Source organism: Brachyhypopomus gauderio, chromosome 1 (genome assembly GCF_052324685.1).
Source record: "Brachyhypopomus gauderio isolate BG-103 chromosome 1, BGAUD_0.2, whole genome shotgun sequence".
In the NCBI taxonomy this organism is placed as follows: Eukaryota; Metazoa; Chordata; class Actinopteri; order Gymnotiformes; family Hypopomidae; genus Brachyhypopomus; species Brachyhypopomus gauderio.
The window spans coordinates 53,133,077-53,205,165 of NC_135211.1; the positions used below are offsets into that span (position 1 = coordinate 53,133,077).

Sequence of the window (72,089 nt, forward strand, 5' to 3'; positions counted from 1 at the left end):
AGACGGATGCACTGACACAAGCAAAACTAATAATTATAAAAAATGCTCAACATGATGCATTTGCAAAAGAGTTTAAACATGTTTCCAGAGGTGATGTCCTCCCCAAGTCCAGTCCTCTGAGGAAACTGAACCCCGTTGTGGATGCAGATGGTCTGCTGAGACTCGGAGGGCGCATCTCTTTGGCTGAAATACCCTGGGAAGAGAAACACCCGATCATTGTCCCCAAGAAGCACCACATAGCTACCTTATTGGTAAGGCATTACCATGAACAGGTCGCACACCAAGGCAGGCATCTTACAGAAGGTGCTGTCCGTTCTGCTGGTCTGTGGCTGATTGGAGGCAAAAGACTGGTGTCAAACATAATACGTAAATGTGTGATTTGTAACAAGAGGAAGAATGGAAGAACAGAATATGTCAAAACTACCTGCTGAACGACTCAATCCAGGTCCTCCGTTCACAAATGTGGGTGTCGACGTATTTGGCCCCTGGATCATCAGTGCAAGACGAACTCGAGGTGGCATTGCAGAAAATAAACATTGGGCGGTCATCTTCACCTGCCTTGTTTTGAGAGCTGTGCACATTGAAGTGCTTGAGTCTCTGTCATCCTCGAGCTTTGTAAGTGAGAAGATTCACAGCTGTCCGTGGTCCTGTTCCTCTCTTCCGTTCTGACCGAGGAACAAATTTTGTTGGGGCATGCAAGGAGCTTAAAATAAACTCTGAAGACCCCAAACTAACAACTTATCTTCAAAACCGAGGCAGCACATGGACATTCAACCCTCCCCACTCCTCACACATGGGTGGAGTGTGGGAGCGGATGATAGGTGTCGCTCGTAGAATTCTAGATGCCTTGCTGCTTAAGACAAAAACACTTCACCTGACTCATGAGGTTCTGGTGACTCTCATGTCTGAAGTTATGGCCATCATGAATGCCAGACCTCTAGTTCCCATCTCTTCCGATCCAGATATGCCCACTGTTCTGTCACCTGCAATGCTCTTGACACAGAAGATTGATCCAGTGTCACCACCACCAGGAGAGTACAACCTCAAAGATCTCTACAGCAAGCAGTGGAAACAGGTCCAGGCTTTGGCTGATGCATTCTGGAAACGCTGGCGTCAAGAGTATCTGACATCACTTCAGCCAAGACAAAAGTGGCATGTGGACAAGCCAAACCTGTCAGAAGGAGATGACGCTTCTAAAAGACACTCAAATCAAGAGGAACGAGTGGCCTGTCGGAGTGGTGGTGAACGCCATTCCCAGCAAAGACTCCAAAGTCCGCAAAGTGGATATAAGGGTAGTCAGACAGGGTAATCAGAAGGTTTATTCTAGGCCTGTCTCCGAGGTTATTTTACTCATCAAAGGGGAATAGTGTTATAAAGCATTATAACAGGCGGGGAGTGTGATGTTCTGTTATTAACATAGGGAAACATTGGGGACCTCTAGTGGTCAGAACTTGTTGCAGTAACATTCATTTGAGCCTTCAGTGTTCCCGTAGTTAGTTCAGGTTGTATGAAGGAATTAAACAGTCACAGTTTTTTCTCTGCGTTATATGGCCAGGAAAACATTTGCCTGTGAGTAATATTGTGTTTAGTTGTTGTATAACTTTATACTCAGATTACGTCTGATGTAAACCTTGGTTAAGGAACGAAAATAAGTTATATATTCCCAGAGGTGGGCAGTAACGAAGTACATTTACTTAAGTACTGTACTTAAGTACAGTTCTTGAGTATTTGTACTTTACTTAAGTTGATTTTTTTTATACTTATGACTTTCACTTCACTACAGTTGAATAACAAATACAGTACTTATCACTCCACTACATTTCTGTCCAGCTCTCGTTACTCGTTACTTCCACACACAACTCTCCTCCCCTCCCCCGATAGTATTTTCACAGGTGACAGCCTATCAGCAATCAAGGATGTGTCTGTGAGGTGTAAAATCAAGTTCGGTGTCGCTAGTCGTTCTTTTCCTAAATAACAGCAACATGAGCGGAGACGGCGGTGATGGAGCATGCCAGGGTTGCCAACTTTTCAAGATCGCTTGGAGGGAGATTTGAACCTGGACTTGGTGGCGAGTGTAAATTGTTGATCGGGGGTGGCGAACGTTACCGGGGCGGTGAAAAATGGACACAAATTAAGTATTATATCGCGATCACCGGTGGTTGATAGATATAGATCAGAGGTAAATAAACTAGATTTTTTTTCGGCGTGAGATATCGGAACTGTGGCGTGAGAGCGTGTGAAAATGGTCAAATGCGTGTGTCTCACGCTCAATGTGTGAGAGCTGGCAACCCTGGCATGCTCTTTTGCACCCATGGCTGTATCTCGACAAAATGTTCCAGTTTTCTGAACGGATTAATCATTCCTATCGTTTTAAATGTATGCTTTGTTTACCAAAAACAAACTATATCACTGCATACCAAAATTCACCATCCCACCTGAGGAAGTATATTATGGTATGCAGCCGAAATGTTTTGTTAAGTGACTATGTAGTCAGAGGAGCTTTGCAGTAAGGCTAGTGAAATGACTTTGCCTGCTCACTCCACTGCTAGGTCTGCTAGGATCACTATAAATAATGTTAACATTATATTGGCAAGTAATTCAAACTACGGAAACATCAATAAGGGAAACCGTGTGGGTTAATCGAATCTTGTCAAATAATGTTTCCATTCTAATGTCAGTGTAGAATTAATGTCAATAATTCTAATGTGGCTGTGATTTCTAGTTTTGAAAAGAGTTTGTTAGCATGTTGGGTGACATGGAGTTGGTGGGCTTTAGCCATACTGCAAAAGGTTGTAGCAAGGTTAGACTACCAAGATGCCACACTGCTAATTTTACTTTGTCTTTGTTTATATTGACTGTAGCATAATGTTGTATTGGATGACTGAATACCTAACTAGCAAAGAGAGAAAACCGTCATTTTATTATTGACTTTTAATATGGTAACATAATTTGCTTAAACAGGTTAGGCTAGGCTAATCAGTGAATTGTGGTTTTAGAAAATGTTTTTGTTCCTTAAACTAAAGTGTAGGTTAAACTTTTCTGCTACCACTACCTGAATGATGTACATCATTGGAATATGCCTTATGGATTATTATCAAAGACTGTATGAATATTATGCCCAAAGAGGATTTGGTAGAATGTATAATACTTTTAAACTATAACTTTTTTACAAATGTGACGGAAGGTGTACTTTAAAACTTAAGTATTTTTAAAAGCAAGTACTTCAGTACTTTCACTTAAGTAAGATTTTGAACATGCAACTTTCACTTGTATCGGAGTAGCATTTGACCAGTGGTATCTGTACTTTGACTCAAGTAATGAAATTGAGTACTTCGTCTGCCTCTGGTCTTAGCCATGTTAGTAGTTGGAGTTTTACTGATTGTGTGGGGTGGACAAGTGTCTTTATGCAGCTAACCACCTCAAACAGGTGTTAGTAATTTAGAATAATAAGTGGAGGTGGACTTTTTAGAGGCAGATTAACAGGTCTTTGAGGGCCAGAATTTTTGTTGATTAGCAGGTGTTCAAATACTTATTTGCAGCAGTAACACACAAATAAATTATTAAAAAATCATACACTGTCATTTCCAATTTTTTCTCTCTGTGATTTCTGATCATTTCTCACAGTGGACATTAGGGGTGTCACGATTCTCTAAATCCTCGATTCGATTGTATTTCAGATTTTAGGTTCACGATTTGATTAGATTCTCGATTTACAGCAGAGAGGCCTATGCCAGTTTTAGATTAGTCTATGGTCAGTCATTGGTTTGATTAATCAAATTTACGATATCTTATTTCAAAAGGTGGGTTTGATATAAGTGATGCAAAGTGATACAAGTGATCTGTAATACACCACATTGTGACGGGCAGGGTGTGCGAACCAAAAGGAAGCGATCACGCCAAGTCACAGGGAAAAAGGATGGTTTAATAGAAAGTGTGCAAACCTAAAACCCATGCAATAAATCCAAATTAAGGATATAATGACCAGCGGTCAACTGGTACAAAGACAAGACATATATAGGCAAACAAACGACCCTCAGGTGAGACGGATCACGGGCTCCGCCCACCTGAGGGACGCACATGACGTCACCAAACAACGACAACAGCCGCTGTGGACAGAGGCGGCCGGTAGGGGGCCGCCTCACCGTGACACACATTAGGCACTAATGGTCAAATTTAAATAATTAGGATAAATGTAACAATCTTGTTCTCAGTGGAAAACAACAAAACAAACAAATAATAATAACAAAAATGAGAGGTCACAGAGGGTGGACGGAGATATTTTTGAAAACGGAGACAAAAACCTCAGTTTTTAAAAACCTCCGGCGTCGTGTGGACGGGAGGCTAAAACGGAGACAAAAACCTCAGTTTTTAAAAACCTCAGGCATCGTGTGGACAGGGCCTTAGACGATCAGCCGTTCTCTGTCGTAGAGGATGTGGGATTTCGTAGGCTAATAGAGCACATTGAGCCCCGTTATGTTTTGCCGAGCAGACGACATTTCTCAGAAGTGTGTTTACCTCAGCTGTTTAATGTTGTTGCAACTCACGTCACGTTTTTATGAGAGAATTTATATTTATCTTTCAGGCCAGTCAGTTATAATTAAATTTAACTCGTATAAAATACATATATTTATCCTCTCAGATAAAAACGGTCTGCAAGCGAGTTAAATTTAATTAGTGATCGGCCGTTGTCAGCGTTATCGCCGTTAACATTGGATAGTGCGCTCCCGTGGAAAGGAATGGAGTGGTGTGGAGCCGATGCGTAAGCACCCAATGCCCAACAGCGGGGTGGCTTAAAGCCACCGGACCATTTGGGGCAGTCATGGCCTGGTGGTAAGGGAACTGGTCTTGTGACCGGAGGGTCGTAGGTTCGATTCCCAGACCTGAGGCCATGACTGAGGTGCCCCTGAGCAAGGCCCTTAACCCTTAATTGCTCACTTGTATAAAAAGAATGAGATAAAAATGTAAGTCGCTCTGCATAAGGGCGTCTGCCAAATGCCATAAATGTAATGTAATGTAATGTTAACGGTCCACCACAAATTTTATTTTATAATATGCATTACTGTAATGTCAGTGCTAAATAAATATTTTCAAATCAAATTTTGTAGTTGATTTATTCTTTGAATAGCAATGCCTTGATTTTAGTGAGGTTAGCCATAAATCCAATGTTACTAATAATTGGCATAATGTATTTCGGTGTTTCGGTTTTCGGCCTTGGTTTCCTCATTTTCGGTTTTCGGTTTCAGCTAAGAATTTTCATTTCGGTGCATCCCTAGTGTGTGTGTGTGTGTGTGTGTGTGTGTGTGTGTGTGTGTGTGAGTGTGTGTGAGAGGGAGAGAGAGAGAGAGAGATTTTGTTCTCTAGTTGTGTGTGTAGAGGAGTGTGTTTCTCTATGGAGACTTGGGTGTTGCTCCAGTACACAGGAGGTTATTCTAGCTCACACACACACTGAGGAGTCAGAATAAACCCTAAACCCTGCATAGAGGGGCTCAGTGAATGTGGAGTGGAATGTGTGTAGGTGTGTGAGTGTGTGTGTGAGAGAGGAGACGCTGTAGAAGGACAGAGTGCCGGCCGGCCAGTCCAGATACACTCCTACTCTGCTGGAGCTGAACGGGGGGGCAGAGATGTCAGTGTGGTTATTATTGTGCCAGACAGTGTAACTGTTATTAGAGCAGAACAGCATCCAGGACTTTATATTCCATCCAAACATAGAGTTTAAACTATCTCCTTTCCTGCTGATTCCTTTATATGTCACTGCTATACCAGCATCTCCACTACACTCAGCCTCCCAGTAACAGCGTCCAGTCAGACTCTCTCTACACATCACCTGATCCCAGTGATCAAATCTCTCTGGATGATCAGGATACGTCTGCTGCTCCTCAACACGCGTCACCTTTCTGTTCCCCTCAGACAGAGAGAGACGTGTGTGTGCTGTGTTTGGGTCCAGTGTGAGCTCACACGCATCTGCACACAAGAAGAGACATTAGAGGAGATGACACAAATACTGTGTGTGTGTGTGTGTGTGTATATGTGTATCTGTGTGAGGGTGTGTGTGCGTCGGTGTATGTGTGTATATATCTGTGTGTATGTGTATCTGTATGTGTGTGTATTAACTACATAGCTGCTGCTTACATTTTCTTAGTCCTGGTTTGAGTCTGATCTTCCCTGCATGATCCACCCTAACACACACACACACACACACACACACACACACACACACACACACACACACACACAAATATAGAAATAGAGGAAGAAAAGTCATTTACTCACACACACAACTTCCCTCCCTCTGTCTGTCTCTCTCACACACACATATGCGTCTAGATAACAGGACTGTCTCTCTCTCACACACATATACATCTAGATAACAGGACTGTCTCTCACACACACAGATGCACCCAGATAACAGGACTGTCTGTCTTGCTCACACATACATGCAGATAGGTAGCACGACTGTGTCTCACACATATGGACCCAGATAACAGGACTGTCTCTCTCTCTCTCTCTCTCTCTCTCTCTCTCTCTCTCTCTCTCTCTCTCTCTCTCTCTCACACACACACACACACACATACGTGACTAGATAACAGTACTTTATCAAACACACACCAAGATAACAGGATTCTCTCTCTCTCTCTCTCTCTCTCTCTCTCTCTCACACACACACACACACACACACACACACATGCACCTAGATAACAGGCCTGTCTCTCACACACACATATCCACCCAGATAACAGGACTGTCTGTCTAGATAACAGGACTCACAAAGGTCTCACACACATGCACTTAGATAACAAAACTCTCTCTCTCACATGCACCTAGATAACAGAACTGTCTCCCTCTCAAACACATACACCTAGATAACAAGACTGTCTGTCTATCACCAGTGATGTCAGTAACGCGTTACTCTAATCTTACCACTTTTTTCAGTAATGAGTAATATAATGAGTTACTATTTCCAGTCTAGTAATCAGATTAAAGTTACTTATACAAGTAACTGTGCGTTACTATTTTTATTTTCCTTAGTAAAAAATATATATTTTTGCTTTCTTCTTGGCTCAGTTATACTTTTGCGTCTGACCGTAGCGTTCGACTCCGCACACTGCAAGCGAACCTGTGAGAGCGTGAGCACGTTCATGTCATTCTGTGCAGTGTTCTCCGTAACAATATGTGGTAGTGTAAAGAAATACCCCTCAAAAACAGGGAAAGGAACATGTAACGTCTACTCCACCCCAACCTATGTGAGGTGTTCATGTTTCCCTTAGTTTAGTTTTTAGTTGAATCTCCGTAGCGTTCCCCTGTCACGCTCCTTGATCCCGCCTGCCCGTTATTAGTCTTAATCAGCTGATTTGGGTTAACTCATTGATGTGTTATGCCCGTATGCCCAGTCCTTCCTTGTAAGTCAATTTGGTTAATTTACTGTTGCGAGAGTTTGTATGTTCTGTTCCCTGTGTTTGTTATCGGATCTGCCCTTGGTTTTTCTCCTTGATCTTTGTATGTTCAGTGTTTGGCAGACATGTGAACAAGTCACTAAGTTGCAAGTAACAAGTAAGTCTCAAGTCTTCACAATCAAGTCTCGAGTCATGTCCCAAGTCAATACAAGCGAGTCTCGAGTCAAGTCCCAAGTCTTAAACTTCAAGTCCTAGTCAAGTCACCAGATGTAATTTCAATATTTAACACAATTGATGCAGTTGATTAGTAGTATATTAAGGTAGTCAGACTAACTAACCGTTATAGCATTATGTGAAATATACATAGCAGAGACTTACTTTTGTTTGTGCAGCCTCAAATGTCAAACAAAGTTTGAAGTGGTTGCATCTACATATCTTGACTCCACAAGTCTTGCATGTCACAGTTCTTCTTTTATTCACAACAGCATATTCTTTATAATTGAACAGGATCATTTTTGGGAGCATGTTGTTTGTCCTCTCCGCACAAATTCAACGCTGCTGCCCCCTCTACCCTGATCAGCTGCAGAACTTCACCTGTAGCTATAGGTTACGGATAAACTGAGCTGAGCACCATTTAATACAAAATTATCCAGTTATGTGATTTTATATTACTTATTTAGTATGTTAAAATAAGGATTTCAAGTCTTTTCAAGTCTTAAAGCTCAAGTCCGATTCAAAGTCCAAGTCAGTAAAGGTAAAGTCTAAGTCAAGTCGCAAGTCTTCAGTGATGTTGTCAAGTCAAGTCACAAGTCATCAGTTTAGTGACTCGAGTCGGACTCGAGTCCAAGTCATGTGACTCGAGTCCACACGTCTGGTGTTTGGTCTATTCTGTTAGATCTGTTCCTAGTTGTTTCCTTGATCATCATATGTTTAATTTTTGTGCTCTTTATTAAGTCTCGTTGTTGTCTCCTGTTAGTTACATTCGCCAGGTCTGTTTTGCGTTAGTCCGGTTAATTGTATTCCTATTTTGAATGTGGTTGTTTGTTTACTGTTTGTGTGATAACCTATTCGTCTTTTGTGTATTCTCTGTCGTGTCCGAGAGGTATTAGTCAGAGATAGGGACTCGAGTCACATGACTTGGACTCGAGTCAGACTCGAGTCATTAATATTAAGACTTTTGACTTGACTTGAAAAAATATTCAGAGACTTAGAATTGACTTGGACTTTTACACCAATAACTTGGGACTTGAATTGGACTTGAACCTGTTTACTTGCAAAGACTTGATTTTTTTTTTTTTACCCCAAATCAAAATTTTAAAACGCATATTAATATATATAAAGTGCGCCCCATTACTTTAATTTACGTCCTTCTTACGCAGACCAGTCCTCTGCTTTTCCACACTCTGTATGTGTGTGTGTGTGCATGAGCTGCAGCACAACCAATCAAATTAAAAAGACAAACAAAAAAAACGGAAGTAAAAACGCTAAAGGCAGATAATGGCGCTACAGAGAGTAATTTCTTTTGGGTACATAAATTACGAAGTAGTCAATAAAAAACTTCGTATTCTCTGGTTGATACCGCTTAGCTTTCACGTGTATGCTAAACGTAAATAACGTAATATTACATAATAACATAAATTATTACCGGGCAGGGTGTAAAATGGACACAAATTAAGTATTATATCGCGATCGATTGCCAGTGGTTGGCGCCAGAGTGAACTAGTAACTCATTGAATCATAGATATGGATCAGAGGTAAATAAACTAGATTTTTTTTTCGGCATAAGAAATCGGACGTGTGGCGTGAGAGCGTGTGAAGACGGTCAAATGCGTGTGTCTCACGCTCAATGCGTGAGAGTTGGCAACCCTGGGTTCTGTATCTGAACTCAGGGAAAAGAGCCTCTCTCTGTCACCATCATATCCAGTTCTATCTCAGCATGGATTGTGTATTTGAAGACATCTATGTCGAGAAAAAAATATATTGACAAAAGTGTAGCGAGTTTTCAGCTATGGGGGCATAATTCTACTGCCTCATCGTTCACAAACGACAGACAGACTTTTGGCCAGTTTGGTCTTTTGCAAATGCAATGCAGAATAGTTTACTGAAATGTCTAAAGATGCAGATTCCTGTTAATTGTTCAGTTCTTATATTTGTTTGTCTTGTGTCACTCACACATGGACACACATGTTCTCTAAGAAACCAGATAAGAGAAGAGAGGGGAAAATGCCGTTATGGTTCTTTGTATTGTACTGTGAAAATATCAGCACTTTTTATTTGAACATGGAGTTCTACTTATGACTTTTTCACAGAATATTTCTGGAAAATTGTAGTTTAAAGTATGAATATTTTTGCAGCTAAGTTTAACAAATTGAACTGTGTAATAAAGAGGTGTAATTTTAATAATTTTTTTTTATACTTTGTGTTTTCAGTTGCACATGTTTTATCAAGATTTGAGGAGAATACAGATTTTAAAAAGAACACATGGTCTATTATTTACATTTAAAATATACCTGCAAAAAAAAAAGACTCGAAAGGACTTGAAATTCCAAGTTTCAAACTTGGGACTTGACTTGACTGTTGCCTGTCTTGAATTGAGACTTGACTTTACTTGACTGTCTTTGCTTGAGACTTGACTTGGGACTTGAGGATAAAGACTTGGACTTACTTGAGACTTGCAAAACACTGACTTGGTCCCACCTCTGGTATTAGTCAATGAGTTCGTTGTGCTATCATTCACCTAAGGAGTTTTATCATTGCATTGGCAGTGTTTAGTTGTCTGGAAACTCTGTGTGTGTATGTAAATGTAATGCCTCGCCGTTCAAGAGCGATTCGAGCTGATCTGGTTAGGAGACAGGAGGTAACTCCTGCTCCTTCTAATAAATCAGAGTCTCAGCAGCATTTGTGTCCTTCTCCTAGTTCTCGTTCGTTACAGAACATTTACCTGACGAATTTTAATGTTGCATTGTGTTCCGGGTTTGAAAAGTGCTGGAATTTTGGCTAACATAGGCCTACTTAAAAATGCTTGAAATTGTAATTTTATTTTGTTTCACAACAGGAGATACATTATTTATATAATAACTTACATATTAAAGTAAGTGAGACTTCAGGGGATTTACCGTGACGTTTATTCCACAACAGTTAGCAACTCTCACACGGGTACAACGTAACTCTCCTAGCCTTCTTCTACGTCTCTATCGTTAAGATTACTTGACTCCCTGATGCCTCCTACTGGAGTAATGAGACATTTACTTAAACATGTGACCTGAAGTATCAGGATACCACATCCCTCCCCTCTTAAGAGAAAACTACTCCCATGATCCTATAATTTAACAGTTACCGAAATCACTGAACATTACAACCCTCATTCCGAACATTTACTGTACTAGACAATCCAAACAACCAGGTTGTAAGTATCTACTCAATTATTTAACAACAACTAGGAAGATAGGTGAACTACCATCCTTCTAATTAGTTTTGTAGCCAACTTTAACTTTTTTTTTTTTTACAAGTTCACTACTATTTCACAAAGTCTCTCAGATGATTAGGAGTCTTTCTTGTACGCCCTGAACGTCGCAGCACCGGCGAATGGTCTACTCTCTCTCCTGGCTGACCAGCTGGAAGGTGAACCTGTGCAGTTTCAGCAGGTTCCCTCACATCCTCTCCACCTGACACTGGCACCACAGAGACGCTAGGGAAATCCTCCATGGTCCCTGGAATCGGAAGGTCCACTAGTTCCCGTGGGCCGTCCCGCGCAGGTACCTCTGTCATTGGAGCGAGCCGTCTCCGGATCTGATCTATGTGACGTCTCATGGTGCGTCCATCCCCCAGCTGCACCGCATAGGAGACAGGGCCGGTGGTCATGTCGATGACAGCAGGGACCCATCTTGGTCCATAGCCGTAATTCCGTATGTACACATCATCACCCGGAGAGAAACTTCGCCACTTGGTGTGTGTGTCATGCTGTTCTTTCTGCTTGAGATGTTTGCGTCTAACCTTCGACTTCACATCCGGTTGCAGAAGATCCAGTGTGAAACGCAGTCTCCTTGACATCAGCATTTCCGCTGGAGACAAGCCTGTAGTAGATTGAGGCGTAATTCTGTAATTGAACAGAAACCTAGCTAATCTTGTTTCTAACATCTCTCCCTCAGTCTTCTTTATTCCTTGTTTGAAGGTTTGCACGGCTCTTTCGGCTAACCCATTGGATGCCGGGTGGAACGGTGCAGATGTGATCTGCTGTATGCCATGTTTCAGGAACGATTGGAATTCAGACACTATGGTCTGAGGCAGGCCATGTGTGCTAAAACTCTGTCTGAGTTTTTCAATAGTGACGTGACTCGTTGCACTGCTTGTGGGATACACATCAAGCCATTTCGAATGTGCATCCACCACTATGAGGAACATCTTGCCTAAGTAAGGGCCTGCGTAGTCCACATGTAATCTGCTCCAGGGTGTCTCTGGCCATTCCCAAGGATGGAGAGGCGCAGCAGCCGGAGACTTCCTGTTTTCTTGACATGTGTGACAGGACTGCACTTCCTTCTCTATATCAGCATCCATTCCAGGCCACCACAGGTATGAACGTGCCAACCCCTTCATTCGGGACATGCCTGGGTGCGTGCAGTGCAGTTGCTTTAATTAACAGGGTGGATCTGCCCCTTTTTGGAACAACCACCCTCGCTCCCCAGAGCACACATCCATCCTTGAAACTAAGCTCCAGCCTCCTCTGGCTATAGGCCTTGAATGTTGTAGCCACCTCCATAGGCCAGCCTTGTAAACACCACCGCAGCACCTGTGATAGTGTTTCATCTTTCGCTGTCCATTGTTTCACCTGCATCATTGTGACTGGTGGATCATCCATCACCTCCAGCATCAGGACTTGACCTATCTCCTCTTCCTCCTCCGTTTGAGGCAACGGCAGCCTGCTCAATGTGTCTGCGTTTGGGTGGTCTCTGCCTGGCTTGTACAACAACTGGTACTCGTACGATCTCAGGAGTGTTGCCCACCTTTGTACTCTCGGGGACCCCATCTGCGGTACTGGCTTTGTCTCATGGAACAGTGACAGCAATGGCTTGTGATCCGTAGTAATAGTGAAAGTCCGTCCATATATGTACTTGTGAAACCGCTTGATCCCGAACATGATGGCCAACCCCTCCTTGTCCAGCTGCGAGTACCGTTTCTCTGCTGGTGTCAGTGTTCGTGACACAAACCCTATGGGCTTTTCCCCACCATCCTCCATGACGTGCGACAGCACTGCACCGACACCGTACGGTGAGGCATCGCATGCCAGGACAAGTTCTCGGTCTGCAGAATAATGACACAGGACATCTGCTGACTTCAACAGCTGTTTAGAAAAACAGAATGCAGCTTCCTGCTCGTTCGTCCAGGTCCACTGGGCATCTTTCGTCAGTAATCTGTGTAGTGGTGCTAAGTGTGTGGCCAGGTTAGGGAGGAACTTATTGTAGTAATTCAATAGGCCCAGATACGCTTTCAGCTCAGTCACTGTGGTTGGACGTGGAGCTTCCTCAATGGCTCTAACCTTGGACTGTACTGGGTGCAGCCCCTCTGCATCAATCCTATGACCCAAGTATTCAACCTGGTCCTGTAAGAGGGAACACTTGCGTCTATGCAGTCGTAATCCAGCCTCTTTTAATCTCCGGAGTACCTCGTCCAGTGTACTCGGGTGCTCTGCCTGGTCTCTTCCCGTCAGCAGAATATCATCGAGGTAGACCGCTACTCGAGGCAGACCTTGTAGCAAGCTCTCCATCGTTCTCTGGAATATCGCTGGCGCAGAGGAGACTCCAAAAGCTAGCCTATTGTAGGTGAAGAGGCCTTTATGCGTGTTTATTGTTAGGTATTTCTTGGACTCGTCATCCATCACAATCTGCTGATAGGCATGGATTAATTCGAGCTTTGAGAACTGTTTCCCACCTGCCAGTACACTAAAGAGGTCTTCTATCCGGGGAATAGGATATTGCTCTAGTGAGGAGGCACGGTTCACAGTTAATTTATAATCGCCACATATCCTGATGGAACCATCCGGTTTCAACCCAGGAACTATAGGCGCCGCCCACTCCGCATACCTCACAGGTGATATAATGCCCTGTTCCAGGAGCCTCAATAACTCCCCTTCAACCTTTCCCCTCATGGCATACGGAACTGAGCTTGGCCTGAAGAACTTTGGAAGGACGTCCGCAGACACCCGAATTGTGGCTTTCATGCCCTTCAGCATACCTAACTCTTGTTTGAAAACCTCCTCGTGTCTCAAAAGCACATCCTGCAATCCCTGTTTTTCCGTTGTTACATGTTTTATTTCCTCCCACTTCAGTCTTAAAGCCTCCAACCATCCGCGACCTAACAAACTAGGGCCAGTACCTTCCACCACCACTAAGGGCAGTGTCTTTCTCTGATGTGCATAAGTCACTTCTACGTTTGCTACACCCACTATTCTGATGTTTTCTCCCGTGTATGATTTCAGAGACAATTTAGTTTCTTCTAGTCTAGGGCGTTGCTTTCTCTCCCATTTATCATTGAATTCCCCTTTATTCATAATGCTTACACTACATCCTGTGTCGATCTCAAAAGTCACTTTCTTTTTATTCACCACCATTGTTACCTCCAGTGGCTTGACTCTCTGTATTGAGGCTTTTGTTTTGATACACGCCAGAGTGAATGCTTCCTCCTCCTGATCAGAACCATCCGCGTCCTGTCTCTGCACACTGAAAGACCTGTGTGACTTTGGGCCTTTGCGCCTCTGCTCTTTCCTGTGTGTCTTCAGTGGTCTGTAACCCCCATCCTTTGCACTTTTATTTCTACATGCCACTGCTATATATCCTATTTTTCCGCAGGAATGACACTTAGCTTCTTTAAATCTACACGTGGCTCTCTCTTCTTTTTTCCAGTCCCCACTCCTCATATTTCCTGCCATATCCACTTTGTTACAAGCTACGGGCGCCTTTTGTAGGTCTTGTGCGTTTTGGTTTGCAGTTTCTGCAGCTACTGCCAACTGAAATGCTCTCTCAAAAGTTAGATCTGGCTCGGACAGCAACCGCCTTTGAATCCTATCGTCCGCAATCCCACACACTAGACGATCCCTTAACATCTGTTCTAGCGTGCCGCCGAAATTACAGTCATGAGCAAGTCGTCTGAGCTCCGCTACAAATGCACTCACAGATTCCGAAGGCTGTTGGGAACGCGAGTCAAACTTAAACCGTTGCACGATCTCGCTTGGTTTGGGACTGAAGTGCGCCTTCATAATTTGTGTCAACTCGGTGTATGTCTTTGTGCTTGGCTTATCCGGACTCACCAGATTCCTCATGAGCTTGTACGTGGCCGGATCCACCACGCTGATTAGGATAGCTCTCTTCCTGTCCCCGTCATCGATCCCGTTTGCTTCGAAAATCTGATCGAGAATCTTGCAGTACTCATCCCAAGTCTGCTCTTTAGCATCAAATGCCGACAGGGTGCCAATCATGCACGTGGCCAAGATTACCTTTCCTTCCGCGCTTCAGTAGCCCAAGGAGTCGTACCAGTTATTTTCTTATCACCTGCCACTCGCAATCTGCGATAATTTTATTTTCTTTCTTTTCCAGATATCCTCGTCGCCAATATGTAATAACTTACATATTAAAGTAAGCAAGACTTCAGGGGATTTACCGTGACATTTATTCCACAACAGTTAGCAACTCTCACACGGGTACAACGTAACTCTCCTAGCCTTCTTCTACGTCTCTATCGTTAAGATTACTTGACTCCCTGATGCCTCCTACTGGAGTAATGAGACATTTACTTAAACATGTGACCTGAAGTATCAGGATACCACAATTTAAATGTCAGGAGATACATTACAGTTAAAAATGCACTTCCAATAAAGTGAGTATTGGAAAAACAAATTTTGCTGCTGAATGTAACTATAGTTAGTATACTAAAGTAACTTGTAATCTAACGTAGTTACTTTAAAAATCAAGTAATATGTAACGTAACTAAGTTACTTTTTAAAGGAGTAATCAGTAATCGGATTACTTTTTCAAGGTAACTAAGCCATCACTGTCTATCACACACACACAGGGACCTAGATAACAGGACTGTCTCTCACACACATGCACTTAGATAACAGGATTGTCTCTCTCTCTCGCACACACATGCTCCTAGATAACAGGACTGTCTGTCTCACACACACTCGCATCTAGATAACAGGTTTCTCTCTCTCTCTCACACACACACACACACACACACACCTAGATAACAGGCCTGTCTCTCACATACACACACACATAGATCCACCCAGATAACAGGACTGTCTGTCTAGGTAACAGGACTGTCTCACACACACATACACCTATATAACTGGACTCTCTCTATCTCACACACATGTACCTAGATAAAAGGACTGTGTGTCTCTCACACACACATGCACCTAGATAACAGGACTGTCTCACTTTCTCACTGTTATGATCAGAGATTTTTGTTTTTGTTTGTTTGATTGCTTTGGAGTTATTTTGCAGGTTCTCCAGATGACGCAACGACCTGATTACCAACTGGTGTGGGAGTCATGTGGCTTCATTGTGAAGGATGAGATTGGATGGCATCAGCGCCAGAGTACTGAAGTGCTGCGCAGACCAACTGAGTGTAATTGTTGAATACATGTTCAACATGAGCCTGTGTGGTAGCGGTACCAAAGACTCCACACCCAAAGGACCTAAACAGTTACAGGCCAGTGGCACTGACGTCTCATCTGATGAAGACACTGGAGAGACTGGTGCTTGTACATCTCCGGCCATTAGTAAAGTCATCGATGGATCCACTTCAGTTTGCCTACTGGCGACTGGTATTGGTGTGGACGATGCTGTTATCTATCTGCTGCAAAGAGCGCTTTCTCATCTGGAAAACCAGGGAAGCACAGTGAGGATCATGTTTTTTGATTTCTCAAGTTCTTTTAATACCATCCAACCTGGACTCTTGAGGGACAAGATGGATTTAATAGGTGTGGACTTTCACATGTCTGACTGGATTTTGGACTGTAGGTACCATGCTAAACCAGCAGGTGGCAGTACCACTGGCAACACATGGAACAAGCTTGCTTTGACGGAAGTAAGGGTGTGTCTACAGTACAGGTGTTTAAATACCCCGAACAGCCATTCATCTCTCTCTCTCTCTGGTTTGACCGACACATAGGTTAGACCTATTAAAGAGAGGCTCCGTAATATCTCCTTCTCTCTCTGGTTTGACCGACACATAGGTTAGACCTATTAAAGAGAGGCTCCGCCATTTCTCTCTCTCTGGTTTGACCGACACATAGGTTAGACCTATTAAAGAGAGGCTCCGCCACTCCTCTCTCTCTCCAGTTTTCTTTACTGAGAGCACGCAAATTTTGATACGACTAACAGCAAACAGCTGAATGTCGTATTACCTCATTAACGAGCCCGAGTTACACCAATCAACCGATCAACGTTACCGTGACGACAGATTCACCGATTTGCTTCAATCAAGCTTGCTAACGCGGCCACACGGACTGAAACAAAGGCGATCAACTCCCTGTTGTTAAACCGTGAACGAGACTCGCGTTCCTGGACGATTCCCCACCACACCTGGACGACGTCGTTTAATCAACGAGGAGCCTGCGGTGGAAATTCCCTCCTAATTCCAGGAGAATTCAGGGAGGACGACAAAACCCCAAATCCTCAACACGTGAGACTCTTACCGCTGGGCATAGTTCATCAAAGGGCATAGTTATTTGAACTACAGAGTTAACTAAGTTTTTTTGTTAATACATTCTGAATGTTTGTGTTTAACTTTATTTTCATAAACTTCGTTAAGATTTGTACACACAAGTTCTCCACCTGGCATGCAATCACCATGTTTTATCTTCTGAATATTTGACAACTTGTAGTTCCCATTCTCAGACACACTACATTAATTTTTAGTTAGTAAGCCAGCGCCATTACTCTTTGTTCTGACCACGTTGGAATAAACCAGCTGAGCTCATTAACATAGTCGCGCTGCTCTACTGTTTAAAGTCGGCGCCATTTTAGTTGCTTTGTTCTCCATAGGAGAACTGAGATTACAACTCCGCCTCCTCACACGCGCACAAGCGCGCACACTTACTCCTTCCCTTTTTTTTACACACACACACACACACTAGATGCTGAGTCTTCACTGTAAATATACTGATCCTTGTTGATGCTGTTTGTTTTAGAATAGTTGGTTTAAAATAAATGTATCCTTTATTTTCACCAAATTGTCTGTTGATGTCATTCAAAAGTGGTTGTTGCCAAAACCTCCAAAGAATTCATAGTTAAATCCTTCAGATACCAAACCATTAATTACCTTTAGTTGATAACTAAACTTGTGGTTCTGGTATAATTAGAATATGAGACTGATTCTAAATTAATGAGACTGATTAATAATTAAGGTAAAACAAATTATATCTACTTTAAAGGATTAGTAGGTGAAACCCCTACAGGACTATCTTACGCATCGGCCACAATATGTGAGGTCGCGGGACTGTGTGTCGGACTTGGTGGTATGCAATACAGGGGCCCCACAAGAAACTGTCTTGGCACCGTTCCTTTTCACCCTGTACACTGCAGACATTAGGTATAGCACACAGAACTGTCACCTCCAAAAGTTCTCAGATGACTCAGCTGTTATCAGTCTCATCAGTAATGAGGACGATCGAGAATACAGACTGGTTATTCAGAACTTTGTGGACTGGTGCCAAGCTAACCGTCTCCAGATAAATCCTGGGAAAACTAAGGAGCTGGTGGTGGACTTCCAAAAGCGCAGTCGCCCTCACCCAACACCGGTGAACATCCAGGGAACGGACATCGACATGGTGAACTTGTACAAGTACCTGGGTGTTCACCTAAACACAAAACTGGACTGGTCGCACAACACTGCTGCACTTTACAAAAAAGGCCAAAGCAGACTCTATTTATTAAGAAGACTAAGGTCATTTGGAGTATGGGGGCCACTCCTTAAGACCTTTTTTGACACTGTGTTGGCATCAGCCCTTTTTTATGGTGTAGTGTGCTGGGGCAGCAGCATCACTAATGCAGACAGGAACAGACTGGACAAACTAGGAGGATGGGAGGATGCTAAAAAAACTAGCAACTCTTATAGACAATGAATCCCACCCCATGTATGAGACGGGACTAATAAAGGTTTATCTTATCTTATCTTATCCATGTGAATATTAAAATCCCCAGCAATTAAAACATAATCAAAATCAATTAAAATCCTAGAAAGCATTCTGCTAAATCTTCAAGAATATCTGTATGTAGTCTGGGAGGATGATAGATAACAATCAAAAGAACTGAATAAGTACTGTTGAGTTGTACTGCCAGATATTCAAATGTAGGATGTTCCCCTAATGAGATCTGCTTACAGCAGAATGGTTCATGGTAAAAACATGCAACACCACCACCTCTCTTATTTACTCTAGAGACATTAAAATATTTAAAGTCGGGAGGCGAAGCTTCATTTAGCATATATAATGAAGTAGTGTGTTTCAGTGTAATCATGTACTTATGTTCAGTTCATGTTATGCATGTGCGTATACTGTGACCCAGGTTAGGGGGAGTGCAAAGGGTAAAAGCACTTTGTTAACTGGTTGTCACTAGTCTACTATATTTGGGTTATTTAGCTGTCTCTGTGTTCAACTGATACATCAGTTTCTTCTGCTAACTCTAGGGAAGTCCATATTAGGAGATACACACATGTGAGACAAAACAGCCTGCTGGGCGCCTATGTTTTGGAACATGCTGTGCTAAAGATAACCTGCTTGCTAGAATTGCTGAATTGTGTTTAGAATTGTATATAAGCAGGGGGACTGCCCCCCTTGCCTTCAGAGTTGTCATGCTTAGATGAGACTCTCATGTTTGTGTCTGTCTTGTGTCTTTGTCTTATTTATATATATATTTATATTTTTGTAATAAATAAACCACGTCTGAGTCCTCATACATTTACTAGAAAATTTGTGCAAAAAATAACTTTGTAAGTCTAGTCAACTTAATTTTGTAAGTCTAGTCAACTTGACTTTAAGTCCAGTCAACTTGACTTTGTAAGTTGACTGGACTTGCAAAGTTATTTTTTGAGCAAAGAAAATTAAGTAGTTCATACAAAGACTAGTTGTATTTGATCTACATAATAATCTGATGCAAAAAATTGCCTTGATTTTTTAAGTAGATAAAGCACAGTATTTTTATCAGTGTATAAGGTAACTAGAATGAAAGTTCTGGGTGTTGATATTGTCAATATAAATGTCTTGTGATGAACGCCAGGTTTTCATTCCGTGTCGGAGCGATGACACTGGTATTGTAGGCCCCAACTGCAGTGTTACACCCCAGGTGAACCTCGGAGAAGAAAGATATGTGATGTGGTAAATATGTAACATATTATTCAAAGGCCAAACTAAACAGATAAGTCTTTAGACGAGTTTTAAACATTGAGACTGTGTCTGAGTCCCGAATAAAGGCAGGAAGATTATTCCACAGTTGTGGAGCTTTAAAAGAAAAGGCTCTTCCACCTGCTGTGATCTTTTTGATCCTAGGAACAGTTAATAACCCTGCGTCCTGTGAACGAAGTGAACGTGCTGGGTTGTAATGATCAATAAGTTAACTAGTTAAAAATAAGTTAACAATAAGTTAACGATACTCTGGAGCTAAGCCATGCAGTGTTTTATATGTTAATAAAAGTATTTTATAGTCAATACGGAATCTAACTGGCAGCCAATGTAATGACGATAGTACAGGACTAATGTGATCAAATTCTTTAGATTTCGTTAAAACTCGCGCTGCTGCGTTCTGAACCAGCTGGAGTTTGTTTATCGATTTACCAGAACATCCAGCTAGAAGACTATTGCAATAATCTAGGCAAGAGGATATGAATGCATGGATTTGTTTTTCCGCATCACTAGTATTTAATGTTTCTAATTTTAGCAATGTTGCATAAGTGAACGAACGCTACCCTAGTTATATTATTAATGTGTGTATCGAACGAGAGATCTGGGTCTATTGTGACGCCTAAGTTCTTTACCTCTGTGCTGGGGGTTATAGTAAAGGAATGTAGATTAAATGCAACATTACGTATCTTGTCTCTCGCTGCCCTAGACCCAACTATTATTAGCTCTGTTTTATCTGGATTTAGTGCAAGAAAGTTACACCCCATCCAATGTTTTATCTCTTCTACACACTTCTCGATTTTACTGTTTACACCGAAATCATCGGGTTTAATCATCGGTAAATATAGTTGGGTGTCATCTGCGTAGGAGTGGAAACTGAGGTCATGCTTATGCATAATCTCGCCTAAGGGTAACATGTAAAGTGTACATGATACTATTTGATTAGAGATAATGTGTCACGTAGGGCTACGCCCCCCTCTCCTAGCTGTCGCTCCGGGTTCCCTCGTGTCTGTGTTCCTTGCCCGTTCATCTATGATTTGTCTCTATGATTTCCTATTGTCTGCCACGCCCCTGTCATCATTGTTATCACCTGTTCCTTGTTCAAGTTCTGTGTATTTATAGTCCCTGAGTCTCCTATGTCGTTGTCGGTTATTCGTGGTATGTTCCGTATTGGATTGCTGTTGGCCTGTTATTCGTGTGCTCTGTGTTTCCCTGCCTTGTTCGCGTTTCCCTGTTTTCGTCATGCCTATGTATCATTGTTATTCGGACTGCCCTCCCGTTATGACCCCTGATTGCTTTTCTGACGACGATTATGGAATGCCCTGTAATAAAACTCGCTCTTCTCAGCGTTTGTGTCCGTCCCCTCGCTCCGCAGCGCATGCTGCGTTACATAATGGTTTAACTGATTGTAAACTGCTTTTTCTAGAATTTTAGAGATAACCTTTTATTTTAGAGATAATCTACAAGTTCTCCCCATGCCCAAACAATAACTGAAGCTCTGGTAACGTTTATATGTAAGGTAGGGTGACCATATTTTCATTTGGGAAAACCAGGACACCTGGGTGTTGTATGTTGCTTGCATACTGACAGTCACGCTGTCTACATTCTGATTAAGAACAGGACTGCCCTCACTGAAGGTTAAGATTGGGCGTTTTGAAAATAAACAACCATTAAATAATGTGATAAAAAAGCAAATTATTCCGAATCATTTCGAGTAGGCCTGTGTGTATAAATATTTAACTTAAGTTTAAGGTGCTTGGAAATATTAAAATGGACCTTGAAAGTGCCGTACAAGTGCTTGAATTCCACCTTGTTTAGGTGTATGAACCCTTCAAACATGACTTTGTTCATCGCGCTGAAGCACGGCATACGCAAAGTTACAAAATTCGAGAGGTGCAAGGGCGGAGCCACCGCGACGTTGTTTTCGGCACGTGGACCCTCACGCCGGTTGTGATACTGTGGATCACAACATTTTGCTGGATAGACTAGAAAACACAGTAGGTATTAAAGGAGTTGCCCTCTCCTGGTTTAGATGTTATTTGACCAACCGCTTCCAGTGTGTAAGTGTTAATAATAAAACCTCTAAATCCGTGCAGGTTAATATGGTGTCAGACGAGCAGGGCGTGATCGAGGAGCAGGGAACTACACAGACACGAGGGAACAAGGGAAACCAGAGTGACAGCTAGGAGAGGGGGCGTAGCCCTACGTGACAATTGTAAATCTTGTAAAGATTGTAAATCTGCTTTGTGACAACGTGTTGTGAAAAGTGCTATACAAATAAATTTGACTTGACTTGACTTTTCCCTCAAGCGACCGAAATCCAGTCATAGCATAGAATTACAGTGGCTATCTTGAAGGTTGTGCAGGTTCTTGACTCTATTCAGATTATTTTATCTGAGTCATTTTCAACATTAGCAAGTTGCCGACTTTGATGTAATTGCAATATTCAATGTGTGCAGCATGCCCTGGTCCAACTGGTATCCTTAGCTAGTAACTGGCTCAATATCCACTGAATATATATCACTGAACTTCTTAGACATGCACAACAGCAGCATTCTTGACCAATACGATTTCCGGGCTGAATATAACTTACACCTTTCAAATTAAAAGCTCCAGGAATTACTTCTATATTTAAATTATCATCATTAGATTATCATAATAAACACAAAATATCACCAAACTCTCTTACAGATGTGTACCTGGTGTACCTTTCTTATGGTGGCTTACTAGTAATGGCAAAGCTAGCGAGTTGTTACTTCACTGTAATGTTCAAACGTAGCTGGCTAAAGCAAAGATACAGATATATAGATAAAGCAAGATACAGCCAGAATAAGCCAGAAAAAGATAGATAAAGCCAGATAAAGTGAGTAAACAGCCTGACTAGAATCTCCTGTCGAGTTCCCACACTGCTTGTAGACACCTGGGCTCCATTTTGGTAGCATTATTAGTTAGATAGTTTACTAATGTCATTTGTCAGTGCAGATGCTGATAATAGTGATGGGCATTTGAAAATGTTAATTACGTGATAAAAAAAAATCATCTAGATGGACATAATCAGTGTTATGAATTATTCCTAAGAGCAGCTAGATAGAGTATAATACACTAAACTCTATAATCTGTCAGCATTGGGCTGTTGTCGCTGTCAATATACACAAATATCTAACAAAAATGTTAGTTTTCCAAGGTAGAAATATTACTATGTCATGGTAATAAACTGTTTTAAATGTCTACACTTCCTCAGTAGACTGACTGAATTTCTCCTCTGATTAAGTAAATCTTGATAAATATACGTTTCCTAACTGTCTTCTATAGGTAGAGTGAAGCAGTGAGAATGTTTTTCCACATAATGTAAGTAGAGAAACAAACTTGCTCCACAAACCTCTTCACTCTCATCACATCCTCATCTCTCCTCCACCTCATCTGATACTCTGTGAATTACTCTGATAACTCTTCAGCCACCATGTTACAAACACTCACCTGATCTAATTAGCGGATTATAAACCCCGTGCTGATTGACTGAGGGAGAAAGAGGATGAATCTGATTGGCTGACCAAGGAGGAAACCATGGAAACAAAAATGCAATTGGCTCTATTTACATTGTGAAAGTGTATTTGTACCCAGACTGAGTGCAGTACAGTGATGATGTTAATGCAAAGAGGAGTTACCCTTAGGTGTACATGTTACCCTTAGGCGAGATTATAAGCACGTGCATAAGCACGACATCAGTTTCCACTCCTACGCAGACGACACTCAACTATATTTATCGGCAAAACCCGATGATTTAGGTGTAAACAGCAAAATCGAGAATTGTGATCACAGCAGGTGGAAAAGAGCCTTTTCTTATAAAGCTCCACAATTGTGGAATAATCTTCCTGCCTCTATTCGGGACTCAGACACGGTCTCAATGTTTAAATCTCGACTAAAGACTTATCTGTTTACTTTGGCCTTTAATTAGTCTGTTACATATTTACCAGATCACATATCTTTTTTCTCCGAGGTTCAGCTGGGGAGTAATACTGCAGTCGGAGCCTACAATACCACTATTACTGCTCTGACACGGAATGAAAACTTGGCGTTCATCACAAGACACTTACATTGATATCAACACCCAGAATTTTCATTCTAGTTACCTTATACTTAGTCTGATAGTGTGATTTGTGTGTGATTTGTGTATTCATACTTATAATTTGATTTTGTGTAATCTATGTGTTTTTGTGTGATTTGTGTATTTAACCAGGCCACCCGAAGGAGATGGGTCCCTGCAGGATACACACACCTATCAGGATACAAGCACCTGCCGGTGGATGTACTGACACCAGGGTTGGATGTGCCATTGCCACAAGAGGTCGTGCGGATGCTAGCTCCTATGTGTCATGTGGTCCTGCCTCCCCCCTGTCAGTCTTGTCTCTTGTTTTGTTCTCTGTGTGTTTGAGTGTCTTTTATTTTGACATTCCTAGTCGTCTCTGTTTTCACACCCCTGCCGTGTTCTCTGCCCCTTGTTATCACTGTCAGGTGTGCCTTGTTGTGTCCCTTGTTTAGTTGGTATATTTAAGTCCTGTGTTTGGTCTTTGTGGTTGTGGGTTATTGAACATTGTAAGTTACGTCGTCAGTAGTAAGTGTGAGAGATCTGTTCTAGTTGTAAGTTACGTCGTCAGTAGTAAGTGTGTGAGAGATGTTCTAGTCGTAAGTTACGTCATCAGTAGTAAGTTTGTGAGAGATGTGTTCTAGTTGTAAGTTACGTCGTCAGTAGTAAGCGTGTGAGAGATATGTTCTAGTCGAAAGTTATGTCGTCAGTAGTAAGTGTGTGAGAGACATGTTCTAGTTGTAAGTTACGTCGTCAGTAGTAAGTGTGTGTGGAGATATGTTCTAGTTGTAAGTTCTGGTTTATTGTTTATGATTGTTGTAGTACATGCTCTTTGTGTCATTCTATGTTTAGCCATTCTTGTCACCTCAGTTCTTTGTAATAGTATATTGTCTTTGTGTTAGTTCTTTTGATTAAAACTCCAAATCAGAGGACCACCATCTGCACCGAGGGAATTGTGACTACTTGGCCGGGGAACAAGAACTGTGACTACTACTGCAGAACTGTAGAAACACCCTGAGCACCACTGACTGTGCTAATGGGCCGCCCAATGGAGGATAGGTTCCCTTTTGAGTCTTGGTCCTCCCGAGGTTTCTTCCTAATCCCCACCATCATAGGCAGTTTTTCCTTGCCACTGTCACCTTTGGCTTGCTCATTAGGCACTTGGACCCATAGGATTGTTAATCTGTTGTAGGGGTTTCACCTACTAATCCTTTAAAGTAGTTATACTTTGTTTTACCTTAATTATTAATCAGTCTCATTAATTTAGAAATCAGTCTCATATTCTAATTATACCAGAACCACAAGTTTAGTTATCAACTATCTGAAGGATTTAACAATGAATTCTTTGGAGGTTTTGGCAACAACCACTTTTGAATGACATCAACACAGACAATTTGGTGAAAATAAATGATACATTTATTTAAAACCAACTATTCTAAAACACAAAGAGCATCAACATGGATCAGTATATTTACAGTGAAGACTCAGCATCTAGTGTGTGTGTGTGTGTGTGTGTGTGTAAAAAAAGGGGAGGAGTAAGTGTGCGCGCTTGTGCGCGTGTGAGGAGGCGGAGTTGTAATCTCAGTTCTCCTATGGAGAACAAAGCAACTAAAATGGCGCCGACTTTAAACAGTAGAGCAGCGCGACTATGTTAATGAGCTCAGCTGGTTTATTCCAACGTGGTCAGAACAAAGAGTAATGGCGCTGGCTTACTAACTAAAAATTAATGTAGTGTGTCTGAGAATGGGAACTACAAGTTGTCAAATATTCAGAAGATAAAACATGGTGATTGCATGCCAGGTGGAGAACTTGTGTGTACAAATCTTAACGAAGTTTATGAAAATAAAGTTAAACACAAACATTCAGAATGTATTAACAAAAAAACTTAGTTAACTCTGTAGTTCAAATAACTATGCCCTTTAATGCACTATGCCCAGCGGTAAGAGTCTCACGTGTTGAGGATTTGGGGTTTTGTCGTCCTCCCTGAATTCTCCTGGAATTAGGAGGGAATTTCCACCGCAGGCTCCTCGTTGATTAAACGACGTCGTCCAGGTGTGCTGGGGAATCGTCCAGGAACGCGAGTCTCGTTCACGGTTTAACAACAGGGAGTTGATCGCCTTTGTTTCAGTCCGTGTGGCCGCGTTAGCAAGCTTGATTGAAGCAAATCGGTGAATCTGTCGTCACGGTAACGTTGATCGGTTGGTTGGTGTAACTCGGGCTCGTTAATGAGGTAATACGACATTCAGCTGTTTGCTGTTAGTCGTATCAAAGTTTGCGTGCTCTCAGTAAAGAAAACTGGAGAGAGAGGAGTGGCGGAGCCTCTCTTTAATAGGTCTAACCTATGTGTCGGTCAAACCAGAGAGAGAAGGAGATATTACGGAGCCTCTCTTTAATAGGTCTAACCTATGTGTCGGTCAAACCAGAGAGAGAGAAGTGGCGGAGCCTCTCTTTAATAGGTCTAACCTCAGTGTCAGTCAAACCAGAGAGAGAGAGATGAATGGCTGTTCAGGGTATTTAAACACCTGAACTGTAGACACACCCTTACTTCCGTCAAAGCAAGCTTGTTCCATGTGTTGCCAGTGGTACTGCCACCTGCTGGTTTAGCATGGTACATACACTGTAAATCTTGTAAAGACTGTAAAGCTGCTTTGTGACATGTGTTGTGAAGAGTGCTATACAAATAAATTTGATTTGATTTGAGAGACGCTGTTTTCCCTTTAACATCTGAATGTTGCCATCGTTATAGAGGTAATTGTAACATAACGTAATGCAATATGCATTTGCATTCAATAACAACACATTTGAAATGTAATTTTCAAACTTACCAGAAACTGTAGAATGTACCACCATTCAATATAACAGTAAAAGCACATTGCACTATTCTCTATTTCTCTATCTCTCTCTCTCCCACACACAAACACACACACCTCTCTAGGGTCTAGACTTCACAGTTTACTTTCACTGCCTTGTGTGTGGAATCAAAACCTTTAAAGAATATTCCAGGATCAAAAATTTACTATACTGATTGGTTACTGATAAAAGTAGGTGTGTCTGGGGCACAGCTCTCTGTCCCGCAGCAAACTTTAAGGCAACCAATTAAAGAGCTTCTCCAGATCACATGCTTGCCAAAAGTTTAAGGACCTACATAGACACCCATTAGTCCGGCGCCCCACACACAGGAAGTATACGGTACACATGTAATGTCAGACATTCAGTGATAGAATTCTTGATCTTTTTTAAATTAAATATAATGGCTAGTATTATTACATTCATAATACTTTAGCAATATATAATTTATGTAAGTTAAGTTGTCTAAGTAGCATTTTTCTGGATAATTTCATGGGGCGGCACCCCAGCGCCCCCTACTGACCAGCTGCCACTGGTGTCATGTATGATAATGTATGTATTTTAGGAATGTGTGAGTCATGTGTGCTGTTTCTATGTATGACACTGTTTTTCTCACATTTGAAGTATGTGTTCAGGTGTTAAGGGGATTCTTACATACCTGAGTGTGTCCAGTCTGCAGTGGGGATCCTCCAGTCTAGCAGAGAGCAGCTTCACTCCTGAGTCTCCTGGGTGGTTGTAAGTCAGATCCAGTTCTTTCAGGTGGGAGGGGTTTGAACTCAGAGCTGAAGCCAGAGAAGAACAGCCTTCCCCTGTAACCAAACAACCAGACAATCTGCAGAAAGGAGGGAAGAAGAGGGAGAGAGAAATTGAGGGAGATGCATTTGCAGAGCAGCCAGTATGGGGCGCTAGAGAGGCCAGTAAATGTGTGGAACTACTGACATGGTGAGGTCTCGTATCCATTCCTCACCTATGATCCTACACCAACAAACACCCTCCACAATAATAAACCTAATAATCTTAACCTGCTTAGCTCTGAACTTTATATAATGTAGTCAAATGTGTGCACAATCACTGAAAATGTTGCTTTTTCATAACAATAGTGGGATATTGTGGATGTGAACGTATGGAATTGTTAGACTAAAAAGACACTTGGGGCAGAGCTGTGTGTTTCTGCAGGCTCTATGTAGGTGTGTGTGTGTGTGTGTGTGTGTGTGTGTGTGTGTGTGTGTGTGTGTGTGTGTGTGTGTGTGTGTGTATGTGTGTGTGTGTATGTGTGTGTGTGTGTGTGTTTGTGTGTGGTCAGCTCTGTGTTGGAGTGTGTGTGTTTCCATAAAGAACTCATCTGAGTCTCTTTAGAGTGTTACATTTCTCTTGTAGGGGATTCTGGGAATATGCTTATACATTTTTTTTTCTCTTCACAATATGGTCATTTAATGAAATGTAGGTTCATTTAGTTAAATTTAACAGAAAATATTTGGAATTAATTAAGGAAGAAAGCTTCATTAAATAATAAAGTGTGAAATTTCCTTGCATTGCCTTGTGTAGTAGAATTCTTTAATACTGTACTCAAAGGAAGTTAATTATTTTTAAGGAAATTGACTTTTTTAAAGAACATAAATCACATCTATTAAAACTCTGTAGTGTCACCACATTTTACTGTTTCCATTCCAGATTAAATTGACAGAAAACTCACCTGAGAATCTCCAGCTTACAATTTGAACTCTTCAATCCAGCACAGAGCTGCTCTACTCCTGAATCTTGTAGGTCATTATTATTGATCTCCAGCTCTTTCAGTGAGTTTTCTCTTTGTAGAACTGATGTAAGAAATTTGCAAGACTCCTCAGTGAGACCACAGTCAGACAGTCTGTAAAGGAGTAAATACAGTACAAAATACAGATCAATCAGATGATGCTGGATTCCAGAATATGAACTCTGAGCTTTGATATAATGTAGTCAAATGTATGTGTACAAGCACTGAAAAGGTGGATTTACATAACATATCATTGTAATATTGGGAATTTGTCATATGTATTGTCACGGTGGGGAGGCGCGTGTAGCCTCTCACACTACTTCCCAACACACTAACTAGAATAGTAACACCTGTTCCTCATTAGGTTGTGCACCTTTTTATTCCCGCAGATCGTTCGGTCCAGTACTGCACATTGCCTTGATGGAGCTGGACCTCTCTCTGCTTTCAGAACCAGCTGTATTTTGGAAGTGCCAAGCTGACTGCTTTGCAGTTATTCTTTTGCTTATGCCCTTATGGATAATAAAGATAATTTGTTGCAACCCTCGCCTTCGGCCGCCTCTGTCCCCGCGTCACATGTATATTATAAATTAAAAGATATTACCACAAGAAAATGTAAATAACCCTAGTAAATGGTGCCAGTATCTTGTGAAATAGTTATTTAATGTGGGGTCTCTTTACCCTTATCTCTCTTTCTAATGTTCTCTCCCTTTAATGTGGGATCTCTCTACCCTTCTCTCTCTTTAACACTAGAAGCGCTAAAGCGCCGGTCATTTGACCGCTGTGACGTCTACTACAAGCGCCGCCTCTGTTTGACCTACTTATACCTAGAAGCATAGAGCACCGGTTACTTGACCGCAGCAGCACAAAAAAATAATAATATCTTTGCACTGGATCCAATTTCAGAACCCTCCTTTCATGACTTTTCCCAGAATGGTCCTTTTAATAAACTAGTGTTTTTACATTGGTAAAAGAAACCCTGCACAGGCTAAAGAAAAAACGGAATTCGTCCGTTGAATGAAAGTGAGTGTTTCACTTTCCAAAGTCTTAAAATATATACTTTATTTATTAATATTATTCAATATATACTATATATAAGTTTACTTCAATGGTTTTCAAACCGTGATTGAGTCTTGCTTTGCCTAATAAATGCTTTAGTAGTTTGCAGGAATTCTGCGAATGGTAACCTACTTATCAAGTCAATATCTCAAAGAAATGATCTCTCGGGTATAATCCCTCTTCGCCAGGGCTAGCAGTTAGATACATACATTATGTATGGCTGCTTTTGCCACATTGGCATTACAAAATAATTAAGTAGAATGCAAGTTACATATGTAACTTGAAAGCTCGGTTTGGGCGTTTGAACAGCAACACAGTTTGCGTGACTCCTCGGTTTGGGCATTTTTAACGGTTGCATTATAAAAATGGCACGGAGAATGCGGTACACCCCAAAGCAAGAACTGGACATGCTGTGCAATATTGATGAGATGGAATCGGAGGGTGAATAATGTGAGGTGTCGGATGGAGTGGGCAAAAGTGAAATGGATCTGAATCTTGAATCTTATTCAGAATCGGACTCTGAAACTGAATGTGGTGGTGACTCATTTCAGGCCAAAGACGGTACAGTTCGGCTTGAACAAACTGCTGGCAAATCTCGGGGTAGAGCACAAGAGTGCAATATTGTGAGAGAAACCAAAGGGCCTACGTGTTATGCCAAGGACAAAATTAAAAGTCCACTGACCAGCTTACTGTGTTTGATTGACACAGAAATGTGGGGCACAATTCTCAAATACACAGAGGCAGAGGATGAACGAAATAATGCTCAGTTCAAACTAACAGCTAACGAACTGACAGCAACTGTTCCCAACTCAAGCTCGCTGTCATTGAACGCAATTCCCTATCTAGGGAATGATGAAAGCAGGCTGGTCAACGGTTGTCTGAAAATATTGTGTTGCATTCGATGGAGCCAGGCAAAACCTAAAAAAAATGTATGCATCCTGAGCTCAATGCATCAGACAGTTTCAACTGATAATGGCAGTATATTGATATGTGTACTTGTGGTATACTTTAAGCATACAAGAAGGATATACCAAGTACATTGATAGCATATAGATGACTATACTAGTTTTATACTATAAAGTTGTAAGGAATGCCATCTGATATGTCCCTCCCAGCTACACCTGCTACTAATTACCACGCCCCCTTTTCAGTCACATATATACACCTTCCCACCACTTCCTCGTCGCGAAGTATTGCCGTTCCCATGCAGCATACCAAGCGTTTCCATTGCCTGTTCGATCTCCTGTGCTTTGACCCTTGCTTTCTCTCCAGACTTCGTCTCCTGCCTAGCCCTCCTGTACCTCCCGGATTCTGCCCCCCCGTTATGACCCTGGACCGTCCTGACCATCCCACGAAAACACTGCTGTTATTACTGCACCTAGCGCTAGTGATACTCGTGCCGTTTCTTGTAAACGTAACTCATTTGAATAAAAGCGGTGTACTTCCGCAGTTGGATCCCTCTCTGTCTGGTCAATACGTTACAGAATACTTCGCCTATAACATGGATCCAGCAGAAGTTACCATTACGACACTCACCGAGATGATTCACCAACTCGCGAAGATCATACAGGATCAAGGGGTAAACCTCACTACGCTCCAGGAAACTGTCCGTCTGGTCACCGCTGCTGCTTCTACAACCATGAACGTCCCTGTGGCAGAACCTGAGTGTTACGATGGGTCTCCTGACCGCTGCCGAAATTTTCTCATGCAGTGTTCTATATACTTTACATACCACTCTGCCCGATTCCAAACCGAACAGCAGAAGATTCACTTCATCCTGTCGTTTCTCACGGGTGTAGCAGGTACTTGGGGCACAGCGTTGTGGAACTTTAACGACCCAGCTCTCCAGTCCGAGAATCAGTTCACTGCCTCGTTCAGAGCTGTCTTCGATCATCCCGCAGACGGCCGTGACGTTGGGGACCGACTTTACGAACTCCAACAAAAACAACGAAGTGCAGCCGACTATGCAAGGGAGTTCCGCACACTGGCCACAGGGAGTGGATGGAGTGACTCGGCCCTGAAAACGGTATTCCGCCGTGGTCTGAAAACGGACGTACAGGTCGAACTCGCCTGCAGGAGTGAAACCCTCACGTTAGCGGAATTCGTCCAAGCTGCCATACACGTTGACAAGTTGTTGAGAACTTACCGTCCAAATAGTGTTGACTCCCCCCTCGTCGCATCCTGCACACCGCCATCCCAGATGTGTGACACCAGTCTTCATGCTGCTGACGAGTCCTTGCGGCTGGGTAGATCCCCAGTTATGTGTCAGTCCGTACTAGCTACCCGAAGAGACAACCAAGTAAACCTACCCGTACAAATATCCTGGGGAGGTATAGTCACGCACCTGTCAGCTTTGGTTGATTCGGGAGCTGCCGGTGATTTTATAGATTGGGATCTAGCCCATCACCTACACCTCCCCGTCTTACCTGTCGAACCTCCCTTGAAGGTGAATTCGCTAAACGGTCAACCTATAGGCGAGGGTATAATAACGCTTCGTACCTGTCCCGTTGAACTGCGAGTAGGCCTGTTCCACAGCGAAATGCGGGAATTCTTCCTCATCTCCACACCCCGAGATCCCATCATACTCGGATTCCCGTGGCTGTCTACGCATGACCCGGAAATCTCCTGGAAAAGACGCGAGCTCATACGGTGGAAGGCCAGCTGCCTCAGCGAATGCATGTACCTACCCCTCCAGTCCTCCTCGGTGGAAAGCCCTGACTCTCCTCTGTCTGACGTCGTCCCGGAGCAGTATCGAAGCTTCGCTGACGTTTTCAACAAGGATAGCGCCTGTCGTCTACCTCCTCATCGTCCCTGTGATTGCGCAATAGACCTTTTACCTGGAGCCCCCTTACCTCGCAAGACAAAACCTTACCCTCTGTCACGTCCTGAAGATCTGGCGATGGAGTCCTATGTCACTGAAGCTCTGCAGAAAGGGTTTATCCGACACTCCACTTCTCCAGTAGCGGCCGGTTTCTTCTTCGTCGAAAAGAAGGATGGGGGATTGCGTCCTTGTATCGATTACCGTGCCCTGAACGCCGTTACATCCAAGTATGCGTACCCTCTCCCTTTTATCTCCGCGTCACAAGAACGCCTTATGGGAGCTAACGTGTTTACAAAGCTGGATTTACGGAGTGCTTACAACCTGATCCGTATCAGAGAGGGCGATGAGTGGAAGACTGCCTTTGTTACCGCCAGAGGGCACTACGAGTACTTAGTAATGCCGTATGGACTGACAAACAGCCCCTCCGTATTCCAAGCATTCATGGATGAGATCTTCCGCGATATGATAGATAAATTTGTATTCGTTTATATTGACGACATCCTGATTTACTCCCCTTCTGTCTTGGAACACGTCCGACACGTCTCTGCTGTACTACAACGCCTACGAGAACATAATCTCTATGTAAAAGCAGAGAAGTGCGAGTTTCATCGCTCATCGATGACGTTCCTGGGGTGTACTCTCTCCCCTGGTCAGATCTCCATGGATTCTGGAAAGGTGGAGGCTGTCACGACGTGGCCGACGCCCCACTCCACGAAAGAACTGCAAAGATTCCTGGGGTTTGCGAACTTCTGTCGCCGTTTCATCCGTGGTTTTGGTGAGTTAGCAGCCCCTCTGACTAATCTCTTACAGGGTGGGGGAAATCGGCGCTTCATCTGGACGGCCGAAGAGGACCGAGCGTTCTCACTCCTCAAGAAGGCTTTCACGTCCGCTCCCATTCTGCATCTTCCCGACCCACAGCTCCAGTTCATCGTGGAGGTAGATGCCTCTGAAGTAGGAGTAGGCGCTGTTCTCTCACAACGGCAGGGGAACCCCCCTAAGTTATACCCCTGCGCCTACTTTTCCAGAAAATTATCACCTGCTGAGATGAACTATGATGTCGGAAACCGAGAACTCCTGGCCATCAAACTCGCTCTTGAACAATGGCGTCACTGATTGGAAGGAGCGGAACATCCCTTTATAGTTTATACTGACCACAAGAATCTCGAGTACTTGAAGTCGGCCAGACGCCTAAATCCACGACAAGCCCGGTGGGCACTGTTTTTTTCCCGTTTTCGCTTCACCGTATCTTACAGACCGGGGTCTAAGAATGTCAAGGCTGACACACTCTCACGGATCTACAAGAAGGACGAGGCAGTCAAAGCACCTGAGCGAATTCTGCAAGATTCCTGCTTCCTCGCAGCCATAAGATGGGACGTACAAGAAGAACTGGACGAAGCTCTATGCACTGATCCTAGTCCAGATGAATGTCCTGAGGGTAAGCAGTATGTGCCCGTCTCTCTCCGGGGGCGTTTACTCCAACTCGCCCATGACACAGCAGGCACAGGCCATCCAGGTATCACACGCACATGATATCTTATTTCACAACGTTACTGGTGGCCGTCCTGGGAGGATGACATACGTGATTACGTTCTGGTATGCTCCATTTGTGCCCAGTCCCGTACTCCCCGTACGCTTCCCGCGGGACAACTCCTTCCTCTGCCCATTCCTCTCCCACCTTGGACACACCTCGCGATCGACTTCGTCACTGATCTGCCCACATCAGGAGGTAAGACAGTGATAATGGTGATTGTAGACCGTTTCTCTAAGATGTGTCATCTAATTCCACGCCCGAAGCTACCTACAGCCATGGAAACAACTCTTGATCTGTTTAATTATGTCTTTCGCATATACGGCTTACCTGAAGATATCGTCTCTGATAGAGACCAGTTTACCTCCCGAGTTTGGAAACAGTTTTGCAAGCTTCTTGGTATCACAGTCAGTTTAACCTCGGGTTACCACCCCCAATCTAACGGTGAAGTAGAGCGATACAACCAAGAGTTAGGGAGGTTTCTGCGCCAGTATTGCATCTCCCAACACGATTGGCATAAGTACCTCCCATGGGCAGAGTACGCCCGGAATTCAATTGTACACTCCGCCACTAAACTCACTCCTTTTCAATGCGTTTATGGTTACCAACCTGCGTTCTTTCCCTGGGACAAGACGCCTGCCGACGTTCCGGCTTTGGACGAGTGGTTGAAGCGCAGTGCCCGCACCTGGGAAATGGCACATGTTCATTTACGTCGCGCCCTACATACGCGCCGGCTCAACGCAGACCGCCGCCGTCTTCCTGCTTTGATCTATCACCCGGGACAGAGGGTATGGCTATCGACACGGGACCTTAATCTGAAACACTGGAGCAAAAAAACTCAGCCCACGTTACATCGGACCGTTTAAGATACTCAGCAGAGTCAACGCAGTTACGTATAAACTCCTCTTACCTACACACTACCGCATTCACCCTGTCTTCCATGTCTCTCTCCTGAAACCGGTTCACTACAGCCCTTTCACCACTCCTCCCGTATCTGCCAAGCCTCCGGACCCTCTGGACATAGATGGTCGTCCTGCCTATATAGTCCGGGAATTGTTGGAGTCCCGACGCCGACGCGGAGGTCTCCAATACCTGGTTGACTGGGAAGGATATGGCCCCGAGGAGCGTGCCTGGATCCCTGCGAGGGATGTTCTCTGCCCCACTATGATCGCGGACTTCCACGCTGCGCACCCTAACTTTCCGGCACCCCGACGCCGTGGTTGACCCCCGGCTCGTCGTAGAGTGTCAAGAGACGCTCCTTTGAGGGGGGGTACTGTAAGGAATGCCGTCTGATATGTCCCTCCCAGCTACACCTGCTAATAATTACCACGCCCCCTTTTCAGTCACATATATACACCTTCCCACCACTTCCTCGTCGCGAAGTATTGCCGTTCCCATGCAGCATACCAAGCGTTTCTATTGCCTGTTCGATCTCCTGTGCTTTGACCCTTCCTTTCTCTCCAGACCTCGTCTCCTGCCTAGCCCTCCTGTACCTCCCGGATTCTGCCCCCCCGTTATGACCCTGGACCGTCCTGACCATCCCACGAAAACGCTGCTGTTATTACTGCACCTAGCGCTTGTGATACTCGTCCCGTTTCTTGTAAACGTAACTCATTTGAATAAAAGCGGTGTACTTCCGCAGTTGGATCCCTCTCTGTCTGGTCAATACGTTACAAAAGTGTACTTTTGAAAACTTAAAATGAACGTTAAAGTATACTTTTATAAACTAGAAATGTTCCAATTTAGTCCGAAAAAGTATTAAATTGGTTTACTTTCTAGTACACTTAAAGTATATGGTCTGTAGTATACTTGCTATACTTATACTGAAGTATACTTAATAAAATGAACTTTAAATATACTACTTTTTGCTAAGGGGAGGCACCCGTCGTTGGCCTGTAGCGGTGTTCTACAACCTCCTAGACCTGGCTGCAATAAATGCGCATATATTGTTCAAACAGTGCATGAACGTTAACCTGAGCAGACAAAGGTTTATTCTTGAGTTGGTAAAGAAGCTGTGTGCACAGCAGAAAATGGCGAAAGTGGCTAGGGCAGTGGCACAAAAGCGAATTTTACCTGAAACGCCTTGTCCGCCCTCAAAAAGAAAACAATGCCAAGTAGGCAGATGTTCAGGGAACAAAATATATGACATCTGCCAGACATGTAAGCGACTGGTCTGTGGCAAATGTGCAAAGACTGCACCTAAGCTGTGTTTTGAATGTTGAGTTGTGTGAAGCTGACACACAAATCAAAACAAAGGGAACTTGACTTAAGGTGGGGAACGAAACTTTAGCGTATATTGAATAAGAGAGAAGGGAGGCATCCATTGTTGGCCTGTAGCTGTGTTCTACAACCTCCTAAACCTGGCTGTAATAAATGCACAAATATTGTTCAAATATTTAATGTTTTATATAAATGTTTTATATAAATGTTTTATATAAATGTTTAAGTTCTGGGTGGCCACTGATGTTGAAACAAAATATATGTTGAATGCAATTCCCTATCTAGGGAAAGATGAAAGCAGGCCGGTTCAAACAGTGCATGAACATTAACCACAGTGATGGAGGTTTATTCTCGAGTTCACAATTCACTACATAAATGGAACTAATTTGAGGTGGGGAACGAAACTTGTGCAATATAAGCTACATGTAAATCACCGAATGGTGATAACGCTGCTTGTGAAAATCCATCTTCAAACAACTGGTGACACGGTCGTTCGCAACTATATTCGTGAAGCCATTAAAAGTATCATTTTAATAATTTTGCGTTTTGTTATACAAAGGTACATAGCCTACCTTTTATAATTATATTTTTGTAATTAATTTTGCCTATTTGTGCTTTTTGTTCTTTGTCTAACAAAACATTATATACATTTATTTGTAGATTTGTTATGTCCACCATAGCCTGCAATTCACTAACATACTGTCACGTAGGGCTACGCCCCCTCTCCTAGCTGTCACTCCAGTTTCCCTGCTCCTCGATCCCGCCCAGCTCGTCTGTTGCCCCGGTTTCCCATTGTCTTCCACGCCTATGTCATCAGTGTTGTCACCTGGTCCTTGTCTAGTTCCGTTTATATCAGTCCCTGTGTCTCCCATGTCTGTATCGGTCATTTTGTTCACTTTGTTCACTTCGTTCATTCCTGTTCGCTGTATCGCTGCCGGGACTGCCCTCCCGATAAGACCTGTTACCACGACTCTGCTTTTGGAATTCCCATGAATAAATCTCGCTCTCCTCAGCGTTTGTGTCCACCTCCCTGTCCTGCCTCGCACAGTTTGTTACACATACACAAGTTTTAGACATTAAAACTTGAAATGGCGTAACATTGAGTATACAAATAAACTTGCTTTGGCTCAGTCTACGGGCTTCACTTTGGTACTTTGAGTATTGAACAGGCTTTCTGTGGATGTGGGGGTGGAAGGCTCCAGCGCATTCTGTTGCATTAGCAAGACAAAAGATGTTAACGCTTCACAGTGGGGGGTGCGGGCCAGTGGGTTAGTGGTGTGCCGTATGAACATGATAATCTAGTGACATACACTACCGTTCAAAAGTTTGGGGTCACCTAGACAATTTTGTGTTTTCCCTGAAATCTCATACTTTTATTTATCAAATGAGTTGCAAAATGAATAGAAATATAGTCCAGACATTGACAAGGTAGAAATAATGTTTTTTTTTTTTATTTGAATAATTTTCTACTTTAAATTTTGCTTTCGTCAAAGAATGCTCCCTTAGCAGCAATTACAGCATTGCAGACCTTTGGCATTCTAGCTGTTAATTTGCTGAGGTAATCTGGAGAAATTTCACCCCATGCTTCCAGAAACCGCTCCCACAAGTTTGATTGGGTTGATGGGCACTTTTTTCGTACCATACGGTCAAGCTGCTCCCACAACAGCTCAATGGGGTTGAGATCTGGTGACTGCGCTTGCCACTCCATTACCGAAAAACACCAGCTGCCTGCTTCTTCTCTAAATAGTTTGTGCATAATTTGGAGGTGTGCTTTGGGTCATTGTCCTGTTGCAGGATGAAATTGGCTCCAATCAAGCGCTGTCCACAGGGTATGGCATGGTGTTGCAAAATGGAGTGATAGCCTTCCTTATTCAAAATCTCTTTTACCTTGTACAAATCTCCCACTTTACCAGCACCAAAGCAACCCCAGACCATCACATTACCTCCACCATGTTTGACAGATGGTGTCAGGCACTCATCCAGCATCTTTTCAGTTGTTCTGCGTCTCACAAATTTTCGTCTGTGTGATCCAAACACCTCAAACTTTGATTCGTCTGTCCATAACACTTTCTTCCAATCTTCCTCTGTCCAATGTCTGTGTTTTTTGCCCATATTAATCTTTTTCTTTTATTGTCTCAGATATGGCTTTTTCTTTGCCACTCTGCCCTGAAGGCCAGCATCCCGGAGTCGCCTCTTCACTGTAGACGTTGACATTGGCGTTTTGCGGGTACTATTTAATGAAGCTGCCAGTTGAGGACCTGTGAGGCATCGATTTCTCAAACTTGAGACTCTAATGTACTTGTCTTCTTGCTCAGTTGTGCACCGGGGCCTTCCACATCTCCTTCTACTCTGGTTAGAGCCTGTCTGTGCTCTCGTCTGAAGGGAGTAGTACACACCATTGTAGGAAATCTTCAGTTTCTTGGCAATGTCTCGCATGGAATAGCCTTCATTTCTCAGAACAAGAATAGACTGTCGAGTTTCAATTGAAAGTTGTCTTTTTATGGCCATTTTGTGAGTTTAATCAAACCAACAATTGTAATGCTCCAGATTCTCAACTAGCTTAATGGAAGGTCAGTTTTATAGCTTCTCTAATAAGCAAAACTGTTTTCAGCTGTGCTAACCTACTTGTACAAGGGTTTTCTAAATATCCAATAGCCTCCTTACACAGTTAGCAAACACAATGTACCATTAGAACACTGGAGTTATGGTTGTTGGAAATGGGTCTCCATACATCTATGTAGATATTGCATTAAAAACCAGACGTTTACAGCTAGAATAGTCATTTACCACATTAATAATGTATAGAGTGTATTTTTGATGCATTTAATGTTAGCTAAATTGAAAAAATAGCTTTTCTTTCAAAAATAAGAACATTTCTAAGTGACCCCAAACTTTTGAACGGTAGTGTATATGCCAACAGAATAACACACAGACAAATAAGCAAACTATTACACTAACCAAGCAAACTATTACACTAACCAAGAAACAAAACTGAAAAAATATTTTGCATTTACGTTTTCGCACAAACCAGGAAATGCAATATGAAACTAAACAAAACTGGCAATGGGAAAGCTAATGAAAACAAGGTCACAAGGTCAATGATTCTAAAAGGTTATTTAGTCACATTAATTTGACGTTTGACATTAATTGACATATTGACGTTACGTGCAAATGTCACCATTAGGAATATTTTGTTTGGGCGGCTCATTCTTCCTTTTGTGCAAAACGCCATCTAGCGTTAATTATGTGTCAGTACCAGCTTCCCTGTGTGAAGACTCAGCGGTCTTTTGACCGCCCGAGGCGTGCTTTAAGTAGGTGAAAACAACACGGCGCTAGTAGGAGGTGGTGAAAGCGGTCAGATAACCGGCCCTCCGTGCTTCTAGGTATAAGTATGTAAATGAGGCGCGGCGCTTCTAGTGTTAAAGTTATCTCACTCTCTTTCTCATTTCTCATAGACCTTCTGAGTCAAGAACACCCAGTGCTACGTCCACTGTTAATCTCTAAATGAAAATACTCACATGGCTTTTCTGGATGCTTTGACCACTGGCTGCAGTCTCAGTAGACATTCCTCTGATGGGTCATATTTATTCAGGTCAAATTCATCCAGCTCCTCTTCTGAGTTCAACAACACAAACGCCACGGCTGACCACTGAGCAGGAGAGAGCCTGTCTCCACGCAGTTGAATGTCCCCTCCTCTGCTCAGGTATGTTTGGACTTCCTGTACTAGAGAATGATCATTCAGTTCATTTAGACAGTGGAACAGATTGATGTTTTTTTCTGTAGAGAGATTCTCCCTGATTTTCTTCATGTACTTGATTGTTTCCTCCTTGCTGTGAGAGCTTCTTTCTGTCTGTGTCAGTAGACCTCCTAAGAGAGTCTGATTGGACTCCAGTGAGAGACCAAGAAGGAAGCGGAGGAAAAGGTCCAGGTGTCCATTCTGACTCTCTAAGGCCTTGTCCACTGCACTGTTGAGGAAGTCAGACAATGTGTTTTGTCTGTCTGTGTGTTTTGGTTGTTGCTGTTGTAACACATTTGTATTGGTGGAGATGAAGGTAATAAACACATATAAAGCAGCCAGAAACTCCTGAACACTCAGATGTACAAAGCTGAACACCTTCCCCAGCTGTAGACCAAACTCCTCTCTGAAGATCTGAGTGCACATTCCTGAATACACTGACATTTCTCTGACATCAATGCCACCATTTCTCAGGTCTTCCTCGTAGAAGATCAGGTTGCCTTTTTCCAGCTGTCGGAAAGCCAGTTTTCCCAGTGCCAAAACATGTTTTCTAGTTTGTTGAGGGCCAGTGTCACTTTTCTGATGATACTTTTGGTCCTTGTGTTTGATGTTAAAGATCAGGAAGTGTGTGAACATCTGAGTCAGAGTCTTGGGGATCTCTCCACTCTCTGCTTCACCCAACATCCTCTCTAGAACAGTGGCTGCAATCCAACAGAAGACTGGAATGTGGCACATGATGTAGAGACTTCTTGACGACTTTATGTGTGAGATGATTCTATTGGCCAGACTCTGGTCTCTGATTCTCTTCCTGAAGTACTCCTCTTTCTGAGGGTCACTGAACCCTCGCACCTCTGTTACCTGGTCAACACACTCAGGAGGGATCTGATTGGCTGCTGCTGGTCGAGAGGTTATCCAGAGAAGAGCAGAGGGAAGCAGATTCCCCTTGATGAGGTTTGTCAGCAGCACATCCACTGAGGTTGACTCTGTTACATCCCACAAGCTCTCATTGTTCTGGAAATCTAGAGGAAGACGACACTCATCCAGACCATCAAAGATGAACAGAATTTTGTAGTATGTATAGTGAGTTGGTTTTAATTCACATGTTTCTGGAAAAAAGCAATGAAGAAGCTGCACCAGACTGAGCTTTTTGTCCTTCATCAAATTCAGCTCCCTAAAAGGAAGTGGAAATATGAAGAGAACATCCTGATTTACATTTCCTTCAGACCAGTCCAGTATGAACTTCTGCACTGAGACCGTTTTACCAATTCCAGCCACTCCTTTAGTCAGCACAGTTCTGATGGCTTTGTCTTGTCCTTGTAAGGGTCTAAAGATGTCACTGCATTTGATGGGTGTCTCCTGTATTGCTGGTCTCCTGGATGCTGTCTCAATCTGTCTCACCTCATGTTCATTATTGACCTCTCCACTCCCTCCCTCTGTGATGTAGAGCTCTGTGTAGATCTCATTCAGAAGTGCTGTGGTTTCATGCTGTGAGATTCCTTCATTAATATTCTGACATTTTTCCCTCAGTTTGGATTTGAGTTTTCTATGGCAAGCAGGGGCCAGTTCTGATAAAGAGGACACAAGAGGACACAACAGCACACATGTTAATGTCTTGAGGATCAATCATCGACTCATCACAGGAAATACAAGAAAAGACATCATTATGAATAGATTTTCAGTCCTCATAAATTGGCTATGATAGATTCAGGAAATTGAAGTACTGTAAGTGTTAAGTCTGCACCTGAGGCACTTATACTGAAGGTAGATCAACTGAGGACAGACCAACACTGATTTAAGATCCTCATTGTGAACTGAGATTCACCAACAGTGTCCTCCCTCTGAAGTAATAAAGTGATGTTATGATGTCATGACCCAGAGCTCTTACTGGTCTGTAGTGTGTTAGCGAGGTCTGTCTGGTTCATGTTCCTCAGGACGTGGAGTGTGATCTTCATCGCCCCCTCTGTGACACTGCTCTGATCCTCCTCATCCTCCACCTGTCTCTCAGTGCATGCTGGGTAATCTGGACTCAGTAGATTCTTGAATCTCTTCAGCTCATTTTTCACCAGAGAGATGAATTTGTGCTCCAGCTCCTGAATAAACAGTATCAGTAAAACTACAGTGTTACAGACAGATGATTATAACACAGGATAATTTATTAAACATAAGAGAGGACTGAACTGAGAGGGACTGGGTGGTCCTGTGGACATTATGGTTTATAAGTACATAATTCTAAAATTAAAGTTTGAATTGTATGTAGTTTTATGAAGCAATAACACAACATGTAGCTTTATACATTAGAGTTTTGTTCATCATCAGCTAAATTATAAGTAGTTATTAAAGTAAAGCATGAACCAATAAAAAACCAGAGTCTCATCATGATCTGTGATGTAAACACACTCTAATGATAAGACCCTTCTCCCACTCACACAATAAACGCAATCAACATACACAGAATAAAACCATAGAGCTCAGGCAAGACAGAACATAATTCAATATCTCCCAAAACAAGAACAACCACAGAACAAGAGAATCAACAGAACTTAAATAGGACAAACTAACAAGAGAAGGGACAGAGATTAAATAGGACAGACTAACAAGAGAAGGGACAGAGATTAAATAGGACAGACTAACAAGAGAAATCAACTGTGAAGAGGTGGGACTGATAATCACAGGGTGGAGTTACTGAATGGAAGGAGGGACAGACAGACATGAAAAACACATGGGAAGTATAAACAGAGAAAGGCTGGGCGGGGCTAGAGGGACCAAACAGACAGATTGACAGATGAGGGTGGAGCTCAGAATGACACCCTTCACACACACACACACACACACACGCACACACACACACACACACACACAGAGAGAGAGAGAGAGAGAGAGAGACACACACAGACCTTGAATACTGACTCCAATTTGTCTAAAGAAATCTTTACAGGTTTCTTTTGGGTACTGTGGACAAACAGAACAACAACTTTAATGGCAAATCTATATTTTATAGACATTAATAAATGTTACATTCATGAATACATTACATTACAGTTTTTGACGACTGCTAACATGCGTTTGTCCAATCTATAGTCACATTTTCAAAACTCTAAACACATTGAACACAACATCAGTCTTCAGTGGCTATTAGTTCAATTCATGTTGTTATGGAACAAAATGCAGTCATTTTACATGTTTTTATAATGCTTAAATTTTCTATAAACACAAGGTTATCCAATAACAAAATTTTGGATCATTTTTGCCTTATTTACAATTGCTTGCACACAGCATGTCAAAAATGAAAACCTAAGGTTCAAAACCTTAAATTCTGTAACGATCCAACATCTGAGGGATCAGGAAAAAGACACGACTGCGAGGAAGATGAGACCGGAGAACGCTCAGGGACCTCAGAGAGAGGAGATAAAGACATTGTGCCTAAACACAGACTCGAGACTCGTTTACGAGAACGACGAGGCATGCTGATCAAAACCTCCTTTATTCAGACATTAACAGGACACAAGACTCAAGAATAATCTACTGACGCTCACGCCACAAAACAAGAAACAAGATTAACAAAACTAGACCACTGAAACGAAAACAACGAATATACATGGACAAAACTTTACATCACGACAATGACTTGAACAACTAATCCAGATAAACATTTTAGGTAAGAAGAAACCATCACCATGTAGAACACAAGACGTACATAATATGAACTCTTACTTCAACACATCACTACTCGACAGACAAACAAACAAGCACGTTATCAATACATAATCCTATCAAACATCCAGACGTACGACACGATGAAACAAAACTAAGAAACGTCAACGATCATACACACCATCAATCACTGAACACTAATACATAAAATACTCAAATCACATAAACCAGACAAGACGTTCACAATTATATCAGAAGACAACTCGCTACTTGCATCAGACATACCACGGAGCAGGATTACGGTTTTACCAGGAAGTTACAAACACACAGAAACTTCTAATGATCAAACCTCTAACGCAATAACCTAAGAAACTAGCACATAAGGACGCAACAAGAATAACCCACCACTACTGAATGAAAGACTGCGTTTAAATACATACCAAAGAAATTGAAACAAGACACAGGTGAAATCAATTACAACCAAAGGGCAGAACAGGGCGTAGAATTAAACATAAAACAAAACAAAGAAACACAGAAAACATGGAAAGGAATGCAAACTGATCAATCAATGAAGGACATGGTATAACCGTGACAAATACTGTATAAAATGCAAGTTCTGCAAAAACAAAGGCAGCTGAAAAGCTATTACTGTAATACATATTTTTTGCACATATAGATCAATGAAATAAAATGAAGTACAGTAATGTACCGGGTCAGAGAGGAGCAAATATAACAATTTGTCCTGCAATCTCAAGTGCTGGTTTGGTCCTTCACAAATGCCAGATTGGTCCCTATAACCACCTTCTTTCGTTTTTGAATGAACTCTACCAACAACTGGTTCCAGAAGCAGAAATGGAACCGGTGGGAGGAAAACACGAGGACATTTGTAATGGGACAATGTAGCATTTTGTCATTCTCATGTCATCACAAACTGGTTTATAGACCATCCAAGAGTGATGTCCCTTTCCTCCCGCCCATCTTGCCTTTCCTGAACCCCACTAAGGAACTTTTTTCAGTCTGGAGGTGGAAGGTGTATGATCATCTGCCCCATGACCAAATATCCCTCCTGGATGCAATAGATCCCGGCTGCAGAAGACTGCCAGGTGTGAATAAGGCATACCAAGCTTTTCTACCGGGTGCATGGCAAGGGCCAAAATCAGATGTGATGAAAACATGTAGCCAACTGCTGAAGACCACTTACATTACACATAACAAGATTGTTCAGTTTTGTATTCTGTTTTTCCCCCTTGTGTGGCTTTTTTTGTATATGTGTATTTTTACACATATGGGACGATGGCTAATTATGGTTACAATTACGGTAATTATTTTTTGGGTTAGGCCACAATTTACAGTAATGTCCCTAATACAGTAAAATATACCCTTTACTACAAAACTGTTACTGACTCCTTTTTTGTCTAATTTACATTCCATATAGTACCTAACAGTAAATGTCACTCATTGTGTAGACAGTATGTTGCCAAAAATCCACACATTTGAAAAAAAAGTCAAAATGAAGCGGATTACAGTAAAAATGAACTGACTACGAAAACAACAAATGAAGAGTTTGGTTCCAAAACGCTATAAATCCATTTTGATCAATTTGAGTAAAAATGTGTTTTCTTTAGCAAGAAAGTGGTAGGCTGAAAACCACTGTTTTCTGTTTCAAACTTTCAAATACCATACTAAGGTTAAAAATATATATCCTTTGGCATCAATAGAATATATTTTTTGACTGAAAATGTGCAAAATACAATAACAAATAACTGTAAATTTTACATCTTAATATAATAGTTTGACCATTGGGCATAAAAACACAAATTTCAAAACATTTAATTAACGAACAAGACATTGTCACGCTACTGCCCCGAACCCCTCCCTTCGAGCGTGTGTTAATGTTGTCCGTGTCTTTATATGTACGTCCGTTGGTGTGTGTGTGTGTGTGTGTGTGTGTGTGTGTGTGTGTTCGTGTTCCTTTAAAGTCGTAAAGACTAATGTGTTTCACGCGGTGCTTGTTAGGCTACGTGTATATAGTGTGTGTGTTTGTATCGTTTGGTGCTCGTCTTTAACGTGACATTCGTTGTGTGTGTTAAACCGTGTCAGCACGCTGTGAGCGTGTACTGTGTAGTGTAATTCTACTGGTGTTATGATGCGCCGTGAGCGTTTACTGTTCAGTGTGATTGACAGCTGTTTCAAGACGCCGTGAGTGTGTCCAGCGTCAAGCCTAATAAACGTAGCCTTTGAACGCACCTCGTCTTTGCATCCTCGACTCTCTCGCACCCGTTACAGACATAAATAGTGAAAATAGTATAACTATTAACATAAATAGAACAGGCTCCTCTATACTATCAAAACCATTCATTTTCGCGGATTTTGAGAGTGAAAAACGAGATATATTTTAACAAAGTAGGCTACAAGAAATGCCGGGCGGCTCAACAGGTCGCGTTCTACGGTGTTTCCATATGTGGTGGTGCGCTGTGATTGGATGAGTGGAGATGTGGCGTTCTTCGGGAAATCAGGATTGGCGTTTGTTGCATTTTGGAAAGAAAGAGAGAAAACAGGGCAGTATTACACAGCCGATGTGGCGTTTTGATCAAAATTGAATATTGGCTTTTCAAGAGTGGTCACATACCATTCTGATTCTGGCTCTAACTCATTTTTTTTAAATGGCGTTTATCGCGTTTTGGAACCAAACTCTTCAAATGTTACTGTAAAATGTCTGTTGTTTGCTGGGAGAGAGCAAAATATTACATGTAATACTGTTTCTGTATTACCATCAAATGTTACTTTTTTTACAGTGGTTGTGCAGTGATTGACTATGTTCATCTCGAATAGAGAATCGGTGCTAGTGTTTGAAAGAATGATTGGATACTGAACCAGGTTTGCTGTGTTTTAACAAAGTTGGTGTAGCTATAAAGAGAAAACTTTGCGTTGTGAAATGCAGAGTTGTTATTTAGTTAAGAAAATGCGCTTTTGAACACGATATTAACTATTTAGCTATTTGTGTGAGGTCAATGTGTTGTTGTGTTTAGAGTTTTGACAATGTATCTCAAGTATTGGGAAACGCATGTTAGCAGTCGTCAAAAACTGTAATGAGTGCATGTTACATTCATGAATACATGTTATATTTATGCTTCTGTACATGATGTAAATGTAAAAATGTAAATGTGCCCTATGTGTCAATTGTGATTTTTTCACCGCAATCGGAATTTGTCCTCCGCTTTTTACCCATCTGTGCAGTTAGAACACACACACTAGTGATTACTAGGGGGCTGTGGTGCACACCAGTGGATGTGAGTGAGTGTTTGTGTTTGTGTGTGTGTGCGTGTGCATGTGTGTGTGAGTTTGAGTGTGTATGTGTTTATGTATGTAGATGTGAGTGTGTGTGTGGGTGTGTGTGTGTGTGTGTGTGTGTAGATGATCCTGAAATTGTCTCCTTTGCTCCTAAAACTGAAACATAACTGTTTTATACCCTCAATAGTTTAAACTGTAGTTAATATTGTTAATTATAGAGAAAAGAGATTAAAAAGACTTTCAGACTGATGAAAGAATCTATATGTGTAAATGTGTCACTCACTGTGGGTCAGAGGTCACAGGTTCACTGCTGAATGTAGGAGGAACAAACATGGACCCGTCACTCTTCATAGACACACAGCTGGGTACTGGAGATGATTCACTCTTCATAGACACACAGCTGGGTACTGGAGATGATTCACTCTTCATAGACACACAGCTGGGTACTGGAGATGAGTCACTCTTCATAGACACACAGCTGGGTACTGGAGATGATTCACTCTTCATAGACACACCGCTGGGTACTGGAGATGATTCACTCCTCATTAACACACAGCTGGATACTGAAGATGATTCACTCTTCATAGACACACAGCTGGGTACTGGAGGTGCTGCTGTCTTTACCCTGATGAAGATGAGGAACGTGTTGAGTAATTATGTCCTTCACTACATCTCATTTATCCTGAATATTCCCTCTTCATGTTTCCTCAGATTAAGTGCTGATGTAAAGCTCCTCACTTTGGGTCAGAGGTTCCTCCTCCACTGCTGGAGTTATGAGGCTCCATCATGGAGTTGTTCCTCTTCACACACACACAGCTGGACACTGGAGATGCTGCTCTCTGCTCCCTGTCAACAGTTCATCATAAAGAGGAGGAGCAGGACATGAAACACTGATTATAATGAACCTGATGTCACTGTAGATTGACTTCACCCCAAAACACAAGTCCAGTAACACTACAGGAAAATGGAATTTTTAACAGATATGTTGTTATTTACATTTCCCAGATCCTGTTATATACAGTATTCTACATATACTTGAATGCTTACTAAACACTTACACGCTGTAATGCAGCACGCGCTGCGGAGCGAGGGGACGGACACAAACGCTGAGAAGAGCGAGATTTATTACAGGGGATTCCATAATCGTAGTCATAACAGGCAGAGGTAAAAACGGGAGAGCCATCCAGGTTAGACAAGTACAGGGGCATGATCAAGACAGACACGAAACAATACCAGGCAGGATAACACGGAACAGAAAATAAACCAACGGAGAGTATAAATATCGGGAACAGGGCACATGAATTGACAAAAGCACAAGAAAACGAATAACCGACAAGGGGCTAGGGAAACACAGTACATGGAACTAACAAGACACAGCTGAGGATGATTACGACACAGGCGTGGCAGACAGACAGAAACAGGGAGACAGACAAGCAAGGCGGGGCTAACGGGCAAGGAACAACAGAGACACGAGGAACAGACACACTGGAGTGACAGTGAGGAGAGGGGGGCGTAGCCCTACGTGACCCACGCAATTACAAGCTACTTTATTACCATCATTTGGCAACTTGTATAAAAGCAAATTCACTGGTTTTTACCAATGTTCTGTTAAAACAGGGTTGCCAACTTTTGACATTCGCTTGGAGTGAGATTTTAACTTGGAGGAGGTGGCGAACGTAAGTTGTGGGGGGGGGGATGTAAAATGGACACAAATTAAGTATTATATCGCGATCTATCGGTCGCCGGTGGATGGCGCCAGAGCGAACTAGTAACTCATTGAATCATATATGTGGATCTGAAGTAAATAAACTGTATTTTTTTTTCGGGGTGAGATATTGGAAGTGTGGCGTGAGAGCGTGTGAAAACGGTCAAATGCATGTGTCTCACGCTCAGTGCGTGAGAGTTGGCAACCCTGGCTAAAATCATCTAGTTTAGAACAAATAAAAGTGTGATTTAAAGGCAGAGTTTCCTTATAGTGTGACAATATCAGTGACAATACAGTGGCCTCTCATGCTAAATATTTGAATCGATTTGATGGTACGTAGTGGCAACATCCGTCCCCTCAGAGAGGATCTTCTCTAAAACTGGACAGATCATAACAGAGAAGGAACAGGATCAGCCCTGTCAGGCTTAGACACCTGGTGTTTCTCAATGCCAATCTGTAAGTCTTTGAGTGAATTAATACAGTGAGTTCTCCATCTCTAGTAGTTCAAAACTGGTGTTGTTCACATGGTCTTTTTTATCCTTCATAGTTTTATACTTTAATTTAAAAGCACTGTATTTGATATTTGTATTGTGGCACCTTTTTTGTTATGAAGCTGCTTTAATACTTTTTCATATTGTGGTGGGTGATTGTATTTATAACTGTTTAATTTATTTAACAGTAAATAAAATCAGTAAAAACAGCTCATTGCTGGACAGTGCAGTGGACACTGTACACCGCCTGGGCAAAAAAAGAGTTGGGGAGAAACCGTCAGATAATAATCCAATTCACAATGAGGCACCAGAGACTCCTTATGGAACCAAGGATTCCAAGATGTGCAAGGAGCATCTACCTCAAACAATCAAACTGCAGCTGGACCGGGAGGTGAGAGCCACAGCTTGGCCCAAGATGGAGAAAGCCAAAGCTGAAGGAAAGCACATCTACTACAGAGGGCACGTTGGATACATTAATGGAGTTCAGGTACTTCCTGGATGACTGTTGAACCTGTTATGAGTTATGCCATAGGTATTACAAGAAGAATACACAGTATTTAATTTATAAGCTACATTTCTTCACATACAGCTTAATGTTTACAGGCAAGTTCAAAGTTTAAGGGCATTCCTTAAAACCTGGTTGATTGCAATGTTGAAACCTGGTTACTGCAATGTGATTTTGGAGGTTGACTGCACTAAATTTAATTCAAGGGATTCAGTGCTCCAAACTTTTATATAGTTAAATAAATACATTAAATAGACAAACCACATAAGCCCCGAGTGATTACAAGACGAGCCACAGGTGAGACCAATGAACACGCTCAGACACTACCACATCCACAGAAATACATAGACGGGCAAAACTAGACGTAGACAACATGAACACACGCCCAAAGGGGAGGGGTCTCCCCCTCTTCTAGCTGTTACTCCGGTTTCCCTGTTCCTCGCATCTGTGTTGTTCCCTGCTTGTTGATCCCGCCTTGTTGTCTGCTTCTATGCCCCCATCTGTGTTTCCAGCTGTGCCTAGTTTAGTTCTGTGTAATTATAGTCCCTGTGTTTCCCATGTCGGTTATCGGTTGTTTTGTTCATTTGGTCATTGTTCATCTGTTCTGTCTGGTCATTCATGTTCCTTGTGGATTTTGTGTTCTTGGTAATCGTTGTGAGTATTGTGCCTTCCTGTTCCCTGTATCCTGCTTTGTTGGTTTAGTGTCCCCAGTATCGTCATGCCTGTTTATCTGTCTTGTATGGACTGCCCTCCCGAAACACCACCTGCCTGCTCTTACGACCACGTCTCTGGAATTCCCTTTAATAAATTTCGCTCTCCTCAGCTTATTTGTTACAATAAGCTCCTGACCCAGATTTATACAATCCGATTAAAATCAGGTATAAATCAAATCATTTCTAACACGCAATCTGGATTTCTAGAAGGCTGTTCCATTCACAATAATATTAGACTTGTTTTGGATTTAATTGATTATAATTAGTGCTGGGCGGTATGACAAAAATTCTATATCACGGTATTTTTCAAAGTTATATCGGTTTCACAGTATTTGAAGGTTTTTTCCCCCATGTATGATGTGTTAACTGCATTGATTATGAAAAGAATTACTGCAGTAGCGTCGTTAAGAGTACCCTATTCCACTGTCAGAAAAATGTCTCCACCTAAGTATTACATGAAATGAAAAAAAATTAAATGTGCTATATTTGTCAATTGTGAATTTACACCCCAATCGAAATTTACCCCGCATTTACCCATCTGTGCAATTAGAACACACACACAAACACACACTAGTGATTACTAGAGGGCTGTGGTGCACACATGCCCAGAGCGGTGGGCAGCCCTAGCCCGGCACCTGGGGAGCAGTAGGGGTTAAGTGCCTTGCTCAAGGGCACCTCAGTCATGGCCTCAGTCATATTATTATATATATTTATTATATATATAATAATAAAAACTAGTGGAGGGACTTTAATGCATTAATTTCGATTATATAAGGGGCAGTCATGGCCTGGTTGTGACCGGAGGGTCGTGGGTTCGATTCCCAGACCTGAGGCCATGACTGAGGTGCCCTTGAACAAGGCACCTAACCCCAACTGCTCCCCGGGCGCTGACCTAGGGGCTGCCCACCGCTCTGGGCATGTGTGATCCACAGCCCAAATTTCGATTGCGGTGTAAAAATCACAATTGACAAAATATGGCACATTTATATAAATATATATATGAAGAGTTTGGTTCCAAAACGCGATAAACGCCATTAAAAAAAAAAATGAGTTAGAGCCAGAATCAGAATGGTATGTGACCACTCTTGAAAAGCCAATATTCAATTTTGATCAAAACGCCCCATCCGCCGTATAATACTGCCCTGCTTTCTCTCTTTCTTTCCAAAATGCAACAAACGCCAATCCTGATTTCTCGCAGAATGCCACATCTCCACTCATCCAATCACAGCGCACCACCGCATATGGAAACATCATAGAACGCGACCTGTTGAGCCGCCCGGCATTTCTTGTAGCCTACTTTGTTAAAATATATCTCGTTTTTCACTCTCAAAGTCCGCTAAAATGAACGGTTTTGATGGTATAGAGGAGCCTGTTCGTATAGCAGCTATACTATTTATGTTAATAGTTATACTATTTTACTATTTATGTCTGTAACGGGTGCGAGGGAGTCGAGGATGCAAAGAAGAGGTGCATTCAAAGGCTACGTTTATTGAGCTTGACGGTGGACACACTCACGGCGTCTTGAAACAGCTGTCAATCACACTGAACAGTAAACTCTCACGACACATCAAAACACCAGTAGAATACACTAAACAGTACACACTCACGGCGTGCTGACATGGTTTAACACACACAACGAATGTCATGTTAAAGACGAGCACCAAACGATACAAACACACACTATATACACGTAGCCTAACAAGCACCGCGTGAAACACATTAGTCTAACGAGACAAGTGAACACACACACACACACACACACAGACGTACATACAAAGACACGGAGAACATTAACACACGCTCGAAGGGAGGGGTTCGGGGCAGTAGCGTGACAATGTCTTGTTAGTTAATGAAATGTTTTGAAATTTGTGTTTTTAGGCCCAATGGTCAAACTATTATATTAAGATGTACAATTTACAGTTATTTATTATTGTATTTTGCACATTTTCAGTAAAAAAAAAATGTTCTATTGATGCCAAAGGATATACAAGACATTTTCAAAAAAACATGGCATGGATTTATTGCGTTTTGCGAAAAAACTAATTGTTTTTTTAAAATAAATCTTTAAATATTAAAATCTTGATTTGATTTGTTTGTGTTTTTTTAACCTTAGTATGGTATTTGATAGTTTGAAACAGAAAACAGTGGTTTTTAGCCTACCACTTTCTTGCTAAAGAAAACACATTTTTACTCTGTGACGGGCAGGTGTGAGCAACAAAAAGGAAGCGATCACGCAAAGTCTCAGGGAAAAAGGGTGGTTTAATATAAAGTGTGCAAAACCTAAAACCCGTGCAATAGATCCAAATTAAGGATATAATGACCAGCGGTCAACTGGTACAAAGACAAGACATATATAGGCAAACAAACGACCCTCAGGTGAGACGGATCACGGGCTCCGCCCACCTGAGGGACGCACATGACGTCACCAGACAATAACAACAACAGCCGCTGTGGACAGAGACGGCCGGTAGGGGGCCGCCTCACCGTGACAGACCCCCCCACCAAGCCGCACTCCCCTCCACTGGGTGTGTGGCACACAGCGGCTGCACATTCTGTGACGCGGGAACAGAGGCGGCCGAAGGCGAGGGTTGTACAGAATGGTCTTTATTATCCATGCTGTTCAACATACAAACAGAAAAGCTTCAATAACCGAAACAAGGTACAAGCTACAAGAGAAGCCAGAGAGGTCCAGTGTAGAGCTCTGACAAGGCAATGTGCAGCACTGGACCGAACGACCTGCGGGGTATAAAAGGTGCACAACATAATTACTGACAGGTGTTAGTAATGTGGTGACTGGGACCGAGGGAGTGGTCTGGTGCTCGGGGGCGTGTGTGGTGAGGCAGTGCGAGCTGTGGCCTGCGCCCTCTGGAGGCGACCCGGCCTCCCCACCGTGACATACTCAAATTGATCAAAATGGATTTATAGCGTTTTGGAACCAAACTCTTCATATACACTACCGTTCAAAAGTTTGGGGTCACTTGGAAATGTTCTTATTTTTGAAAGAAAAGCATTTTTTTTCAATTTAGCTAACAATAAATGCATCAAAAATACACTCTATACATTATTAATGTGGTAAATGACTATTCTAGCTGTAAACGTCTGGTTTTTAATGCAATATCTACATAGATGTATGGAGACCCATTTCCAACAACCATCACTCGTGTTCTAATGGTACATTGTGTTTGCTAACTGTGTAAGGAGGCTATTGGATATTTAGAAAACCCTTGAAAACCCTTGTGCAAGTAGGTTAGCATAGCTGAAAACAGCTTTTTTGTTTTGCTGATTAGAGAAGCTATAAAACTGACCTTCCTTTAAGCTAGTTGAGAATCTGGAGCATTACAATTGTTGGTTTGATTAAACTCACAAAATGGCCAGAAAAAGACAACTTTCAATTGAAACTCGACAGTCTATTCTTGTTCTGAGAAATTAAGGCTATTCCATGCGAGACATTGCCAAGAAACTGAAGATTTCCTACAATGGTGTGTACTACTCCCTTCAGAGGAGAGCACAGACAGGCTCTAACCAGAGTAGAAGGAGAAGTGGAAGGCCCCGCTGCACAACTGAGCAAGAAGACAAGTACATTAGAGTCTCAAGTTTGAGAAATCGACGCCTCACAGGTCCTCAACTGGCAGCTTCATTAAATAGTACCCGCAAAACGCCAATGTCAACGTCTACAGTGAAGAGGCGACTCCGGGATGCTGGCCTTCAGGGCAGAGTGGCAAAGAAAAAGCCATATCTGAGACTGGCTAATAAAAGAAAAAGATTAATATAGGCAAAAGAACACAGACATTGGACAGAGGAAGATTGGAAAAAAGTGTTATGGACAGACGAATCAAAGTTTGAGGTGTTTGGATCACACAGACGAACATTTGTGAGACGCAGAACAACTGAAAAGATGCTGGATGAGTGCCTGACACCATCTGTCAAACATGGTGGAGGTAATGTGATGGTCTGGGGTTGCTTTGGTGCTGGTAAAATGGGAGATTTGTACAAGGTAAAAGGGATTTTGAATAAGGAAGGCTATCACTCCATTTTGCAACACCATGCCATACCCTGTGGACAGCGCATGGTGGACAGGACAATGACCCAAAGCACACCTCCAAATTATGCACAAACTATTTAGAGAAGAAGCAGGCAGCTGGTGTTTTATCGGTAATGGAGTGGCCAGCGCAGTCACCAGATCTCAACCCCACTGAGCTGTTGTTGGAGCATCTTGACCGTATGGTACGAAAAAAGTGCCCATCAACCCAATCAAACTTGTGGGAGCGGCTTCTGGAAACATGGGGTGAAATTTCTCCAGAATACCTCAGCAAATTAACAGCTGGAATGCCAAAGGTCTGCAATGCTGTAATTGCTGCTAAGGGAGCATTCTTTGACGAAAGCAAAGTTTAAAGTAGAAAATTATTTCAAATAAAAAAAAAAACATTATTTCTACCTTGTCAATGTCTGGACTATATTTCTATTCATTTTGCAACTCATTTGATAAATAAAAGTATGAGATTTCAGGGAAAACACAAAATTGTGACGGGCGGGGGTGAGCAACGAAAAGGAAGCGATCACGCCAAGTCTCAGGGAAAAATGATGGTTTAATAGAAAGTGTGCAAACCTAAAACCCGTGCACTATCTCCAAATTAAGGATATAATGACCAGCGGTCAACTGGTACGACGACAAGACATATATAGACAGACAAACGACCATCAGGTGGGAACGGATCACGGGCTCCGCCCACCTGAGGGGCGTACACGACATCACAAAACAACAACAACGACAGCCGCTGTGGACAGAGGCGACCGGTAGGGGGCCGCCTCACCGTGACAAAAATTGTCTAGGTGACCCCAAACTTTTGAACGGTAGTGTGTATATATATATATATATATATATATATATATATATATATATATATATATATATATATATATATATATATATATTAGTGGTGGGCCGTTAACGGCGTTCGTTAATTTGATACTCTTATTGGGCGATATAAAAAATATGGGTTGGGAACTGGGTCAAAATAGGTAAGCAAACTATGATGACTTTCACCTTGATAGTTTAGCTCAGCTGTATTCCTAACCAAACTGCACAGTAGGGGCGAGAACGAGTTTTCAAACCTGTGAAATACAAATCGTACGTGTGTTTACATGTTTACATTGTTTTCCGCTCCCTTGAAAACAAGCTGGATGAGCTGAGAACCAGAATAACAACTCAGCGAGAGACCAGAGAGTGCTGTGTGCTTATTTTCACGGAAACCTGGCTCTCAAACAGCGCACCGGAATCAGCGATCCAGCTGGAAACACACACCGTTCATCATGCAGACCGTACGGAGGCGTCGGGAAAGAACAAAGGCGGCGGTGTCTGTGTTTTTGTAAACAAACAGTGGTGTTCGGATGTAAAGACGGTCGAGAAACACTGTTCAGCAGAACTGCTGCTATGAGAGAGGATGGTTCTGTGGACTTAGAGGACTATGCTTCTGGGGTAACGGGTTACATCAGCTGCTGCATCGAAGCCACTGTCCCCACAAAGCGCTGCATAACGTACCCCAACCAGAAACCCTGGGTAAATGGCGACGTTCGGTCCATGCTACGTGCCCGACATACTGCATTTCTCACTGGCAGTGCTGAAGACTACAAGAGGTCCAGATATGATCTGCGTAGATCCATCAGAGAAGCCAAGAGACAGTACAGGCTGAAACTTGAGGGCTACTACACCACCACAGACTCTCGACGCATGTGGCAAGGACTGCAGCACATCACCAACCACCAGCAATCAAGCAGGGCGATCACAACCAGCCAACAAACATCACCTGATGAACTGAATCAGTTCTATGCTCGCTTTGAGGACTTCAACTTGTGCCCTGGACGACTGGAACTGGAACATCTTACAGACAAGGAGAGCATGCAGGACTCAAAGTTCACAGTGACTTCAGCAGATGTGCGCAAGAACTTCAGGAAAATAAAACCATGGAGAGCAGCTGGCCCGGATAACATCCCTGGACGTGCACTCCGGGCCTGTTCATCAGAACTGGCAGACGTGTTCACGGACATTTTTAACCTCTCTCTTGCACAAGCTGTTGTGCCAACCTGTTTTAAGACCACTACCATCATTCCCATTCCAAAGAGAAATACTGCGACCTGCCTAAATGACTATCGACCTGTGGCACTCACCCCAATTGCAATGAAGTGCTTTGAAAGAATAGTCATGACTCACATTCAGCAGACCATTCCAAACTCCATAGATCCTCTCCAGTTTGCATACCATCAAAACCGCTCCACTGACGATGCAATCAACACCGCACTTCACACAACCCTGACACACTTAGAGGGCAAGGATACATATGTTAGAATGCTGTTCATTGACTATAGTTCGGCATTCAACACGGTTGTTCCATGCAAGCTCGTAGAAAAGCTCATCACCCTCGGACTGACACCCGCCCTCTGCAGCTGGGTGCTGAACTTCCTCACGGACAGACCGCAGACTGTCAGAGTTGGCAGCCGCACATCAGGCACAAAAATAATGAACACAGGGGTTCCCCAGGGCTGTGTGCTAAGCCCCCTTCTGTACACACTCTTCACATATGACTGTGTGGCCTCCCAGAACAACACCAGCATCATAAAGTTTGCTGATGATACGACAGTCATTGGACTGATCACTGGAGGGGAAGAAACGGCTTACAGGAGGGAAGTGGCTGACCTGGTGACCTGGTGTCACAACAAAAACCTTTCCCTGAATACTGCCAAGACCAAAGAAATGGTTATTGATCCCAGGAGAAAGCAGGAGCCACACTCACCCCTGTACATCAGTGAGACTGAGGTCGAGAGGGTGAAAACCTTCAAGTTCCTCGGTATCCACATCAGTGAGGATCTCACCTGGTCTCACAACACAAACACCATTATCAGGAAGTCCCAGCAGCGCCTGTATTTTCTGAGAAGGCTGAGGAAGTTTGGCATGCCATCTACAATTCTCAGCACCTTCTACAGAAGCACCATCCAGAGTGTCCTTAGCAGCTCCATCACAGTCTGGTATGGAAACTGCACTGTGCAGGACAGGAAGGCTCTCCAGCGGGTAATCAAAACTGCACAGTCCATTTCAGGAACTACTTTCACACCCTTACAGGACATCTATCACTCCAGAGTAATCAAGAGATCACGCAACATAATCAAGGACAGTACACACCCACAGCACTCACTCTTTACACTCCTCCCTTCAGGCAGACGCTACAGGAGTGTGAAGTCCAGGACTAAAAGACTGACAAACAGTTTTTACGCACAAGCAATCAGGCTCGTTAATGCCTCTCAAGCCCCCCTCAACGCTCTACATGTTCCTGCACCTTACCACATTTAAATGCCCTTAATGTGAAATGTTTACACACACACATCTCGAATATTTTACGTCAGTAAAAATTTTCAGTGAGATTAATCTAGATTAAAAAAATTAATCTAGATTAATCTCACTGAAATCTTGAAATTAATCTAGATTAATCTATATTAAAATGGCTCATATGCGTACTTATATTATTATATTATATATATTATAATATAATATTATATTATTATGATATTTATATATATATATGTATATATATATATATATATATATATATATATATATATATATATATATATAAATATAATTAATTTTATATTCTATATTTTAATATACTGTAATAACCTGTTATGGTCCACATTCAAACTGGCAAAAGTACTTTATCTTGATGCCATATTTTTTTCTTCAATTAAAAAATTATAATTCTGAAAATATTTTTTTTACAGGAACGTCTCATCACTGACGTCACATTTCAGTACCGCACTTGCGCTCACACTGGATGAGAGTCCACCTCTTCAAGCGGGCCACCCATAACGAGCCCGAGCACAATTCGGCATGCTAGGACACGGCACTGTGAGTATGCCCTAACATGTTCATGAATTTGCTTAGAGATTCTGACATGTCTAGCTGCTGAGTGTGTGTATGTTTTGGAACCAGTCAACACAGATTCTCACCAGCTCATGAACAAAATGACCAAACTGCTCTATTTGTTGTCTAAGGTCAATTAAGGTCAACTGTGTCTGGTATGGAGTTGTATCCTAAAACATCACCTCAAAGAGATGCAACTACAGCACAGTTAACAGGTCAAACTAGACAAGAAACTGTAGGAGATGTTTAAACCACTAGACAGGTAACTGTAGGAGACGTTTTGGATTTTGTTTTAAGGATTTTTATTTTGGAATGAATGACAGGACGTTCAGTGCACATGGGGGAGGAAGGTAGCTAATCACTCTTGGTGTCAGAAACATAATCACCAGTTTTTTCATCTATCTGGAAGAAGCTTCAATACAAATGCTTGTTCGCAAAGACCAAAAAAAAAAAAATTTACGTATTTCCCGGGACGTCCGTATTTCACGTCCTGTCTGAGGCGTCCCAGTTTTTTTTTTTTTCAAGTGAAGAAATGTCCTGGTTTTTAAATTACCTTCATTGGACTATCAATTGTTATTGGAGTTTTGGTTGTTGACTTTTGCTGAAAAGCATTTTTAATATACCAACTGTAAATATCATGCTATTATATGATTACATGGGCCTATGTTAAGTGAGTCCCACAGTATATGTGCACACTAAACTTCAATGTGTTTTTGTAAAGGTTTAATTTCCGTATGTTGGCGATTTATTCATGTTTTATGATTTTTCATCAACATAGCTAGTCTGTCAGTTCAGGCAGCAGCATTAGCTAATGTTAGCTACCAAGACGAACAAATGCTGATAACTTTAACTCGTTTTGCTTCTCAAACGCACTGCTACGTCATTTTTGTAAAATAAACTTATTCCTATAACGAACCAAGAGTCGTGTTTGATGTTCAGCAGAAATTTAACATGGGACCACATGCTATATGTTAAATGAGATTCATATGGTCTTCAGGTCATGCTTACATTGTACATTGACTATTTGGTTGTGTATAAAGGCTGGTGTAGAGTTCTCAGGTCATATTTGGTGTTTTTTGGGTGAGGTTAAACTTAAAGGATGGTTCTTTTTTTGTATAACCTGCTTTTAATGGTCTGTTTGAACTTTACACAGTGAAAAATGCAGCTGGCAGCTGTACAGTATTAAAAGTGATATACACATGCAATCAGTTAATCATTACTCATGTTTTGCGCAGGTTGTATCTTGAATTGCAGGTGATTGCAGATTGAAGGTAAGGCTCATTATTCTCTTTTTCTAAAACTGCATTAACTATTTTCCTGAACATTGGAAATATAAGTAAGAAGTTTATATGTATGAAGTTTGTCATTGCACAAAAACCTCATATTTCTGAAATTTTATCTTTAACTGTCAGTGGAAGTCAATAGCGTGCGCATTCATGTATCTGACACAGCAGCTTTACTGGGGTATTTAAGCAGTGTACACTTTTTGGACAGAAACGTGCTTTGCTAGAGTTTGTGGAGGTACAGTTAAAGACTGTAGCTCATCTTTTTCATTCACAAAATGTGTCATTCATCCTCTCGCTCTTCATCAGTAGCCAGTAGCCAATGACACATTGTTACACCCTAACACACTATTATCTAATGGCTGTTTGTTTCCAAGTGAAAATAAGCTGTTTTATAATGGCAATGTTTTCCCTTAACAGCTTTCAAGGTTTCTGTCATAAACCTTGGGAGAGGCTATCAGGAAATCAATAGAAGTGTTTAGAATCGCATGGAAAGCCGCCGTAGTCAAATATAAACATGCCCTAAAAAAAGCTAGAGCCTCATATTATTCGACACTAATAGAAAACAACAAAAATAACCCTAGATTTCTCTTTGCAACCGTATCAAAACTAACAAGAAATATCAATGACACTAGTTCTAATACAGCACTTACACACACTAGTGATGAATTTTTAAACTTTTTTAGTAATAAAATAGATATTATCCGACTACAGAGTCATAATACATCACAGCCTAACCTCCAATCCAAACCCAGTAGTATAGGTATTAGTAACTATGCATCCGATAATATTACTGAGCTAAATGGCTTCGATCCTATATCGCAAAAAGAGCTCACAACACTAATTAATTCGTCTAAGCCTACATCATGTATATTCGACCCAGTTCCAACCCGTCTATTCAAAGACCTACTCCCAGCTATTGCAGGGCCCTTACTTAATATGATTAACTGTTCCCTTAACCTAGGATATGTGCCCAAACAATTAAAATGCGCCATAAATAGACCCTTGATTAAAAAACATAATCTCGATCCGCAGATTCTAGCCAACTATAGACCAATTTCTAATCTCCCATTTATCTCTAAAATTCTAGAAAAAGCAGTTTACAATCAGTTAAACCATTATCTCCAATCAAATAGTATCCATGAAAAGTTCCAATCAGGATTTAGACCGAACCACAGCACTGAAACAGCTTTACTGAGGGTTGTGAATGATTTACTAATATCGTCCGATAATGGGCTCATCTCGTTCCTTATACTGTTAGATCTTAGTGCAGCTTTTGATACTGTAGACCACAACATTTTGCTGGATCGACTAGAAAACACGTTAGGTATTAAAGGAGTTGCACTCTCCTGGTTTAGATCATATCTGACCGACCGCTTCCAATGTGTAAGTGTTAATAATAAAACATCTAAATCTGTGCAGGTTAAATATGGTGTCCCACAAGGGACAGTCCTAGGACCACTTCTATTTACACTTTACATGTTATCCTTAGGCAAGATTATGCATAAGCACAACATCAGTTTCCACTCCTATGCAGATGACACCCAACTATATTTGTCAGCTAAACCTGATGATTTAGGTGTAAACAGTAAAATCGAGAAGTGTGTAGAAGAGATAAAACATTGGATGGCGTGTAACTTTCTAGCACTAAATTCAGATAAAACAGAGCTAATAATAGTTGGGTCTAGGGCAGCGAGAGACAAGATATGTAATGTAGCATTGAATCTACATTCCTTTACTATAACCCCCAGCGCAGAGGTAAAGAACTTAGGTGTCACAATAGACCCAGATCTCTCGTTCGATTCACACATTAATAATATAACTAGGGTAGCGTTCTTTCACTTACGCAACATAGCTAAAAATAGAAACATATTAAATACTAGTGATGAGGAAAAACTAATCCATGCTTTCATATCCTCTCGCCTAGATTATAAACAAACTCCAGCTGGTTCAGAATGCAGCAGCGCGAGTTTTAACGAAAACAAAAAAATTTGATCGCATTAGTCCTGTACTATCGTCATTACATTGGCTGCCAGTTAGATTCCGTATTGACTATAAAATACTTCTATTAACATATTAAACACTGCATGGCTTAGCTCCAGAGTATCTTAGTGAACTTATTGATCATTACAACCCAGCATGTTCACTTCGTTCACAGGACGCAGGGTTATTAACTGTTCCTAGGATCAAAAAGATCACAGCAGGTGGAAGAGCCTTTTGAAGCTCCACAACTGTGGAATAATCTTCCTGCCTTTATTCGGGACTCAGACACAGTCTCAATGTTTAAAACTCGACTAAAGACTTATCTGTTTAGTTTGGCCTTTGAATAATCTGTTACATATTTACCACATCATATATCTTTCTTCTCCGAGGTTCACCTGGGGAGTAACACTGCAGTTGGAGCCTACAATACCAGTATCACTGCTCTGACACGGAATGAAAACCTGGCGTTCATCAACAGAAATTTACACTGACAATATCAACACCCAGAACTTTTATTTTAGTTACCTGTAACTTGTTTATTCATCTGTATAATTTGTTTTTGTGTAATTTGTGTGTTAATGGGCCGCCCAATGGAGGATGGGTTCCCTTTTGAGTCTTGGTCCTCCCAAGGTTTCTTCCTATTCCCCACCATCTAGGGAGTTTTGCCTTGCCACTGTCGCTTTTGGCTTGCTCATTGGGGATTTGGACCCATAGTATTGTTAACCTTGTAAATCCTGTAAAGCGGTTTGTGACAACATGTGTTGTGAAAAGCGCTATACAAATATATTTGATTTGATTTGGATTTGAAATGCACCACTTCATACACAGCAATATCACAATAGAGATAAGAACAACTCTGAGACAGCAGCTCAGTGTAGACAAGGATGGAGCAGCACAGCTACAGACACAGGTACAGACACAGGTACAGACACAGGTACAGGAGGATGTGAAGGACTCTAATCTGATTAGAGGACTCTAATTAGGAGGGCTGAGGAACACACAACACAGGTACAGACACAGGTACAGGCTTCTCTGATTGGAGGACTGAGGAACACACAGCACAGGTACAGACATTGGTACAGGCTTCTCTCATCAGGGGGGCTGAGGAACACCCAGCATAGGAGGCCTGGACCTGTGGGCTTAAACAGTGGTTGAAACAATGGAGTGTAAATGAGGTGCAGGTGAAATGGATAAAGTAAAAAAGATGGTGATTGGGAGCCAGGCTGGAGAGAGAGAGAGAGAGAGAGAGTGTGTGTGTGTGTGTGTGTGTGTGTGTGTGTGTGTGTGTGTGTGTGTGTGTAAGTCTGTGTATCCCTTATCAATCAATCAATCAAAGTTTATTTGTATAGCGCTTTTAACAACTCAAGTTGTCGCAAAGCAGCTTTACAGGGTTTACAAGGTTAACAATACTATGGGTCCAGAACCCTAATGAGCAAGCCAAAGGCGACAGTGGCGAGGAAAAACTCCCTATGTTTGCTTGCTCCCTTATGCTGTGGTGGATGTTGGGACCAGGTGTTTGTACATTACACACATCAATGCAATAAATTCAGACATGCAAACAGCTGCAGTGTTCTGTTATGATCAGTCCATCCATCCATTATCTGTACCACTTAATCCCACTTGTTTGGGTCACAGGGGGGATGGGGCCAATCCCAGCGTCTCTGGGCAAAGGCAGGTGCACCATGGGCAGGTCAACAGTCCATCACATGGCCAACACACACACATGCACACACGGACACCTATGGGTAAATTTGAGTGATCAATGAACCTAACATGCATGTCTTTGGACCATGGGAGGAAACTGGAGTACCTGGAAAAAACCCACACAGACTGCCTTGATGTGAGGCAACAGTGCTAACCACCACACCACCATTCTGCCCCTCTGCTAATATATATATTATATATATACGTATATCCCTCAGTTATGAACAGTAGTACAGTTAATTCAGTTAATGATGTTTTCACACTCTCACCTTAAAGAACATCGCTGTAATGTCTTAATCTACTATAAATACATCACCACATCACACTCTCACCTTAAAGAACGGAGCAGTAATGTCTTAACACTAGAAGCGCCAAAGCTCCGGTCATTTGACCGCTGTGACGTCTACTAGAAGCGCCGCCTCTGGTCGACCTAATTATACCTAGAAGCGCCGAGCACCGGTCACTTGACCGCAGCAGCACAAAAAAAAATAATATCTTTGCACTGGATCCAATTTCAGAACCCTCCTTTCATGACTTTTCCCAGAATTGTCCTTTTAATAAACTAGTATTTTTACATTGTTAAAAGAAACCCTGCACATGCTAGTTTCAATCGATTTCGCTCGTATCTCTGTAATATTGTCGTCGTCGCCTACACTTCAAGACTGTGATTCTCTTTTCTGCCAGCGGGTATCGCAAAGATTCGTATGTCATTTAATATTTAGTATAACTAAATAAAGATCAATAGTTTTCAAAACTAAATTATTCAAAGTTCAAACTGATTATTGTGTAAAGACAAAACGGAATTCGTCCGTTGAACGAAAGTGAAAGTGTTTCACTTTCCAAAGTCTTAAAATATATACTTTATTTATTAATATTATTTAATATATACTATATATAAGTTTGCTTCAATGGTTTTCAAACCGTGAGAGCGTCTTGCTTTGCCTAATAAATGCTTTAGTAGTTTGCAGGAATTCTGCGAATGGTAATTAGCCTACTTATCAAGTCAATATCTCAAAGAAATGATCTCTCGGGTATAATCCCTCTTCGCCAGGGCTAGCTGTTAGATACATACATTATGTATGGCTGCTTTTGACACACTGGCATTACAAAAGAATTAAGCAGAATGCAAGTTACGTATGTAAATGCATACCTTTACGAGCGAAACGGAGATGATGGCATGGGCGGTGCTGTTATGAACACTTTATTCACAATAGCATTCATGAGGCAACGTGAGCTATAAATTCGTCGGGACGCGGCTACACAGTTTGAGTGAAAACTCTGCTTGGGCGATCGAACAGCAACAGTTTGCTTGAAAGCTCGGTTTTGGCGTTTGAACAGCAACATAGTTTGCGTGACTCCTCGGTTTGGGCGTTTGAACAGCAACACAGTTTGCTTGAAAGCTCGGTTTGGGCGATCGAACAGCAACACAGTTTGCTTGAAAGCTCGGTTTTGGCGTTTGAACAGCAACATAGTTTGCGTGACTCCTCGGTTTGGGCGTTTGAACAGCAACACAGTTTGCTTGAAAGCTCGGTTTGGGTGATCGAACAGCAACACAGTTTGCTTGAAAGCTCGGTTTGGGTGATCGAACAGCAACACAGTTTGCTTGAAAGCTCGGTTTGTGTGATCGAACAGCAACACAGTTTGCGTGACTCCTCGGTTTGGGCGTTTGAAAGGTTGCATAGTGCATTATAAAAATGGCACAGAGAATCATGTACACCCCAAAGCAAGTGCTGGACATGCTGTGCAATATTGATGAGATGGAATCGGAGGGCGAACAATGTGAGGTGTCGGATGGAGAGGGCGAAAGTGAAATGGATCTGAATCTTGAATCTGATTCAGAATCGGACTCTGAAACTGAGTGTGGTGGTGACTCATTTCAGGCCAAAGACGGTACGGTGTGGTTTGAAACTGCTGGCAAACCTCGGGGTAGAGCACAAGAGTGCAATATTGTGAGAGAAACCAAAGGGCCTACGTGTTATGCCAAGGACAAAATTAAAAGTCCACTGACCAGCTTACTGTGTTTGATTGACACAGAAATGTGGGGCGCAATTTTGAAATACACAGAGGCAGAGGCTGAACGAAATAATGCTCAGTTCAAACTAACAGCTGACTGCAATAAATGCACATATATTGTTCAAACAGTGCATGAACGTTAACCTGAGCAGACGAAGGTTTATTCTCGAGTTGGTAAAGGAGCTGTGTGCACAGCAGAAAATGGCGAAAGCGGCTAGGGCAGTGGCACAAAAGCGAATTTTACCTGAAGCTCCTTGCCCGCCCTCAAAAAGAAAACAATGCCAAGTCGGCAGATGTTCAGGGAACAAAACGTATGACATCTGCCAGACATGTAAGCGACTGGTCTGTGGCAAATGTGCAGACTGCACCTAAGCTGTGTTTTGAATGTTGAGTTGTGTGAAGCTGACACACAAATCAAAACAAAGGGAACTTAATTTGAGGTGGTGAACGAAACTTATGCAATATACGCTAAAGAGAGACGGGATGCACCCGTTGTTGGCCTGTAGCTGTGTTCTACAACCTCCAAAACCTGGCTGTAATTAATAAATATTGTTCAAACAGTGCATGAACATTAACCACAGCGGTGGAGGTTTATTCTCAAGTTCACAATTCACTACATAAATGTAACTTAATTTGAGGTGGGGAACGAAACTTATTCAATATACGCTAAAGAGAGATGGGATGCACCCGTTGTTGGCCTGTAGCTGTGTTCTTATCCATAGGAAACCACTTTGATCCATTACAATTTGCTTATAAAGCACATAGGGGGACTGAAGATGCCACACTCATCATGGAGAATATGGTAGCTAGCCATTTACAGAAGCCTAAGGCCTACGCACGCATATTATTTATAGATTTTACGTCAGCTTTTAATACAATGCAGATATGCATACTCTTACAGCGTCTTATGGACCTTGGTGTGAATGGGGGCCTTGTGCGCTGGATTAAGGACTTTTTAACGGACCGTCCACAAAGAGTGTGTATAAAGGGAATGCTTTCTGATGAGATTATTTTAAGTACAGGAGCACCTCAAGGATGTGTTTTGTCGCCTTTACTCTTTTCTGTGTATACTAATCAGATGAGACCGCAGGAGAATAATCTTAGGTTGATAAAATATGCAGATGATATGGCTCTAGTTGGACTTTTTTATAAGGATAATGATAATTCTGATTATTCTGCTCAGGTCTTGAAGTTAGAACAGTGGTGTAAATCTAGCTACTTGTCAATTAATGCTGGGAAAACAAAGGAGCTTATTTTACATCACACAAACTCTCTTCCACCACTTATACTGTGTAACCAATCAGTGGAGAGGGTGAAGTGTTTCAGGTATTTGGGAATACAACTGGATCATCAGCTGAGTTTCGCAGATCATGTTGACAGTGTATGCAAGAAAGCCAGTCAGAGATTATACCTAATTAGGAAATTGAAGGAGTTTGGGGTTGAGAGTAAAATTCTCTGTAAGGTATATGTGAGTTTGATAGAGAGCATTCTGGTGTTCAATATTTCAGTCTGGTACGGACATTTGACAGTACTAAATAAAAGTAAATTGACCAGAACGATCAAGATAGCAGGGAAAATAATTGGCCAGCAACAAAAGTCACTAGACGTCCTTTATAGTAGAGCTTTGTCTAGAAAAGCTGTAGCAATAATTAGGGACCCCACACATCCTCTTCATACTGCGTTTGAGGTGCTCCCCTCAGGCCGGCGTTATAGAATGCCTCTGGTGAAAAAAAAGATCTATAAAGGAGCATTTGTTCCTAATGCTATCAAACAGATTAACAACTCACACTAATTTGTTCTAAGGTTTGTGTATGTTTTTATGTTTTTATGTACTTATGATTATCGTTATTACTTTGGTTGTGGTGTTGCTGTGTTGTATGGTGGTGAAACCAAAGAAAAATTTTCTGCTTCGGCAGAACAATAAAGTTTTATTCTATTCTATTCTATTCAATATACGCTAAAGAGAGACGGGATGCACCCGTTGTTGGCCTGTAGCTGTGTTCTACAACCTCCAAAACCTGGCTGTAATTAATAAATATTGTTCAAACAGTGCATGAACATTAACCACAGCGGTGGAGGTTTATTCTCAAGTTCACAATTCACTACATAAATGGAACTTAATTTGAGGTGGTGAACGAAACTTATTCAATATACGCTAAAGAGAGACGGGATGCACCTGTTGTTGGCCTGTAGCTGTGTTCTACAACCTCCAAAACCTGGCTGTAATTAATAAATATTGTTCAAACAGTGCATGAACATTAACCACAGCGGCGGAGGTTTATTCTCAAGTTCACAATTCACTACATAAATGGAACTTAATTTGAGGTGGGGAACGAAACTTATGCAATATACGATACATGTAAATCACCGAATGGTGATAACAGTCGTTAGGACGTGGGATCACACATCGGCTATTCACCGATCAAACACCTCATTTGAAACGGCAACACAATACGGCAAGATAAAAAAGTGAACATTAGAGAGGACAGAGGCAACTATATTCGTGAAGCCATCCGTATCATTTTAATAATTTTGCGTTTTGTTACGCAAAGGTACATAGCCTACCTTTTATAATGATATTTTTGTAATTATTTTGCCTATTTATGCTTTTTGTTCTTTGTCTAACACAAAACATTATAGACATTTATTTGTAGATTTGTTATGTTCACCATAGCCTACAATTCACTAACATACACAACTTTTAGACATTAAAACTTGAAATGGCGTAACATTGAGTATACAAACAAACTTGCTTTAGCTCGGTCTACGGGCTTCACTTTGCTACTCGGAGTATCGAACAAGCTTTCTGTGGATGTGGGGGTGGAAGGCTGCAGCGCAGTCTGTAGCATTAGCAAGACAAAAGACGTGAACGCTTCACAGTGGGGGTGCGGGCCAGTGGGCTAGTGGTGTGGCGAACGTACATGATAATATAGTGACATATATGCCAACAGAATAACACACAGACAAATAAGCAAACTATTACACTAACCAAGCAAACTATTACACTAACCAAGAAACAAAACTGAAACTATATTTTGCATTTACGTTTTCGCACAAACCAGGAAATGCAATATGAAACTAAACAAAACTGACAATGGGAAAGCTACTGAGAACAAGGTCACAAGGCACTGATTCTAAAAGGTTTAGTCACATTAATTTGTTAACATATTGACGTTACGTGCAAATGTCACCATTACGAATATTTTGTTTGGGCGGCTCATTCTTCCTTTTGTGCAAAACGCCATCTAGCGTTAATTATGTGTCAGTACCAGCTCCCCTGTGTAAAGACTCAGCGGTCTTTTGACCGCCCGAGGCGCGCTTTAAGTAGGTGAAAACAACACGGCGCTAGTAGGAGGTGGTGAAATCGGTCAGATGACCGGCCCTCCGCGCTTCTAGGTATAAGTATGTAAATGAGGCGCGGCGCTTCTAGTGTTAATCTACTATAAATACATGACCACATACCCCATCACACTCTCACCTTAAAGAATGGAGCAGTAATGTCTTAATCTATAAATACATGACCACAAACCCCATCACACTCTCACCTTAAAGAACGGAGCTGTATTGTTTTACTTCACAGGTTTCCAGACGCAGGACGTCTCCCACTGCTCCACTGCTGAAGTGTTTACTGAGTTATCAGCTGATGTTTAACTGAGCAGTATAACTTAGAAGGGAAATAATACTTTACCTTAACTCATACAGATCTCCACTGGTAAACTCCTCAAGCACTTAACATAATAATCTTGTACCTGTGTGAGAGGAAACACCCTGAGATCAAAGGTCACTCCAGTAGTGTCACTCTCAGATAAATACATTACACTCTCCTGATTAAAGGTCACTCCTGTGGTGTATCAGATAAATACATTACACTCTCCTGATCAGTGGTCACACATATGCTAGAGATCTCAAAGAAATGTTACACACCACAACCCTCCCAAAGTTCACACCTTTACTGTAACTTTAAAATAAATACATTAACCCTCCAATCAACGTGTACTTGTGCAATAATAATCATAAAATTATTTAGATAATTTTAACAACAATAATAATAATATATTTATACTGCACATCTAAAAATAATTTGCTGTATGTGTTGTGTGCCAAGGCACGTCGACGAGTTTACGGAAGCGGTTGTGGGCTTTGTAGCAAAACTGGTGGAGGACACGCTTAGGAGAACTACAATCAAAGTGTTTTCTAACCAGAAGATGTGGATGGACCGCTCCATCCGCGAAGCCCTGAAAGCTCGCACCGCTACTTATAACGCGGGACTCATCAGCGGATGCATGGGCGATATGGGGTGAAACTGGAGTCACAATTCCAACAAGGTGGCTCCAGATCACTATGGTGCGGACTATAAACGATAACGGACTACAAGAGCCCATCATCTGGACTGGTGATTGCGGACGCTTCTCTGGCGAACAAGCTGAATCACTTCTTTGCTCGCTTCGATTCAGCCAGTGGTGGACGAAGTACAGCAATTATGTACTTGAGTAAAAGTACAGTTACATTGCATTGAATATTACTCAAGTAAAAGTAAAAGTATTCACCTCAATTTTTTACTTGAGTAAAAGTACAAAAGTATCTGCCTTCAGTATTAAAAGTAAAAGTAAAAACTTTTTTTTTCTTAGCGTCACATCAAAACCCTTAGGCCTACTCGATCAACAAGTGAACAACGAAACAGTGCCTTACATTTGCCTAGCAAACACAAAACACTCAAAACTATATTATATTTAAGTAAGACCAAGTGCTTTTGAAGCAACAACACAAAAAGCATTCATTCAAGTTTCATTATTTTATTTTTCATTCATTTTGGTTGTCAAAAAACTAATAAAAAATAACAAACACCATCACAACTGATGAAAATCAATAAAAACACAACTGATAAATCATTCACTATAAACATTACATTTGATGAAGCATTACCTAAGTTTTGAAGAGGCGATACAGTATATGATGTCCACTACATGGCGGGACAGGGAAGCTTAGCACCTAGAACTAGAACTGTGTGCAGCCCAACCAACTGAACTCATAATATTAAACTTGGCCAAATAATTAATAATGACGCAATAATACACGAGAGGGAGTGCTATAACGGGTAATATAGGCCTGCGGCCTTGTGCCTACGACCGCAGCACAGCAGTGCCGATATTACCCGTTATAGCACGAACCTCGAGTGTATTATTGCGATTATACCACAGTTCCATTATCGCTGTTTATTGAAAGATTTTGAGTAAAAGAGGACGAGAAAATACGACCTGTTTGGTTAAAAACACTCCGCCAGTTAAAATAGTTCCATTCAATGGCTCGCTGCTAAACTTACACAACACTGGAACAGCCTTACCCAATAAATATTATAGAGGTAAATATACACAAAAACAACTGTTGATAAAGTTGTATTTATTAAAAATAAAGTACAAATATAGCCGCAAGCGGCGATTGGCGGGTTCACACACCAATAGGCATTTTGGCCTCAGTAGGCAAAAGGAAGCCCAAAAGGTCCTTTAGACCTAAAAGTGAAAAAAAGCTGTTTGGGTTTGGCCAGTGTGTGCTCTACAGATGTAGAGTGTGATGACATCTGCGTGTGTCAGAAAGGGAGACACAAAAATAGCACATCTGGCTAGAGCTGCATCTATGTGAACAGTATAGGAAGGCCTGCACTTGTCTATACATGATTGGGCCTCTATATTACTGACAGAGAGAGATTGAGGGAGCCAGAGACTATGCTTTGTTATTTCACTCCTTGTACACGTAGCACGCCTAACATGACTGCCTGTGTATTCAAAGTATGAATGTAGTCTGCAAAGCCTGACATGACTGGCATTACTGACATAACTGATATGACTGGCATGACTGGAATGACATCACTGGCATGACGAACAAAATTAACATGACTGATATGACTGACATAACTGGCATGACTGTAATGATTTGAAGATTTGACTGACATGACTGGACTGACATGACTGATAGGACTGATATGACTGGACTGAAATGATTGGCATGACATGACTTACATGACTGGCAGAACATGACTGGCATGACTGGCATCACTGACATGACTGATATAACTGACATGACTGGACTGGCATGTCTGATATGACTGACATCACTGGTATGACTGACATATACTATACATATACTATAGATATGCATACAAACTATACATACATTTAGGTAGAAGTGTGTGTGTGTGTGTGTGTGGTAGTATATGTATTCAAACTATGACAACATATACTAATACATACATACATAAGTATACATAGAAACTATACATACATATAGGTATAAAGGTGTGTGTGTCTGTGTGTTTGTGTGAGAGACAAAAAGAAGCCAAATATCAGTTTGTATAAGCATGTGTTAGTCACTGAGATATGGGTGGGTATGGCTAGGGAAGTGTCATTGTGAATACTATAGGAAGGCCTGCTTGCGCCTGTATGTGTGTGTGCCTGGTTAATAGACACAGAGAGATCTAGGTAGCCAGAGCAATGTTTACTTAGGGCACAGAGATGGGAGGGGGAATGTGGGTGAGAGTGTGAGAGAGACTGAGAGTGTGAGTTTCAGCTTGCGTGCGTGTGAGAAGGAGAAGGTGACAGAGGGACTTTACATGCATTCTTATGCATTGTATATAATACTGCACTGTAGAGCCATACGATAACCGATTTAGATGAAACTTGACAAATTTGTTCAGGATGGGATTCTGAATGGGCTTGTGCATTTTGGTCAGAATTGGGTAAAATATGAAAGAGCTTTAAGAATATGAATATTATATGTATCGATGCTGTCCATTAAAAAAATATTTAGCAGGTATAAGTGTCCTCAAATCCAAAATCTTTGGATTGTTTTTTGATTTCACACTCTGTAGAGTATTATAAGACTTTGCTTGACATGATAGTATGAAAATCCTAGGAGGAGTATGAAAAGTGATGATTTCAAACTATTATTAACTGTAAATAAACTGTGCATTTTTTAATAGGACATGTAATGGGAAAGTTGTTCGCACTACTGCAAGGA

General features: G+C 41.9%; 1 protein-coding gene across 1 annotated transcript; it reads right to left on the bottom strand.

The window, feature by feature from the left end:
• Positions 1 to 5,434: 5,434 nt before the first annotated feature.
• LOC143525410 (NLR family CARD domain-containing protein 3-like) lies at positions 5,435 to 41,882 on the bottom strand. Its single transcript, XM_077019318.1, has 6 exons — positions 41,713 to 41,882; positions 39,610 to 41,392; positions 28,410 to 28,580; positions 27,375 to 27,548; positions 6,130 to 6,176; positions 5,435 to 5,961 (listed from the first exon to the last, which is right to left on the bottom strand). Exons 1-6 carry the CDS (start codon positions 41,777 to 41,779, stop codon positions 5,435 to 5,437), a joined length of 2,769 nt encoding a protein of 922 aa, XP_076875433.1. The 5' UTR covers positions 41,780 to 41,882.
• Positions 41,883 to 72,089: the final 30,207 nt, after the last annotated feature.

Bases quoted from the DNA above. Each gene is read 5' to 3' on its own strand.
- LOC143525410 (XM_077019318.1), bottom strand. From the start codon at position 41,779: ATGAAGATCACACTCCACGTCCTGAGGAACATGAACCAGACAGACCTC. The intron at 41,393-41,712 runs GTAAGAGCTCTG...CCTCTTTATCAG, and splicing joins CGCTAACACACTACAGACCA to AACTGGCCCCTGCTTGCCAT. The intron at 27,549-28,409 runs GTGAGTTTTCTG...TCCTTTCTGCAG, and splicing joins TGTAAGCTGGAGATTCTCAG to ATTGTCTGGTTGTTTGGTTA.